Source organism: Rhinopithecus roxellana, chromosome 9 (genome assembly GCF_007565055.1).
Source record: "Rhinopithecus roxellana isolate Shanxi Qingling chromosome 9, ASM756505v1, whole genome shotgun sequence".
NCBI classification, from domain to species: domain Eukaryota; kingdom Metazoa; phylum Chordata; class Mammalia; order Primates; family Cercopithecidae; genus Rhinopithecus; species Rhinopithecus roxellana.
Window position 1 is genome coordinate 116,666,327 of NC_044557.1, and position 71,821 is coordinate 116,738,147.

The 71,821-nt window shown below is 42.8% G+C and overlaps 2 protein-coding genes and 1 pseudogene across 2 annotated transcripts; 1 reads left to right on the forward strand and 2 right to left on the reverse strand.

The window, feature by feature from the left end:
• The window catches only part of LOC104662489, a 785-nt pseudogene extending 284 nt beyond the window's left edge, over positions 1-501 (reverse strand).
• Positions 502-12,954: 12,453 nt separating this feature from the next.
• Positions 12,955-16,049, reverse strand: RPL7 (ribosomal protein L7). Its single transcript, XM_010363507.2, has 7 exons — positions 15,928-16,049; positions 15,030-15,138; positions 14,593-14,759; positions 14,104-14,241; positions 13,883-13,992; positions 13,372-13,581; positions 12,955-13,020 (listed from the first exon to the last, which is right to left on the reverse strand). The coding sequence occupies exons 1-6, from the start codon at positions 15,939-15,941 to the stop codon at positions 13,373-13,375; spliced, it is 747 nt and encodes a 248-aa protein (XP_010361809.1). The 5' UTR covers positions 15,942-16,049; the 3' UTR covers positions 12,955-13,020; position 13,372.
• Positions 16,050-16,121: 72 nt separating this feature from the next.
• On the forward strand, positions 16,122-46,881 carry RDH10 (retinol dehydrogenase 10). Its single transcript, XM_010363506.2, has 6 exons — positions 16,122-17,914; positions 19,526-19,761; positions 40,694-40,792; positions 42,523-42,668; positions 44,271-44,402; positions 44,504-46,881. Exons 1-6 carry the CDS (start codon positions 17,626-17,628, stop codon positions 44,625-44,627), a joined length of 1,026 nt encoding a protein of 341 aa, XP_010361808.1. The 5' UTR covers positions 16,122-17,625; the 3' UTR covers positions 44,628-46,881.
• The last annotated feature ends 24,940 nt before the right edge of the window (positions 46,882-71,821 follow it).

Sequence of the window (71,821 nt, forward strand, 5' to 3'; positions counted from 1 at the left end):
GGCTCAGAATAAGTACCACAATCCCAGATGGATAAATCCCATAAACATCATCTTCCGCCTTTGTGGACCATAGAACTTTTTCTTTTCATCCAGGAAGATTTCTCCTTTGAAATAAGGCTGGAAATCCTTCACTTCAGTCCTGATGTGCTCCTTTACCACTGCAAAGAGGGGGACACCCAGCTCATCCAATATGGGTTTCAGGGAGGACAGATCCGCAGCTTCCTCTCAACAGAGGAAACAGCCTGGGCTCCGCACAACCATAATCACAGCTCTATTCTCCGCCCCCCACCCCCCATAGCTCCTTTGCTTTCAAAGTCCTTGGTTCCTTCTCCAGAGTTTTCAGGTCTATATCCTCCAGGTACTCCAGTGCCGCTTTCTGGGACTTAGACAGAACATATCTGTGTTGGCCAGCAGCAATGCCAAGGCAGAGGCCCCCGGGGTTCCTGCACCAACGGACCACAAGCCCACGGTGAAGAAACTTGGGTCCTGGAGGAAAGACATTTCTGCCTCAGACTCCAGCTCTCAGCTCTGCTCCTTGGGGTGTGTCTGCCTGGTTCTGGCCCAGCCCTACTCTCAAATGCCAGATTCAGAAACCTCTGAATACACGCTTACAAAAAGTGCCATAAATAAGATGTATAATTCTTTCTCATTTCTAGAACAATGATTACCCTCAAAACGTTATTTGTACACAAAACGGAGAGTTTTCTGATGAATGAGTATGGTAAAGAGTCAGGGTTTGCAGTCAGAATCCCCATTCTCATTCTCCAAGGCTGGGCCCAAGCAGGAGCATTCAAGACTATTCAAGCTGACTCCTTCACAATGCTTTTCAAAATAAATCCCCATTATTTTCTTTTTAAAAACCACAAGTGCCTCCTTTCTGCTGGCCTTCTCCTACCCTGACACCCGGGCACTGAGAGGCCAAACCACCTGGCCCCAAGGGTCCCAGGGGCAGGCCCCCGGAAGTAAAATTTTTTAAGAAACTGTGTGCCTGAAATTTTTCTACATTTCATCCCCATACTTACTGATAACTTGGGGTGAGAACAGAATCTCAGATTATAAATTATTTTTCCAAAAATGTTGAAGGGACTATTCCATAGTCTACATGTTTTGATTCTTATTGTTGAGAAGCCCAACACTGTTCTGCTTCCAACTTCCAAATTTTGTTGATACTATCTCTATTATTCTCTAAGACCTTATAAATCCATGCTATTAAAAATTTTTTTAAAACCATTTCCTATCATTTCAATAGAATTTTAAAAGGAAGTGAGTTAATGAGTATGTTCAGTGACTATCTTTAACTATAGTCATTTTAGTGATACATAACTCCCACTACTTTCTATACTGAGAGTCTCAACCCAAACATCTTAGGTAGGACAATTCTTTTATTCATTCTTTTTTTCCTCCTTTTTTATTCTCATTTTAGCTACCCTGTTAACTAAAAGGACAATTCTTTGTTGTCCCAAACTGTCCTAAGTATTACAGGACATTTTCCCAGTCCTTCTGCTCTTCTTCATCTGGTCCTGTTCTTGTCTTATGGTTTCCATTCCTTCACCTTCTTGAATATGAAAAATTTAAATTTTTTTCTATGCCATTCTATTTAGTTTTAGGGTACAAATCTCCTGTTTGCAGCATCTGCCAAGTCTGCTTCCTTGAAGTTAATTTCCTTACATATTCTGTAATCTTTGCAAACTCATCTATGGAGAAATCAATATCTACAGAAGTCAAGGATTCCTTGAATTATGGGAACTTTGCTATACAGAGAGGTTTTCCATTGATCTTTGCCTGGCCCTGGGTTTTGGAGGTACCAGACCAGCTAAAATATCAGTTTCTTGGACTGCGGTCCTGACCATGTAGTAATATGAATTCAGACCCCAGACTTGAGCTAGTATGGACCATTAATCTCTAATCTCTAGCAGCTGACCCTTTTCTTACCATAGTTCAAGTAGATGGCAAGCTTCCTTCTAGCCTCCTCAGGTCAATGAGGGGATGTTTTTCTAGTTATCATCTTAGGGTCAAAGGGTTCTTGTGGTAGATTTTATTTTTCAAAGGTAGGTGTACTAATGCATATCCAGTCCCACATGCTCTTCCTTCACTGTGATGTTCCTCCTCTCCTCCATCAAGAGGTGAGATTTGTGTTTCTTTTCCTGAAACCAACTCCCTCAGCCAATCAAAAAAAAAAAAAAAAAAAAAAAAAAAAAAAGCAGAAACCACACTATGTGATTTCCAAAGCTAGGTCATAAAAGTGATATGACTTCCACTTGGCTCTCAGGACACTCACCTTTGAAATCCAGCTACCATTTTGTGAGGAAGCCAGGTGACATGGAGAGGCCACATATAAAGATTACAGCTGACATCTACAGCTAAGGTCTCAGCCAAGAGCCAGTATCAACCACCAGACATGTGAGTGAATAAACCTTCAGGAGATTCCAGTCCTGAGCCTTCAAATCTTCCAGCTGAGGCTCCAGACATCCTGAAGCAGAGCCAAGCTGTCCCTGCTGTGCACTGTCCGAATTCCTGACCCACAGAATCCATGAGCACAATAAATGGTTGTTTTATACCACTAAGTTTTGGAGAAATTTGTTATGAAGTCATAGTAACTGGAACAGTACTTCTTTGTGACTCCCAGTTTTCAGCAGATGGCTCAACGGTGGCTTTCTCTGTGAACATTCCTTCATTTCAGGCACCTGGGGATTTCCTTTTCTTTGTTCCTAGCTTAGCCACATTTCCATAAATTATATTTACTCAGCATTTGAAATATACTGAAGCAGAATGGGGACCCTTCCATGCCGGCTCAGTCTGCCACATTGCCCAGAATTTCCCAGAATAGCTTTATAAATAATGACATAAAGAACTGAATAATTTATTTTTTGTTTTTTTTTTAAAGAGTCTCACTCTGTTGCCTAGGCTGGAGTGCAGTGGCGTGATCTCGGCTCACTGCAACATCCACCTCCCAGGTTCAAGTAGTTCTCCTGCCTCAGCCTCCTGAGTAGCTGGGATTACAGACACATGGCCCCAGGCCCAGCTAAATTTTTTTTGCATTTTTAGTAGAGATAGGGTTTCACCATGTTGGCCAGGCTGGTCTCGAACGCCTGACCTCAGGTAATCCACCCACCTCGGCCTCCCAAAGTGCTGGGGTTACATGCCTGGCCAGTAATTTATTTTATATATATACATCTTAAAAAAGGAAAGAAAAATAATCCTATCGAGAGTGCATTTATTAAAGACCAGGTAACTTGTTGCAGAGAAAATACACTCAATAAAAAATTCTCTCTAGTACTCAAATAAAAGGCAGATAATGTAATGAACTACTACTTTCACCAATCAAAATGGCAGGGATTTTTTTCTTTACTATTAATAGAGTAAGATGAAGTGCAAGGAAATAGGCACTCTCATAAGGTTTCAGTGGGAGTATATACTGGTGTAATATTCCCAGCAAATAATCTAGTAATATATATGTTCTTATAATTGTATATATTTTTGACCCAGCAATTCTACTTCTGGGAATTTATCCTAAAGAAATAATCACTGGCCAGGTATGGTGGCTCACGCCTGTCATCCTAGCACTTTAGAAGGCAGAGGCAGAAGGATCTCTTGAGCCCAGGAGTTTGAGACCAGCCTGGGCAACATAGTGAGACCCTGTTTCCACAAAAAGAAAAAAAAAAAAGAAGGCCGGGCGTGGTGGCTCAAGCCTGTAATCCCAGCACTTTGGGAGGCCGAGGCGGGTGGATCACAAGGTCAGGAGGTCAAGACCATCCTGGCTAACATGGTGAAAACCCGTCTCCACTTAAAAAATACAAAAAATTAGCCGGGCGAGATGGCGGGCGCCTGTAGTCCCAGCTACTCGGGAGGCTGAGGCAGGAGAATGGTGTGAACCCGGGAGGCGGAGCTTGCAGTGAGCTGAGATCCGGCCACTGCACTCCAGCCTGGGCGACAGAGCGAGACTCCGTCTCAAAAAAAAAAAAAAAAAAAAAAAAAAGAAATAATCATTGATACATGAATATCAATTCCTGTATTTCTTATAAAAGAGAATGAAAATCACTCAAATGTCCAACAGCAGGTGACAAAATCATCCTTAATTTTAGGGTTGTTTGTACCAAAATAATTACCAAGTGAACATAAAGAAAGATGAATTATAGATTCATTGAGAAAAATATTTATTAATAATGTCATGCATTGTGCTAGGAGTCGTAATACAACGAGGATTAAAGATAAAGCATACAGTCTATGGGAAGGGGTGGGGAGGAGTGATTAGTTCATTATGGTAAAGCTATGTTCAAATTCTATGGCACAACAGAACTTTTGCTGACCTTAACCAGACTGGAGAAGTAGGAGGGGTTTTTTTGTTTTTTTTTTTTTTGCTTTTTGACAAGTGATGTTCAAGCTAAGTGCCAGAGGTTTTCACAAGTAGAAATTAACTATGGGAGAGAAGCTTGGATGTCCACTAAAATCCTGGCTCTTCCTTCAGAGAACAGTGTTTGTTCTAGGAAGTGGCTGCCTCCCTGTGATTGGAATGTGAGTGAATGTAATGTGTAACACTGCAAGAAGCTTCTAGGAAGCTAAGCAAGTATGCTTTCTCCATACTTTCTCCTTGCCTTTCTGCTGACTGGATTTAGACAAGAGTGAAATGCTGACGAATGGCAGAGTCTGGGTCCTTCTACCAAGTGAAAGCAAGCCGCTTGCTGACCAGGGACGCCTACCTTGAAATTGTTACGCAAGCAAGAAATAACTTTTCCACGTTAAATCAAGAAAATGTTGGGATCTGTTTGTCACTACAGCTAGCAATAGGCTAATACATGTGACTTTTTAATCTAAAATAATGTAGTAACTCACTTAAATATATTCACTAAGCATGTACGATATACACATCAATGTGTCAAGTGCACAAAAAACACAAAAATAACTAAAGAGATTCTGCCTGCACAGAATTTCCAGTCCAGAAGAAAAAACAGTGGCCACTTCTACAACTCTAATACAAAGCAGTGTGTATAAATTAAATCCTTAGGAGATATATATAGTAGTAGAGGAGTTAAAAGGAGGGAGATACTACTTTCAGGGGGAGTTTCAAAAAATACTTTAAAGAAATTAGAAAATGGCATTTAAACAGGATTTAGATGGCAGAAATGTAAGTAGAGGCATTCCAGAAAAAGATATAGATGGGAAAGATGTCACAGAGAATGTAACGTAAGTACTATGGATTGCCTGGAGGGAGGGGTTCAGATAAAGGCAGTGTGAGAAATAATGAAATGATAAATTGGATGAGATTACAGACAAATCTGAATGCTGGACAAAGTGGTCTATATTTCCTTGAGTAATGCAGTACCACAGAACAGACGTATGGTATATATTCTGAACAGAGGTATGGTTTCTATTCACAGTTATGCTTTAGAACAATTAATATGGCAGAGACTGGAACCCAAAAGAGAAATTACAAGGCAATCATAATAGTCCAGAGTACTTAAGAGTGGTCATAGTGAAAATGCAAGATTGATTATTGAATTTGGGAGATTCGGCAGCGAAAAAGGAGTCAAAGCTGACTGAGGCTGGGAATTGAGGTAACTGAGAGGATTATGGAACCATGAATTAAATTCAAAGAGGACATGCTACTCTGGAGGTAGAGGGCAACAAGGAGCTCTGTTTTAGAAAAAAGTGAGTACAGGACATCCAATGGAGATATATAATCTGGACCTATGCAGTAGGAATTGAGGTGCACAGGTCTGAAGATGAAAATGTTAACAGTTATCTATTTACACGTGAGAAATAAGGCCAGAGACTGTAATAAAGTTGGCAAAGGAGATTTGAGAGAAAGAAGAAAAGCCAGAGATTTCCTTAAAATATATGCAAAGCAGGAAGAACAAACGGCAGAGAAGGAATGGAGAGGCAGACAGTTCAGGGGAACTAGCATCATAGGAAGCATTGGACCATGTCCAATTCTACAAGTTATTGGAGAAGGTAATTATTAATAACATTACTGTAACAGCAAATACACAATCCAATTTAATCCTCAAGTCACCCAATGAAACACAGATTCCAGTCAATGACTGAGCAGGGATTCAGACCCTGCAAAGAACCCAGGCACTGAAATAAAATGAACTTGGATTCTAATCTTAAATGTGCCCCTCAAAAGCTGCAGAAGCACAGGGTCAAGAAGAAAATAATCCTGCCTCTGACTCTCGTAAGGTGAGGATTAAATTTTAAAATGCATGTGAAGTGTTCAGCACAGTACCTGACATTATAAACACTACGTGGAAGCTATTCTCCTCTTTTAAAGAATAAATACAGATTTTTCTCAATACAGTCTGTTGAAAAAAAGATAAATCATTCAAGATTCTTAAAGGCAAGATTCTATCAAAATTTTTAAATGTGCATACATCTGACTTAGCACTTCTGCTTCAAGGAATTTATTCTGTAGAACTGTTCCCCTGTGTAAGAATGTCTACTGTGGCTGGGCGTGGTGGCTCATACCTGTAATCCCAGCACTTTGGGAGCCCGAGGCAGGCGGATCACCTGACGTCAGGAGTTAGACCACCCTGGCCAACAGGGTGAAACCCCATCTCTATTAAAAATACAAAAAAATTAATTACCCGGGCGTGGTGGCACACGCCTATAATCCCAGCTACTCGGGAGGCTGAGGCAGGAGAACTGCTTGAACCCAGGAGGCGGAGGTTGCAGTAAGTCGGGACTGCACCACTGCACTCCAGCCTGGGCAACAAGAATGAAACTCTGTCTTAAAAAAAATAAAAGAAAAAAAAAAGATTGTCTATTGTTTCATTGTTTGTAACAGGGAAAAACTGAAACCAATCTCAATGAGGAATGGTCACATAAACTGATACATCTGTACTATGAAATACTCAGTGCGGACCTAAGTAAACTGATATGAATGGTACTCTCCATCATATCTTTTTTTTTTTTTTTTTTTGAGACTGAGTCTCACTGTCACTCAGGCTGGAGTGCAGTGGTACGATCTTGGCTCACTGCAATCTCCGCCTCCCAGTTTCAAGCGATTCTTCTGCCTCAGCCTCTGAGTAGCTTGGATTACAGGTGCACGCCACCACGCCCAGCTAATTTTTGTATTTTTAGTGGAGATGGGGTTTCGCCATGTTGGTCAGGCTGGTCTCAAAACTCCTGACCTCGTGATCCGCCCACCTCGGCCTCTCAAAGTGCTGGGATTACAGGTGTGTGCCACCACGCCTGGCCCTCTCCATAAGTGAAAAAAGACATTTCTCGAAATAATTCATATATGATTCCCTTATGACCAAAAAACAAAGGAAAAAAATGGAAGAATGAACACCAAATTAATTCTAGCAAGGATTAAAAAGTAAAGAAAGGCATAGACCTCTCCTTTCCAACTCCATATACTTCTGTACTGTTTCAATAAGTACTAATACATTATAATGTAATTTGAAAAATTTACAGAAGAACGTACAAAAGGAAATGTCAGAGCATTTCTGAAGAAACACCATTGTAACAAGAGATTTTAACTCATTAACAATGTACATAACAAGTTAATAAAGAGGAGCAAGAATTCTTCTGCTTCAGGGATTATAATACCCTAAAAGTACTCACAAAATTGTTTGCATTTGTCTGGAGAGAAGTTCCAGTTTTTATGATGTCTATGACCCCAAAAAGGTTGTATGGGAAAATGACCAGTACAATAGAAAAGACTACCTATGTTACACAAATAATTTCTAGTATTTTTAACTCCTGGTGAGAAAAGTAACACACACACAAACTATACGTAAATCAGAAATGGTTCAAAGTAAAGTTGGCAACAGAAACAGGGTTGTAACAATCTAACTGGGTTAGTTTCCCATGTCCCACTGCATGGCTGGGTGCAAGTGTGGGAGAAGGGAGACACAGGGGTAGGCAAGGGAAGAAAAGTAAACACATTCCCCCTCACTCCAGTTTAAACCTAGGAGGGTCAATCTGTAAGGGTGTGTCCACTTAAGGGATAGATATAAGTACTTACCAGAAGTAAGGGGCTGGGGTGCAGAAAGAATACACAGATCCGGCAGGCAGACCCGCTTCCCTCAATCTCATCCCCCGACCCCGCCTGGTAGCCTTCCTCAAGTCCTTAATGCCCAGGCCTTTCTGTCGGGTCCCATCATAAAGTGCATCTAGAGCATCCTCAGAGTGACCCACGTGCCTCTCTGAGCCTCAGTGTCCCCTTCGTGGGAGGGAGTGGGACTAGATGACCTGCGGACCCGACCTCCCATCCAGCCCTGACCTGGCAAGTCCCCTGGCCCTCCCGCTCCTTGGCCAGGGCTCGTCCTGAGACGGGCCAGCCGTCCGCACTCACTGTGCCCGCAGCTGCACCGAGGGGAGGGACTTCTTTGCGATCCTGGCCCTTGGGGCCCAGGTCGGAGGCTCCGGCAGCAGGGGTGGCTGGGGAAGCGGGCACAGCGGGCAGTGTGGGAGCCAGCGGCAGGCCGGCGCCCACCCAAGCCCCCGGCCCAGTCCGGCTTTGTCGCGGGGCTGGACAGGCGGTGCAGGTGGCCGCGAGCTCCCACGTTCACCGCTCCTAGGGTGAGCATGCCCCGCAGCCAGCAGCCCGGCGACGCTGGGCCCGGCCCGGCCAGCGTCTCCCGAGGCTGCAGCCCTGCCTGCCCGACGCGCACCAGTTGCTAGGCGCCCGGGGACTCGGGCCTCAGTTCCATAGGGCAAGGGACCTATGTTAGGGTTCAGGGCCATGATGGCTGCTTGGACAACTTGGGCAGTGGAAGCCACCGGGACTCCTCGACCAGCACTAGTGCCTCTGCCTTCAGGTCACTGCTGCCGGAGATGGGGGTGAGCGAGCTGAATCAAGACTGGGTGAACACTGGTCAGTGGTGACACAAGGTGAGGTGCCCAATGGCAAACAGCACCAGGCAGCATGTATAGGGCACGGAGGGGGTAGTTGGGCAAGTTTGGTGTAATTCAATTTTCTGGGTTGTTTGCACATCAGCTTGCGTCAAAGACTTATTTTTCAGGTTGAAAATAACCAGGCTTTCCAGAGTACTGATGAGCTGTACCTTTCAAATGTTAGCCAGTTAATACCTGACTAGCTCATATTACAGGTAAATGACAAGGACGAGTTCCCTCAGCAGTCGGCCAAATTCCACGTTCTGACTCCTTTGTTTTGTTTCCTTTGTAAAAGGTTAGGTGTGTGTGCCCTCTCTGGCTGGGACATCTAGCACCTTTTGTACAGTGGGTCTTAGCATCTGTACTCTTGCCAGGCAGTTATCATATAAAGCCTCTACCTTCATGACTTGACTCCCCACTAGAGCTGCAAGCTTATCCCTGGTAATGTGGTTTCAGATCCCACAAAAACTCCTGAAACTGCTCTCAACACACTTTTCTCCATTCTTATTAAGCGCTACACTAACCTTTCCTAGGTCATTTGGTTACTTTTTTAACACTCAAATTAGGCCTGGAATTGTAACACTGGCCCCACTATTAGTTATGTGATCCTGGGTGAGGGAAAGTTAACCCACCTAACAAGAACTAGGCTGCATATTAAAAATCACATGGAGTACTTAATTAGAGAAAAGTCTAGGGCTCATCCCAAAACCAATTACGAATTCAGTTCTGGGGTTGCAATCAAAATGGAGAAACACTAACCTAGGATTATGTGGATCAAGTGATACATTGGCACTCAGCAAGTGATCAAATGTTTATTAAACGGTCTCCTCTTTAGTTTTGCTATCACACCCCTACCTGACACTTCAGGTGACCAAATTCTACCTCTTCTGTGAAACTTTCCAACCTTTACAGCATGAAATATCTCCTGTACTCTCCTAACATGGTTTTCTAATATTACAAATCGTTATTCATACAATATGCAATTTCTGAGTCCTCCAAAGTAAATTATATATACAGATATATATCCATAAATCCACACTCTACCCCATTCCTCCTTTTGCCATCCCCCATCACCAAATACTTGAGGACTACAATATGCCGGTAACTCAAGTCTCAAGATTTTAAATGGCTATTTCCCTGATGAGGTTAGATTCCCTTAAAAAAGTGAAGTACCTACAATGCACCAGGTATTGTTCTAAGTGCCAGAAAAAAGAAAGCTAAGACTCAAACCTTACATTGGAGAACAGCTGGGAAAAGCAAGTCAACAGTTTCAGATAGTAATTAATGCTATGAAAAAAGGTGATATAGGAAGACGTGTCAGAAAAGACCTTTTTCCAGAATGAGAAAGCCAAGTACCCAGACCTGGAGGCTGAAGTCACTCTTGAACATAGAATATAACTGGGGAGCCAGAAATAAAATATCAAATGGGCCTCCCCGTTTCCATGCCCTAATTACAGGGACCTGTAAATATGTTACCTTATGTAGCAACAAAAGGGACTTTGTAGATGTGCTTAAGTATTTTGAGAAGGGGAGATTATCCTCAATTATTCAAGTAGCCCAATGTAATCACAACAGTTTTTATCTTGAGGGACCCAGGAGGAAGATCAGACGATGTAAGCAGAGATGCCACGAGCCAAGAAATGCAAGGGGCTCCTAGAACTGGAAAAGGCAAAGAAAAGTTTCTCTAGCCTTCAGAAGGAACACAGGCCTGCCGACCCCTTGATTTGGCTGTGAAACCTGTTTTAGATTTCTGACCTCCAGAAAAGTTAAAACAAATTAAGTCATTTAAGTTTATGGTGATTTGTTACAGCAGCAAAAGAAAACTAATACATTCATTTAACAGTGAGTGCCTACTACATGTCAGCAAATGGGCAATTAAAAGGCCTGGCCTTAAAGTTTACTACCTAACAGAAGGGAGGCACACGTATGAGAGGAATGTGTTAGCTCGTTGACACCAAATCTGTAAGGAAAAACAGTGGGGGCGGAAAGCTGTCATCTTCCCATGGAGGTGGGCCCAAAGACACCAGACACCCGCAAGAGGCTCTATCACATCCTATACATCCCCAAGGCATTCATTTCACTGTATCTGTTGCCTGTCTTCCCACTAGACCCACACCTGAAAGCAGAGGCTATTTTCCATAATTCACTGTTGTATGCCCACATTAAGTGCTGAAGCTATACTGCACAGCAGCATTGAGCACTTTCGAGCTAGGGACTGCTCTAAGCATTTTACATGACCTGTAACATTTAATCTTCATTAAAATCCTATGAAATTAGGCACAATTATCTCCATTTTGCTGATATGGAAACCGAGACAGAGATAATTTATTGGCCCAAGCTAACAAATATGTGGAGACCGAATATGAACCCAAGCAGTCTGGCTCCAAAGCCAACACTCCTAATCCAGCCAACCACAAATGAACCTTCAAAGAAGTTACTAGGTTAACACTGGTTAAAGGCCACTGAGTCCAAGAAAACTTTACAAAAAATGAGATAGCTAGGGGACGATCCACTAGAGAAAGCCAGACCTTAGAAGGATAAACAACAAACATATATGAGGTGAAATCTTGTAGAACCTACTGGGTGCCCAAACCCCTAAGGTTGGTTAGGCCTTCCAGAGGATCCCTTCAAAGCAATGACATTTATAAGAGGTGAGTTTCCCAATCAGGTGAATCTGCTTTTGAACAGGTTCCACCAGCTCATGAACATTTTCATACCTATTACTGTTCCTCACAATCCTCTTATAAAAGCAGATTGGTTATCCCACTTTACTCTCAAGAGTTCTGCGTGGGAATCCCGGTTCTCTGCAACCCCTCCCACATTTCCCATCCTCTCTGGCCCCAGGCCACACAGGTTATACAGTCAATACTTTGCCCACTTCATTTTAGGTATTCCTACACAATCTTAGCCCTCCCTGACCAGCTGAAACAGTTTTACTACTTTGGGTGATAATGTATCAACGGAGGTTAATTGACTGTAACAAATGTACCACTGTGGTGGTGAGGAGTCAACAGGGGGAGGTTGGGCACACGACAACTGGACATGCGGGTTGGGCGACACTGGGCATATGGGAACCTTCTCTACTTTCCAGTTTTACTGTGAAATGAAAACTGCTTTTAAAAGTAAAGACCATTAATTTAAAATAAAATAAAAAAAGCTTTGCTAAGTATCACTCTGTACATGAAGTGCTTATTCCTATTCCAATGAAAACTTGCCACATTTCATGCACCCACCCATCTGCACCTAGATTAAGTAAGCAATATGCCATCTGTACAACTTCATCCCATCATTAGTCTTAATTCTGACCCTGCAGAGGCCACTGATGAAGAACTCAAAGAAACTCTATTTGTCTAGCAACTTTTGAATATTAAAAAGCAATAAATAACTGTGGTGCAGTAGTACCAAAATAATTACTAAGGGAGTTGTTTCACAGTGCATCAGACCTTTGACACAACTAAACGAGGACCACAAAAATTTTTACTTTCATTCTATATACTTCATGTTACACTCTACATTGTTCACTAATCTAGATGAGACAATACATGAAATATAAAGGAGTTATTTATAAAATACCAAAACCTTTCAAGTTTTTGACCATTAATTTCACCAGATGCTTTGAAACAATCTGTATCCCTGGGCACAAATTTCATTTTTTCCTTCATAATAGCCACAGTGTGTAACAACTATTAGTAATTCACATAAGTATGGCAAAAGATGCAAAACATGAACACAAAAATGGAAGGCAAAAGAAAAACACATTTATATGGTAGTTTATAAACAAGCAAAGGCCCAAGAAATAAATTTTAGAAACTGAATTCAATTTTTTCCATAAACCAAAGTTGGATTACCGTACCTACAAATGATGTGCAAATGCTTGTGAAACAGGCTTAGAATAAACCCATTTTGAATCACTCAGCACAGTTAAAAACAAAATCTTTTGTAGAGAAAAGCCTTTTAAAAACCTAAGAGAGATGTTTTTCACAGACTCGACCCTGATTTTGCACAAAACAGGCAGTTGATTTGGCTTAATTTTATCACACACCAGACTTACCACAATAGTTATGGGAAGACAGAGGCAGACTAACAACAAAAAAAAATCACAAATACAACAACGTATTTCATTTTGAGAGCAGGTACTGTTTATTAAGCTGAGGAGACTCGAAAAATAATCATGGTAGACACCTGAAAGGAAAAAAGTAAAACCATTAGAAAACACTTTAGCCGGCTAACAATTAACATAGACAGTTAAAAAGTTAACTATTGAGTTTACATTTTTAAGATCACCCAATTTCCATCTTTAAAAACTCCCCCAAACAGGCTTTTCCTTTCCTCCAGAAAGGTCCTCAAAAGCTAACCAACTGTAATCATTAAGTAACAAACCAAATGTAATCGTTAAGATAGTTGATCCCGCTCCCCACAAAAGCACTGATTAAAATTCAGACCTCCCTCAATATTTAATGGGAAAAGTATTCAAGATTACCAGTACTTGCACTCTAGCGTTAACTCGACATTTCTCAGGATGAGGTCTCTCACCTTAGTTCATTCTTCTAATAAGCCTGTTGATCTGGTCCTCCCTGTTGCCAGCATCTCCACCTTCTACAAAATGGGTGGTCTTTTTCTTCATTCCACCTCGTGGAGAAGATAATTTGAAGGGCCACAGGAAGTTATTTGCCTCTTTGAAACGTTTTCCAACAGTATAGATCTCATGAATCAGATCCTCCATGCAGATGATGCCATATTTACCTAAATATTTTAAGGTTAAAATTATTAAAGTTGCAAAAAGTTTTGAATTAATTGTTAGACTTTAGGACACCCAACAAGAGCAACTGTAGGCTGTGAAATAAAAACACACCAGGAATAAACAAGGTAAATGCATGGCTTTACGAAGATAAGGTTCAAGCCAATGAAACCATGCCTTACATTTTCTTTAAGCTTAATCAAGAATCACAGGGAATATATGAAAATGTACAATAGTGAGAAATGTACAGCCACAAGAGGATAGGAAGTTATAGCATGGTCAAACTTTCCCCCAAACAGAACCTACCAAGAGATCGCGCAATCAAAGCGTTATCTGTCAAAGCAATTCGCTTCTTATTGATTTTGCCATAACCACGCTTGTAGATTAGCTCATTTACTGACTTCAGATTGGGGTACCTGAAGTGAAAAAGCAAACATAAATAAGGTGACCACTGTTAAAACATTTAAAATTCATGTTGACACATAGCCAATTTACCAAACAGAAATCAAAGGAGAAAAGAGACTTACCCCCATGCAATATATGGTTCTACAATCCTCAGCATGTTAATCGAAGCCTTGTTGAGCTTCACAAAGGTTCCATTGAAGATTTGACGAAGGCGAAGAAGCTGCAATACCTTTCGGACCTTTGGGCTCACACCATTGATACTATGGTGAAAAGGGACCAGAAATGCATTTGCCTTTCATCGAAATTTTTATTAATACTAACCATTATAGTTTGGAATATCAAGTCCTACCTAAACAGATAGGAATCCTCTCACGTTACACACTGAACTTCTGTATTCGATTAAGAGAAGGGATAGGAGCTTGGGGAACATGGCTTGCAACTAAACCATGAGTGATCACCACCCTCCTTGTTTTAGCTTCCCCTAAAATATTGTTACTCCAGTGTTTCAGAATCAGGGCTCCCAGAATTAATGAGTAGTGTTTTTTTTTTTTTTTTTTTTAACCAGTGCTAACTCTCCCTTTGAAACCTGAATGCAGTAAGACTGAATTTACCCTCTGATCCTGATGACAAACGCCAATTTGGGTTCAGCAGGTACATAGAAGTTGCCAGCTTTTCTTGCCATCCTCGCCATTCGAATTTCAGTTCTGTACATCTGCCTATACTCCTTGTGATAGTGCTTCGCTTTTTCATAGATAAGCTTCCTCCTTGCCTTTCGAAGCTGAAAACCAATCATCAGTTATTCATGATTTTTAGCTCTGAATTACAATTAGCGATGCTAGTTACTAAAAAGAAAACGAAAACACGTTTCCTTTAAATCTTTTCTTGCCACAGTATGCAATTACATCCCCCACCACCTTCAGATTGTAACATTAGGAAGCTAAGCGATTACTCGGCAGTTAGGAAGTAAATCTTGCCAAGAACATTCACCTCATTCTCAATCCCAACAAGGCATCTCCTTATGTGCTAGTGCCTCAAAAAGTTTACTTACCATCTTTTGGGCAAACTTCTTTCTCAGGCGCTTGACCTTCAGCTCTGCGAAATTCCTTCGCTTTTTCTTAAGGGTTTCTGGCACAGCAGGAACCTTCTTCTTCTTCTCTCTAACGTTAACAAACAAAAACGTTATCAACAGCTCAAAAGGCTCACAGTGCTGTATTACTCCCGTACTGAACAATGTTGTTTAACAGAAATGCTGTCACTGACTTTAGTCACTCGTAGAACTTTACTTGCTCCGGCATGCTACAGTGTAGGATGCACATTTTAGCTCCATGTCAATAACCTTTAACACCAACCACGTTGCCTAAAACCCAATCACAAATATGACACAATAGCAATACGCTTTTACCTATTCAACCAAGAGGCCCGGCCTCCGACGACCAATTAAAACAAAAAACACACGAACAGCCGAATAACAAAATGTACTAGCTTAAAGACTGCTGCAAGGCACTGATCCCCGGACTTCAAACGCAAAAATAAAAATAAACATAAAAGGCAAGCCGCCACCACCCTGGTTCAATCAAGATCCACATGTTGAAAGCAAAGGCCTGGCGGCAGGGAGGCCTGAGCCAAGCACCAGCTGATTCAGAACCCAATTCAGAGGTTCTGCGCCTACCCCGAAAGACCCTCTACCGAGGACTGGGCCGTCAGCCAACAAACGGGTTCCACACACATTCCAACTCGACATCTCGTTCCCGGGATCTCCAAAACCTCTGTCCTAAAGCCGCCTGCATCCCCATCCTAGCCTCGGGTCCCCACTGGTGTCACAAAGCGTCACAAACAAGCAGGAAGGTGGGCAAAGGTGCAAGCTACGGCCAGAGAGAGAAAAAGTGACTCAAAAAGTATCTGGCTCTGGAGATGGAAAAGGATTCTCGAGAGGACGTGAAACTTACTCTGCACCCTCCATGGTTCCAACCGGAAAAAAGAGGAAGTTGGCTCATGCGCACTGTCCACTTAAAGACTTCGAAAGAGAAGCCCCACGACTCATAGGTGTCTTAGAATAAGCCGGAAAAGAATCCAGAACTAAAAAGCCGCCTTGCAGACGCAAAATTAAGAACTCCCTGATTTAGCCTCTTTCAACCAACTTTCGGGTAAAACTTGTTTGAAGAAAATATATGCATTTGATTACACTTTTTAATCAATTCAAGAGCAAAGGATGCTGACACCTCGGCAACTCCGGGTCCTAATCTCCAGGCTGCGCTGACAAGATTAGGCTCGGGTTCCTCCCCTTAATGTTCCCAGGACGAGCCTCATGGGGACGAACTACAAATCCCAGCATGCACCGCTCCTCGCCCGCCCGGCGGGAGGGCAACGCCTGACCCGGACCGCAGGCAAGCACCGCGGCGGCAGTTCCAGCCACGAAAATGAGAGCCTTTTGGGCCACGTTCCAAACGGCTAGCTGCAATTCGAAGTCAGTTTTGGCCGCCCTCCCAACTCCCTGCCGCGGTAGTAGCAGACTACACCCCTTTCGCCGCGCCGCGAGGTCCTTGTCGTCTCTCCAGCCCACAGGGCTGTCTTCCGCAGCGCCTGATCGCAGGCGGGGCGGTCCGGAGTGCCCTGGTTAACGAAAAGTGGCGAGCCAGGGAGCAGCGGGGACTGGACGGCCGGAGGAAGATGGCCGGGGCTCTGCTGACTGCCGACATCGGCAGGCGGAGGCCGGGACACCCCACGGGAGGAGACGTGAGCTGCGAAGGGAGGTGCGAGGATAGCTGAGGTTGTGGCCACGGCCGTGTGAGAGGGGATACCCCGCTCGGCTCTGCGGACGGCTGGCGGGCGGGGGGCTGGGCCGGGGGCGGGGTGCGCCCGGGGGCGGGGAGGCCGGGCGGAGGGAGGGCCGATGCCGAGGCTGGCGCGGGCTCTTCCCGGTCGCGGGGTTATATAGCGCGGAGCGTGGAGCCCGCTCAGAGCCGGCCCGGAGCGCTCCGACTTGCAAGCGGGCTGCGCTGCGGAGCCCGGTGCCCGAGTGACAGCCGTGGGGAGTGCAGGGCCGGAGGACGCGAGCCCTCAGGGGCAGCTGCAAGGCGTTGGGCAGCGCTCGCCTGCGCCGAGCGAGTCTCCTCTTTCTGGTGCTCCGCCGCCCCGCACCCCACTCTCCCACCCTCTCGCAACTTGGGTCGAGTTGACAACTCCCGCGGCGACCCGCTGGCCCGTGCCGCCTCCGCTGCGCACCCCTCTCCCGGGGTGAGAGAGAGCAGGCTCGCCGGCTCCGAGGACGCTCGGGCGGCAGCGGCTTGGCCATGAGGGCAGTGCGAGTCGTCTAACTCGCGGCTGTCACCGCCACTGCAGCGGAGCCGGCCGGACGGGCGCTGCGGGACGGGCGGGCGGCTGCCGGCAGGAGGCGCCGAGCCGGGTGACTGCCGCGGCGGGCACAGTCCGGGGCCACAGCGCCGAACCCGGGCGGGAGTGGCCCCGCGCAGGCAGGGAGCGGCGCCGCGCACTCCAACCCGGCGGGCACCTCGGGGGCGGGCGTGGGGCGCAGCCTTCTCGTCCCGGCCTCTGTGACAAGTGCGCCGGGGCCGGGAGCCCGACTGCCGGGCTCCGGGTGGGCGCGGACGCAGGCACTGGGCTCCCGCGGGGCCCCGGGCGTCGCGATGAACATCGTGGTGGAGTTCTTCGTGGTCACTTTCAAAGTGCTCTGGGCGTTCGTGCTGGCTGCGGCGCGCTGGCTGGTGCGGCCCAAGGAGAAGAGCGTGGCGGGCCAGGTGTGCCTGATCACCGGCGCCGGCAGCGGCCTGGGCCGCCTCTTCGCGCTGGAGTTCGCTCGGCGCCGGGCGCTGCTGGTGCTGTGGGACATCAACACGCAGAGCAACGAGGAGACGGCTGGCATGGTGCGCCACATCTACCGCGACCTGGAGGCGGCCGACGCCGCCGCGCTGCAAGGTAACCCGGACCCGCGCGGGAGCATTGTTGGGTCAAGCCTCTTTCCACCCCGCGCCCTACCACGGCAGGCCCCAAAACCCCGCTGTCGGGTCAGCCCCGCTGCGGAGGAAAGGAGCACCCCACCGGTCTTTTGGGAGACGAGTGGAATTTGCTCCCTGATACAGGAACGCGATCACCTCTGTATTACCAGGGAGAAGGTGCCGAGTCCTCGCGGAGGTTCGGTCTCTTTGGGGACCACGGAGGCAGGGGCGGGTTCCTAAGCCCTTTGGGGTAGGGAAGGCGGAGGGAACTTGTTACCACAGGTTTGGATCCCAAAGAAATGTCTCGCTCCGACTTAGAAGCGGCGCGATGGGAAACTGAAGCGTCTTTGGGAAGTTCTGACAAGACCGAAGAAGTGTCTGTGTTACTGTGGTCTGAACCCCTTAAACGAGGGCAGTATTGACGATTTCACTATAAGTTTAGCCTGAGGAACATAATTACATTGTTTCGCCAGCGATAAGTGCTTTAGTTACATTCCCTGAGCGTGACTGAAAGACGCCTTGCTTCCTAAGAGAAAGCTCTTGGAGAATTTAGGCTTCGTTGTAAATTTCTTGCATGTTTTTGGTCACCCCAGGAAATCTGCATTTCTGAATACTTATTAACTAACCTGAATCTGAGTTTTTTTTTTTTTTTAAGCCAAAGCAAAGTCCATAACCAACCGTAAATATTGGTCCAGGAAATTTGATAATGGCTCTTGCTTTTTAACAAAATTTTTCATTTTTAGGGAAAACATTTACCTGTACGGAGAAAATTGACTTGGGCACTTCTCTCTGTATTGATAATTTATCACCAAACTTATTGATACCTGCGTTTTTAATTTAAGGGTGAAAAGGTACCATTTTCATTGGTGGTATGGAGGGTAGCAAATACAGATTTTTGTGCTCCCTGCCAAAACCTAAAAGATAAGGGTATTCATTTTCCAGGATACCGATTTTGGTTTTTAAATTGTCAAGTTCTTATGTGGTACAATTGCATATTTACCTGTAACTTGATTTGTGAGAGTACTTCTTAGAGGAGTCAGCTAGCCCAGTTAGAACAAGTCAGTGACCCCTACTTCTTCATTAAAAATTGTGGATTCATTTCTTGGCTTTGGATGAATTTAGATTATTAATTGCAGTTTTGGTTTGTGAGTCTTGAAGTGAGTTTCCATTTTGAGGGTTCTCATACTAAGACTAAGAGCTGTTTCTCCTGGGCCACTGTTTCCCCAAAAAAGAGGAGTGTGTAGTGTGTGTGTGTTGTTCTCTGAGCTCTGGGCTGAGATCAGTTCTTTGCAGGTGTCTTTAGCTCCAGCAAGCTGATCCCATGTGGTCTACTTGTATTGGGCTTGTCACAATTACATGACTTTCCCCTAAGCAAAGTTATCCAGTAAATTGCTGTAATTCCCAAAGACTTCATGGGAGGAAGGCAGCTGTAAAGCTCAGTCGTTGGCAAGCCTTGCAGCGTTAGAAATTTGAAGCTCACTGTAGTATTTTTGTTTTGTGTGATCTTTGTCCTACTGATCGCCATGTGACTCACTTTCTGCACTCCCTTCTCTTTTGCATGTTTTCTCCTCATCTGGACTTCTGAGGACAGCTGGGAATGGTGAGGAAGAAATTCTGCCCCACTGTAACTTGCAGGTTTTTACCTACACCTGTGATGTGGGGAAGAGGGAGAATGTCTACCTGACGGCTGAAAGAGTCCGCAAGGAGGTTGGCGAAGTCTCAGTCCTGGTCAATAATGCTGGTGTGGTCTCTGGGCATCACCTTCTGGAATGTCCTGATGAGCTCATTGAGAGAACCATGATGGTCAATTGCCATGCACACTTCTGGGTAAATATAAACATCCTTGTTTTCTTTGCTGGGCCCTCCTCAATGAGAAGGTTGGGAAGGAGAAAGACTTCAGTGCCAGCCTGAAAGCAACCTGTACTCTTTCACCACGAGATCTCCTTAGCTCTTACCTATGGTAAACTGCAGTGTATGCTGGTTACTATTAGTCATTTTGTCTCCCCCCCCACCGCCACCCCCCAACTCAGTGTTTTTGAGAGGGCAGAGGATTGAACATTTTGAACTAGTTTGAAAGATTGCCATAAAAATAACAAGAGGGAGTGTAAAACCCTGGGTTTGTTTATTTTACTTTCTGTTGAGTTTATAAAACATTGGTTGTTCTTATGAATTCCTAAAGTCAGGATTTAGGCTTCCAAATTACTGCTCAGCCACATTTTGGAAAGTGCCAAAGATTCTGAAATCAACATTTGTGCTCTGTTGGGAGTGGCCAGGCCACCCTGGCAGTCACTTCGCATCCCCTGACCATCCACAGGGTCCAGGGCATCTTCCTGTTGGAGGACGCCTCAGGACTCTCTTGGGTTAGACAGTGCCTCGCGAATATCACCCTGATAGGACCCTAGAGAGGGAAGTGAGGTGGTGAAACCTGGTAAGCTGGGGATTTAAACAATGTCCACTTCTCATCATTAAACAATGTCAGGATCTACGGAGGGGAGCAGGGCCCTCTGCTGCTCTAGGGGCAAAGGTAACCCCAGTTTTTCAGTTCAACTTGTCTTCAGTAAAGGTAGGTGTGACTCTCTCCCCTGTAACTGCACACTGCTGACCCATTTTATGCTCTTTTTCCTCACGGTATTTTCTCTTTACTTTTGTAGACAAATAAGATTCAATAAAGAAGGAGTAAAGAAATAGGATTCTACTTTTTTTTCCATAGGCGGATTAGCCTTCTAATAGAACACAACAAAAAATTGTTTCTCCTAAATAGGTCACATTAAACCTCATTAATTTTTTAGCAACTGCTTAAAAACTTAGTCTGGCTTTAGAAGTACTTATTCAAATGTTGCACCTCAAACATCAAACCTTTTCTCTGCTCTTGGAGAAGCTTATTTTGATGTTTTATTTTTAAACATGAACTTTATTTATGTATTTATTTATTTATTTATTGAGATGGAGTCTCACTCTGTTGCCCAGGTTGGAGTGCAGTGGCGCGATCTTGGCTCACTGCAACCTCTGCCTCCCAAGTTCAAGCAATTCTCCTACCTCAGCCTTTCAAGTAGCTGGGACTACAGGCACATGCCGCCACACCTGGCTAATTTTTTGTATTTTAGTAGAGATGGGGTTTCATGGTGTTGCCCAGGCTGGTCGCGAACTCCTGAGCTCAGGCAATCCACCCACCTCAGCCTCCCAAAGTGCTGGGATTACAGGCGTGAGCCGCTGCACCCGGCCTATTTATTTATTTTGAGATGGAATTTTGCTCTTGTTGCCCAGGCTGGAGTGCAATGGTGTGATCTCAACTCACTGTAACCTCCACCTCCCGGGTTCAAGCAGTTCTCCTGTCTCAGTCTCCCGAGGAGCTGGGATTGCAGGCATGTGCCACCACGCCAGGCTAATTTTGTATTTTTAGTAGAAGTGGGGTTTCACCACATTGATCAGGCTGGTGGCGAACTCCTGAACTCAGGTGATCCACCCACCTCAGCCTTCCAAAGTGCTGGGATTACAGGTGTAAGTCACTGCACTCGGCCAACATGATCTTTATTTAATTCATTTACAAACTTCTAGAAATGAATATATAAATGACCTGAGCTTATATATGTTTTGAACAAGTAGGGAGATCACCAAATACAGTTGGGGGAACTTCAGCTTGCCTGTAGGTGTGTGTTGTGTTCAGTGGGGGTGGGGAACTGAATTAAAGTCCTGGCTGTGGCTGGGTCCCCAGGAACAGGCAGCAGGTGTCAAAGGGACGGGTTAGATGAATAAAAGGCAGACCAACCAAATAAACTTGACATAGAATTTATCAAGAATCTTGTGTGTTTATGACTACTCCTGAGTAAAACAACTACCATTTGAAATAAAAGACATACATAAGTGGGAGGTGGAGTGTCATTTTCATATTTGAAGAATGATAAAGATGAAGCTGCCGTAAAAACTGCAGTTGATTTAAGTCAGCCCTAAACATTTACAGCACTATCAGTAGGTTCATTATGAACCTAAGACACTGACTGGGATTGTTTTCTTCAATCATCTTTGACTAAGATGATGCAAGATTACATAACTGTAAACTTTTACCTACACAAGGTATTCTAAAGTTTAGTCATCCTGGCTACTTTCTCTGCATGATTATTTTGCTTAATTGTAAAATTTCAAATGTAATCAGGTTTTTAAGAAACCTCATGCAATCTGCAGTTAAATATTTAAAACAAGGAACCAGCTCCAGGAAGGCATCCAATAAAATGAATACTGATTTAGTGTGTGTAAAGCACAGAAAATTTCATAGCTTTAGCTTTGAAAATGCACATAAATTGATATACCGTCTTTCTAATATTAGGCTACTTTTTAACATAAGGAGGAAGTCAAATCAAATCTCTAAATAGGAAAATTATTTTGGACCTGAATCTGTATACCAAGAAGGAGCATAGCACCTTCCTAGAGTCATCACTGTGCTTTGAGATGTTGCTTAACCACACAATTTAGGGAGTTCTTGGAAGCCTTGATGGTAATGACATCATTTTGTATTAAAGTATGGGAGGCTCCTGAATTCTCCAGCTGTTTTTCCCCTAAGCATCTAAACTTAAGAATTTATTTTCAATATTGAGTCAGAAAATTCATTTTAGAGTTGGAATTTCTGACTTGCTAAAATTTACAAATCTTTTGAGAAGTTCTGATTCAGCAATGAAAATTTAAAGGAAAACTCAGTATAATTTTTACAGTGAATTTTTTAACAGGGGTTAAAGAGCGTCACAAGAGCCACCTGAATTCAGCTTCCCTTCCAGTAGTCCTCTTAGGCGAAGCATTGGTGGCAACTTTTCAAACGTGTTGACATTGGCATGTGCTGTTTTCCTTCCAGAAAAAATAATGAGTGTGTCTTTTTACTGTATCTGGGTGCGGAAGTTACCCCATACATTTTTAAAAGTCCATCAGCTGAGAAAAGAACTGTTCAGTCATTTGAACAGACTATCCTGAGCCAGACGTTTAAGTAACAGTTAATATCTGTTTTCATAAATAACAAATAGTATTTTGATCCTGACTCAGAGCAAAAGTGAGTGAAATAGAAAACCATGTGGACTTTCACTGAAGAGCTGTGGGCACTCCCAAACCAGTCTGCATACTATTCCCCCTACCTGAAACACCCTCTTCCTCCATTCCACGTGTCTTAAGGTGTAGCTCAAGTCTCAATATAACCTTTCCTCCCCACTGCAGCACTTCTGGCCTTTTCAGATATTAGAGTTGCAAGAATCCAGAGACCTTCTTGTTCAACCCTTTGTTTTCCAGTGAAGCAGGGGTTAAATGACTCATCTGAGGTTTTTCTTTTCTTTCCATTAATCTCTCACAGCATTTGTTATTCTCCCAAAGTAGATGGCAAGCTGTCTGAAGGCAGTTTGTTATATACATCTTTCATCTTCCTCTGCCTGGAACACAACTCTATTCTTAAGTCACTCAATAAATATTTGATAATAATAGGCTTAAATATTTAGAAGATAACCTATTCAGAGAATACTCACATGGATCTATGTTCTGAAGTTTTAAAAGGTAAGCATTATGGGATGGGCACAGTGGCTCACACCTATAATCCCAGCACTTTAGGAGGCCAAGACAGGTGGATCACTTGATGTCAGGAGTTCGAGACCAGCCTGGTCAACATGGAGAAACCCTGTCTCTACTAAAAACACAAAAAAATTAGATGGGCATGGTGGTGCTAGCCTGTTATCCCAGCTACTCAGGAGGCTGAGGCAGGAGAATTGTTTGAACCCGGGAGGCCAAGGTTGCAGTGAGCAGACATGGTGCCACTGCATTCCAGCCTGGGTGACAGAACAATATTCCATCTCAAAAAAAGAAAGAAAAAGGTGAGCACTGTGTTGGACTAAAGCTGTGTGAGACCATTATTGCAAAACAGGGCTATCTTACCCTTGTTATCACTTACATTTTCTTTTGCTTTCCTACATAACTTTCCATTCTCCCTGTCCCACATGTGTTCTGATTTTTACTATTTTGTGTTAGAACTCTGCTCATTGGTGTGAGGCTAGTGACTTGAGAAGGCTGGTGTTAGTATGCCTATTTGAATCAAGCTCACATTGAATGTGTAACAGCCATTCATATTTACCAATGATCAGTCCTCAAAAAGAGGACCTCCGTAGCAATTCTTTCCTTCCCTCTTAACCATGTACCATTTCTGTACCCTTTGGAAGCCTTTCCTCAGCCTGACATAATTCTGTACAGCCTTCCAGTCTCCTGTGACACTTCATCTTCCAATGTTGTTCTATCACCAGTAGCTCTCCTAGGAACCTTCTCCTGGTCACCAGTCAAGACTTAGTGATAGATTTGGGGTAGGTTCAAGTCAGCATAATCTACTGTGAAACACCCGGTACAAGACCATGGAAAATGAATGCACTATCATGCACTTTAACACTAGCAAAGAAATTACTCATGTGGGCTGTCTGTATCTGGGTGAGATGTAAAAACTTGAAAGATACCTCTCTTGGTCAGGGTGCAGTGATTCGAGCCTGTAATCCCAACACTTTGGGAGGCCGAGGAGGGTGGATTGCTTGAACCCAGGAGTTCAAGACCAGGGTTGGCAACATGGTGAAACCCCGTCTTTACCAAAATACAAAAATTAGCTGGGCGTGGTGGCATGTGCCTGTAGTCCCAGCTCCTCAGGAGGCTGAGGTAGGAGGATGGCTTGAGCCCAGGGGTTGTAGACTGCAGTGAGCTGAGATCGCAACACTGCACTCCATCTTGGGTGACGAGAACCAGACTCTGTCTCAAGAAAAGGAAAAGAAAAATACCTCTCTGTATTCTACTTTGAAATATGGAAAGTTGGTCTCCATGCAAACCCATGTTGCCCTCAAAATATTAACATTGCTTTACTTGTATATTTTTTAAGAGGAACAGAATCTTACCTTGCTATTTCTAAAAGCCAAAGTTTATCTGTAGATCTTTTTTGACCAAAGAGCTGCATTTGGCCTTTATACGTGAGCAGCAAATTGATCCCTGATTAACCAAAAGGGGGAAGCAAAAGCATTTAACTCCAGGCTTTTTATATTCTGAAGAATTTTTGCATGGTAAAGGACTAAATCTGTCAAATAGCTAGTAGGTAATTTACTTCTATTGATATGGTAGTCAGACAAGATAATTGGTAGTTAATTAATAGACCACTTAACTTAAAAGGTTTCACAGTTTTAAAATACTAATTACTGAATTAAGCATTTATCTATATCCAAATGTCTAAAGTCTATTTAGTTAAAATCTATCCAGGAAAAGTAAAAGCCCACCAGCTAGATCTGAGTAATGTAGCACTTAAAGACATTAGTGCTGCGGTTGTACCTAATATCTCATGAATGGTCCCTAATCATTAATGTTTAGGTTCTTATGTGATTTACTGGTTTTTAATCTCACATACTGCATTCCTCTGTTCTCTGGTTACAGAAACCTAGTTTTGTTCAAGGCTTCTTACATTCATTTTTAAAGTATTCATAAAAATATTTGGCCAGTATTTCTTCTTCCTTACCATAATAGGTGTAAGACTAAGTAGTTTATAGAAAGTATTGATTTCCTATCTTAAGATAGCTACTAAACACTTGGAATTCATGGCCTATTTTTAAAAGTCTTCACTAGAACTGGTTTCTGTTATTAAATATATGTCATATGTATAAAAATGTTTGAACTTTAGAAGTACTTTCAATGTCTTAAACAGAGTTGTAAATTGACCTGGGGTCAATTTTATCTTATTCTTGTAGTCACAGTTGAAAACTGAGTAAAACATCTCTTTTGATAGGAACTGCTTGGTACCTGGGACTGTATACCTGTATACACAAAATAGGATCACATGCTCATTGAACTTTGAGTTTCTGTATTTGATACATTACATGCTGGGCCCAAATCTGTTGCTACTAGAAATAAAAATCTATGACATGATAAAATATCACTTTATGTAGCTGGTATGAATAGGGAACCAGACGTTACATCAGATAAAAAGTTCTCCAACATCTTCAATACGTTCTAATCTGTGTGTGTTTTTCTGTTGTTTAAAAAATACTCCTAAATAACCAATGTCATCATTTCTAACCTAAATGAAAAAAACAGCAGCACTCCCCTCATTGCCAAATCCAGTGTGCAGCTTCGTCTTTCTACAGAATGTGACCCTCTTGACCGTCTCCTTGAAACTCAAGTGCTTTAGCTTCCATGATAAGCCCACTTTGTTGTGCTTCTCTGTGTGCCTTCCGAATCCTTTTAGCCTCCCCACCTCCAACTTGTAATGACTGTTTAGTCTTGTATGCTCAGACCTCTTCTCAGAACCTCCATCTAGCTGGGTAATCTATTGCAGTGGCTTCAACTGTGATCTCTAGGATAGTTCCCAAGTTCACACAACTACCTTGACTGCGCCACACATTCTCTTAAAGCAGCATGTCACAAAACTGAACAAACTCCTCTTTGCTCCTTCTTGCATTCTCTGGTCACCAGACTTAGAAACATCAACATTATCTTCACCTCTCCAGCCTGCACACATTCATGGGTCCCTAAATCCTGACCATTCTCTTGGGCCCCTGTGCTTTGATTGATCCCCCCTTTCCTTTCCTACTTCCTCCTGTGTGCCTCCATCACCTCTTGCGTGGACTCTTGAAAGTGCCTCTGATCTTCTTTTCCTGCGTTCGCTTTTGGGTTTCCAAGCTAGGGTCATCTAAGCAGCCTTGAGTTGGTTATTTGCCTGCTTAAAACCCTTGTATGACCATATTGCTCACAGCGTGAAGTCCAGGCTCATTAGCATGGCATCCTGGGCCTTTCAAAGCTGATTTCCACCTGCTTTTCCAGGTCAACACCTATTTTATCCCCTCATCTACTATAAACTTCAGATGGGCTGGACTCCTCACTGTGCCTGGAGAGAGCCTTGCACACACTTATGCTTCACACAAGAGCCTCTGCTTGGCTGTTCTGCCATTTGAGTCCTGTTTTACTTGAAGACGACAGAAGTTAAACAGTTCAGAATAAACCTGTCACTGTTCCTGAGAAAAACAAATTCAAAATATTTTCATGTTCACTTAATAATATTTTTATATATTAAGGTGGCAGTCCCTGTAAAATAGTCATGAAATTCTCGGCTCAGGGAATGGCCCTTTCTTGTTTGATCATGGAGTGAGTTGTGCTATTTATCTCAATTCCTGGAAGGAAGCAAAGCTGGTATTTGTTGTTTTCTGCTTCATTATTTCTACATCCCAGGCTTTATCCATTATCTGCCCAAATAAAAATTAATCTATAGGATATGTCAAAGTGGAAGCATTGCGTAACCTGTGCTAATGCTAACACTAACACTGACTGAATAGCTTTCTCAAAAAGACTGAATGCAGAGTGCCCCGGCAGAGTCCTTAGCTATTCATTGCAGGATTGGGTCACTACGAACCCTATAGTTTAATACTTAACTGCTCTTACTCTGCTTATTCTCTTCTCTTACATTTGTTTTTACTCTGATCATGCTTCAGATTTTCGAGATCTTTGGCAAATTCTAGTGAATCGATTTTAGTAACTTGAATATATCTAAGCCATGACAATTTGAGAAAATTTAATAGCCTCACTTGAGAGTTAGAAGAATTTTAAGTAGGAAACCCCTTTACATTTAAGTTTTGTCTTGAGTTGAGAAATATTAATAGCAAATTCATCTAAACTTTGTGCTTTAGTTCTTTCAGAAACTAAAATTAAGCCTGTTTCAATGATAATAAGTAGTCTATTTGCATGTGTCTAATTCAGATATCTGCCTATATGGATGAATGTGCAGATGACATGCTATGTTTGCTTGCTTGCTTGTTTTCGTATGCTCAGTAATAAGTAGAAGACATTATTATGGTGGAGTTACAGCCACTGGACCTGGGAAAGTCCTAAATACCTGGGATGTTTTTGGACCCCTAAACTGTACTATGCTGAAGTTCCACTAGGGGGTGTACTGGCAGGGTGGATTTGTATCTTATTTCCTGCACATGGAACCAGTATTTTCCTGAGAGAAAGGGTCTTTTGTAACTAATCTTTGGAGTATGACAAAATCTAATAGTCCTTAAATAGAGAACTATTTCCTGCCTCAGCTGAATGGGTTAAGTTCAATGTTTTGAGCCTGTAACTCCAGAGATCAGATTAAAATGTGTTAATCTTTCTTATCAGAAGTCAGTATAGTAGTTAGGTATTCAAAGAACTAACACTTCTAGATTCTATCAACTGACCTAGAAGCTCCTTTAGGCTGAGACCCCATATAGACATAATTGGAAAATAACTCAGAAGATGGGGGTTTCTGATTCTTTCTAAAGCATACAGCTTCCCTAAGGTCACTGCCAGCTGGTTCCCATAATAGGTAGCCTTCAGAAGCTTCCCTGTATTGTGAATTATCGTTCTGTTAAGATACCATTGTTCAGAGCCTAGGCTGGCAGAGCATGGCCTTGGGATTCAGTCACATTTGCCTTGACATACCTGGCTGGCTAGTTTCAGTCACCTGCATCCCTGGGTTTATACAGGCCTATGCCATCCCCGTACTGGAGGGGATGCGAGGGGACGCACACTTTTTCATGTGGTCTGAAGGAATGCTAACATTTTTCACTTGAAGAGCTTCCCCAGTGTATTTCATTCTTGAATTTTTTTTTTTTTTTGTCTTTTTTACTTTATTTGTCAATTCTCTTAAAACTGAAGTTCACACCTGTCAGGGACCATTTTCCTAAATGCTCTGAAACTAAAATGAAGTGAGCCACAGGGGGAAAAAAATGAATATCCTCTTATAATCATCGTAAAACTTTCAACACTGCAGCAAATGCTGCTAGAATATTTAACAAGTAAGGGCAATTACTGCCACAACCTTGAGTGCTGTCAAATTAGCCCCTTACAATGACAAGCCAATTACAATGAATTCACATTTGGAAACAAAACATTACTTGGTCTGTGAAACTTTCAAAGATCACACAAAAATGTGTGAAAAGTGGCAGTGGTGTTAACATTGTATTTTTTGGTTTGGAAAAAACCACAAGTATTTCTTATATGCTGCTTGCATAAAATGTGAATTTCTTGCCTTTCCTTCAAATAGGTTAGTACTGGAATTTTTGAATATTAACGTGGTGCAGCTTCTTAGTGTTATCCTAAACAATAGGGCTCAAAATAATATAAGTGTTACTTATGTAAACACAGGGGTATTTTGAAAACAAATGAAACTTAAAATTCAAAGCCTGAATTTTCCCACCTGTAAGTTGTAATTAACATACTGCCCCCTACTGATTTCTTAAGGGTTTTTTACATGGGCTAGTCCTACAGTCTCTTTGGAAAGAGAAGCATAAGGTGTAATGAATTATTTTTAAATGATTTTGTATTGTATTTTTATTATGTTTGCTGGACTGTTAAAGTGTTGCAATTTTTATTTATAACAGTCATTTTTTGCCTATAGTAAAATGGGACTGAATAAGAAGAATTAGAAAGGAGATGGTGTTGGAAAGTTTTGTTGTTTTCCATCCTCATCTAGGACTCGGGATGAAAGGGACTAGGCAGCTGAAGCAACTGCTTAGCAATGATTTTGAGACTTCTTTTCTTAGGTCAGATACTGTGTTTTAACCGAAAGTATGGTCTGGCACTGTGTGGAGGGCAGGGAGGACTGGGAGCCATACATAGTAAGAACCAGGACTTACAGGAACTTGAGGAAACCTAACCAAAAATAGATAGCACTTATAACAAAAATAGTCTGTAAATATATGCTTAATGAGCCTTGTGTACATTTACTGAACTTTTTTATAGCACTTAAATTTACAAAGCCTTTTCATAAACACTTCTCTCATTTGAGCCTCCCAGCAACTCTGAATTAAGTAGAGCCACTATCCTCATGTTTATGGATGAGGAAACAAACCCAGAGAGGTGAAGGGACTTCCCTAAGGTCACTGCCAGGGAAGGAAGAAGCTAGGACCCAAACCCTCAGCCTAGGCTTCCAGGTTAAAGCCTGTACAAATACTTAGCTGTGGGCTACAAGTTCAAAGCTCCTGGTACAGTAGGTAGATTTTCCTGTGAGTCACTTATGGGTTTTGCCCTGTGGTATAAGAATTAGTCTTCAAATGTTGATTTTTTGTTAGCATGGTTAGTTTAGCAATAACTGATTAACCCTAGCTTAATATCCCCAGAAAGCTTGCTCTGTAGATTAGACAAGCATGTAAAATTCAAGCCTGAAGAACCAATACTGTACTAGAATTTTATTACCAAAGCCCAACTTGTGTGTTTCTGGGCCTTTTCTGTACTTTTCCATAGCTTGTATTGGAGAGAGTTATTTCCTTGAGAATAGTGTAGTGCATCCTTGGTCACCCAGCTTCCTTTTTTCTCTTCCTAGTTTGCATATCAGTATTGACAAACTGGACACAAAAATAGTCACGAATGGAAAGAGCTCTTCTACAAGGACTGGCTGAACAAAGTTCTATTAACAATTGGTACCAAAATATCAGTTAAGTGTGGTTTTAGTTTAGTTCATTTTGTTAGCTTATCTCCTAACAAAATGTAAAACCTTTATTCTGTTATATAATATTCTTATGGGATCAGAATTCCAGATAGCTTCATAAGCTTTGCCTTTGAAATGTTAATCATGAATTTTCAAAATTGTGCACTTTGGGCCACTGGTAGTGTCCAAACTTATGGTCCAAGCATGTGATCTATAAAGGGGTAATTTTTCCCTAAATGAGGCTTACCAGAGTATAAAAGCCTCTATGGTTCACTTGTCCAAGGTACGGTTGGAAAGCTAGTGAGGGAAGTGCTGAGGATAATGGAGTCTACAGTCCCTGTCTTGAAAGATAAGCCTTCAAAGCCTCTGTAGATGTGGTGGGGAGGATTTGAAGTCTTTTAGGTTTCTTCTTTATAAACTTTGTTCTAATGGGATTGGGTGGCTTGCTCATGCTAAAAATGGATCCAAGGCAAATAGACATAGAGTCAGTCCACAAAGTCTCATGGTCATTCATACTAGGGGCTCTTGGAGTTGATTTGAACCAGACTTTACCTGATAAATGCTCCGGCTCACTCTAGAATCTTGTGCTTGGCTTGTGGTCTGAAGCAGCCACAGCAGCACAACCTAACTACTGAATCTGAGTCTGCATTTGATTCAGAGCCCAGGTGATTCCTACGCGCATATGTGTCAAAGTTTGAAGAGGAACTACTCTTCCCACTTTTTCAATATTCCATCTCCCCCCTACCCACACACACACACTATTTTTTTTTTTTCCTGAGCTAACCAGCCCTTTAGGAATCTTGTACCTAGGAAGATGTCAGACTGCGCACTCTGGGGCCCACTCTGATCTAGGTTTATTTTTTAAATTTTGATTCAGGTCCAGTGTCTGAAAGGAAGAGTCCAGGTGCCCTTTAGCTCATGCTTCCTCTTGGTTGCTCTGCCCAGGGTGGAGTTTTCACAGCTGCCCTAAGCACCGCAGCAGAAAGTCAGGGCTAGCCAGTGAAGAACTGTGTGGTGTTGCTGGATAATGGAAGGAATGGTGTCTCATGTATATTTGTTGTCCTTAAAAGGAAGTTTTCTTTTTTCAGTTCTCATAATTTAGTAATAATATTTTAGGTGGTTTAACCAGAGTTGTGATTGGTAAGTGATTGGTGTGATCTTCTATTACATTTCAATATTGTTCCTCTGTGAGGTAGCTAGAATATATCAGACTTGTTGGATCAGTATTATTGTCCTTAATTTCGTGGTGGAGTGGTGGTTTGAAGTACAGAAACTGCAAGTGATGAAGTTTTGAATCCAGATTTAAGTTGTTGGCTTTTTTTTTTTTTCGATTTTCAGCCCCAAATATATTCCAAACCTAGGAAAATGTCATTACAATATGAGAATGAAAGCTTAAGGGAAAATCATCACTGGAGTATATGGGACTTCCTTTCCTAATGTACATGTTCTTTCTAGTAAGCAGTTCTCATGTGGGTGATTTTGCCCCCAGGGGACATTGGTAACATCTGGAGACATTTTTCTTGTCAGACTGGTGGAGCTGCTCCTGGCATCTAGTGGAGCGAGGTCAGGGATGCTGCTTAAGCATCCTTCCATGCATAGGGCAATCCTATGGCTTAAAATTACCTAGCCCCAAATGTAATGGTGCTGAGATTGAGAAATGCTGTTCTAGAGCACTGGTTCTCAAACTCAGCTACAAATGGGAACTACCTGAGGGACGTTGCCTCCTGATGCCTGATTCTCCCATTGGAGATTCTGGTATAACTGGTCTGAGATGTGTCCTGAACACCAGGAAGAAAAGCTCCCTAGGTGATTCTAATGTAGCAAACCACTGATTTATAGGAAAGTTGCCATCTGCAATCTTTAAAATCCTTTAAGAGGTTCACAAATATTTATTTTTGTTTTTTAACAATGCCTATCCCAATGTAGGTACCTCATAGACCCTAATACATGTTGAATGAATTATAAGTTCTAGCAGTGCATGTTTAAAAACAGAATAAGTTTTCAACTGTAATCTCTTGAATATATTTACCCTTCATTTAGGTAAAGATTTAAATTTTTTTAAAGATTTCACAGTAAGCAAACTAGAAAGCAGGGAAGAATTTATTTACAATTAGGAATTACAGGGGTTGATGATCATGGGCACATTGAGAGCCATGCTGTTGGAACAGGGGCTAGGAAGTCTGCCACTGCAGATGGCCTGAGCAGTGGCTAAGCTCACATGCATGTGTTTATGCGTCATGGAAGTAGTTAACTGGTCGCTAGAGCAGAACCGAAGCCTTTGCCCTTTGGAAGATCTGTCTTTATTACAATTTCTAAGATGCAATTTGAGTTTGGGGCAAAGCAAAGAGATTAATGACAGCCTGTTGTTTGGCAAGCTATTTGGCTGCAATTTTGTGGGTTATTTTCATTATTCCATCAAGAGTTATTAAATAGGGGGAGGGGCCTGAGGCTTAAGGAGATCATTGAACACTCATTTGATCATCTAGGGCCCGGCAGGGGAAAGATCGGGGAAAACAGCATTTCAGAAACAGTGCTGAGCATTCATTGTTTAACACATTGAGCCTCCATGGACTCAAGTAAAACACAGAAAAAGGATGATTGTTTCGAACAAATAATTTGTAATTTTTTTAATAGATAAGAGGCATACGTTCAAGTTATGTTGAAAGGCACAGCCGTGACATCATAGAAATACTCAATGAGATTTTTGCTGATCACTCAATGCTGGCCACTGCACTAATGGAGTTGATCCCTTATTGAGTCATTTACAAGAGTCTTAGGCAAATAATACCTCAGCGTGACCTCAGTATTTGGGGTGTGTGGTAGGAGTTGGAAAAATAATTGTTGAATATAAATCGTAACATATTTGAGATGAAAAAACTTTGGAGATCTCCTCTTTTGTCTCACAAATGAGTTCAGTCAAGATCCAGAGAGGTCAAGTAACAAAAGGAAGGTTAAGTAATGGCAGTCAGGACCAAGTGGGTTTCTGGATTCCAAAGGCCAGTGTATTTTACAGACAAATTGAGTTTTAAGTCACCTTATTTCTGGTATTTCTGCATAGTGAGCTCTAAAATGTAAGGGAATGTTGATATCTGAGTTGCTGCCTTGAGGTAAATTCATCCTATCCTTTAACAGTGTGAAGACAAGTTAATGAAGCATTTATTTTTGCTGAATAATTAATGGTGTCATCATCGAGGTGTTCATTTGAAAAGCCTGGCTCTTTTATTAGCTTCTTGGTTGCAGGGCAACTGTAGGAGTATTCTTGTGCATGTGCGTTGAGTACTAACTGCTGATTCTGTTCAAATGTTACGCTAATCCCTGTGGCCTCACAATAATACATGTTTTTAAAAGGATAGATTTAACATTGGCGCAAATTTGACTATTATGACATGTTCTTTAGTCTCTCCTGTATTATCTAAAGAGTGAATGTTTTGTCTCAATGTGATAGAAATTAAGATGAACATTTTGTTAAGTCTGAGAGAGTAGTTCCAGGCTTAATATCTTGGGGCTGTGTTGCACAATTGGTCAGGAGACCTTTCTGTCTCTACAAACATACCCAAGTAGGAAAAAGAGGCTATTATGCAACAACATATGCATGTTAGAATTTCTGTTGTCAGCTGCAGCTAGAATATTTAAAGTTGGTACTGCTAGCAAATACAGATGTAGGTTTTACTTCCTAATTAAAGATATAATTTTGTAATGAAGATTGTTTTTTTCAAATAATACTTTCTACGGTCAAAGTAAAATGTCTAAAGTTTGGTCAGTATACTTAATAAATAGATACCTTTAGAGGTACTTTAACCATATTTTCCTTACGCAGGTGAGCTGGTAGTATGTCACCATTTTACATTTTTGAACACACGAATGATGTATCCTGTTAACTTTAACACAGTTCACTGTATTTTAAGCACCTTCAGGCATGATAGGATGTATGGTCCCCTTCGGAAGTGAATGCCTACTCTTTCTTGGATGTTCAAATAAAAGATAAACACTTCAAAACGATTCTTTTAAAAGATGGCTTTTTTGAATTGATCACAGGACAATGAATAAAACATTGTGAGGCTACAGGGACTAGTGGAACATTTCAGCAACATCAGCAGTTAGTACTTACCACATGCACAAGAATACTCCTACAGTTGCCCCACAAAAGTTTGTGTTTTTGAATCATTTTCCAGGAACAGTGACCGAGTTCTCAGAGAAGAGCGCCACCAGATGTCATTTTAGCCTTGTAAATAAGTGGGAGAGTGTTCCTTTGTGATTCTGATAAAGATAAGTTAACTCCGGCAGCTGCACAGGCAGAAAGGGTGGAACAGGAGAGGAAAGTTGCCCAGCCATGGGATGGGTGCCGTAAGCATTTCCGGTCAGATGTTCTTTGTTCAGTGGAGTCTTGATGGTATTCTTTTTTATTCGAAGTTTATATCATGCTAATATTTGGAAATTCTGAAAAACCTGAAGCATACGTGAGAAAACTGTACCGTGCTGGTGGTGGCGGCCTTTCTCCCAGCGTTGCGTGATTTATGGTCCTCTTTGGAAGTGAATGTCTACTCTCTTTCTTGGATTTCAAATAAGAGATAAACATTTCAAAACCATTCTTTTAAAAGATACCTTCTCTTGAATTGATCACAGGACAGTCGTGTATGTGCACAAAAATAATGAGGCCTTCTCCTATGGTGAGAAATTAACTTTGCTTTTCTCTTAGTGCTCAGGAACCTAGAATTGCTTACAAATATGGAAAACACATTCTGTTGTACTTACACCTTTAAAATGTCATCAATCTCAGAATTTCAAAAGTCAGACTTTGCCGGATACCACATTTCTTCACATTGACTTTTGTTCCACTTTAGGCTAATTTGTCCTGACACTGCAGCTGCAGGCTCTGGGCTGCACAGTCTGTCATTAAGAGTACCAGTAATGGTCTGGAGAGTCGGAGCTGTTGGAAGTTAATTTGGCGTAAACTTTACTTTAAAAGATTTCTCAAGCTATGACATGTCATGTCTATGTGCAGTTACTTACATGTCTGTTTAAGAAGTTCTTGCTTATATCACAAATGTGACCTTTACAGTTATCTTTCAACGTGCCCAGTGCTTTGAAGAGGAGCCCTGAGGAGCTAAGGAGATATTAGACTTGTTAAGCATATTTCATAGGAATGTCAGTGTCCGTTTGAATGTCCTTCCTTTTTTTTTTTTTTTTTTTTAATCACACAGCAACCCCGTCAGCTGGTAGCAGATTATGATACTGGAATCTTGTGATCAAATTAATCATGGTAATCAAAGTTCTAGCTCCACACTTAATAGACAAAGTCAGTTATTAAAAGTTTTCTCTTTTGCAGATAAGAAAATCCCTAGGCCCCTTCCAACTCTAAATTCTGTAGACTTCTTGGTTCACATATTGGTTACTGACTTTGAGACCCCCCCCCAGATCAAGAGTCAACCATATTTTCCTGCGGAAGAACTTGATGTCTTCTTCTGTTTTTTAGACAGGCAAGAGGACACTGCAATAGAGTGCAATTCTCTGATTTACAGTTAGCATCTAGCAAACCTTGCCAACCAGCATGGGTACCAGCTCACTCTGGAGACTGATCACATGTACTGCATTTGGAGACCCCTTTAGATGATAACTCCTGATCTATCCATCCTTATAGTTGGTATAACTCAGCAGTTCTATTGGTCAGCAGATTATCTGTGCTGCCCTCTCAGATCCGCCCATGCCTCACAGGCATTAATTTATACTGAAGCCGTTTGGCTGTGTGTTTCAGATTTGCCCTTTATGTTCTTCTGACGACTCTTTGAGACAAAGTTAAAGATTATGAACCTTAGCTTGAACTGACTGGTGTCATGGCAACTAGCACTTCACCTTTTGCTGGTCTCTACCTCATACATGCTACAATATTTGTGCACATTAATAATTCATCGCAAAGTGCCAGATTTCTTTGTGCTGTCAAGCAGTGTCAAGGACAGAATATGCTGTGCTATCTCAAATGTCATCTACCAGACTGTTGAGGGCAAGAGTAATTAGAAAAGAAAACTAGTCAGGTTACTTGGGAAAATTCCTGAAAATGTGATGCTTTCTAGTCACCCAACTATAGCATTTTTCTTGCAAAGTATGGAATAGAATTCATGTTGATCAAAGTTTGTTTAATAATGCGCCCCAGACATAAGGCAGGAGTTTGGAGTAATTGCTCGCCTCTATTCAGGCAGCAAAGGAAATGATTAACAGCCTTCGTGCTCAGTCACGTGTACTGGGCTCCAGCGGGAACCTGAGCACAGGCTTAAACCCGAGTGGTCCTCATGTGGGTGCTCCTACCCCAAGCCTGCCTTTGCCCGACACAGAGCAGAGCTGAGTAAATGTTTGACACCAGCCTTAGAAACAAGCTGTCTGGGATCTCAGGCTGATTAGCGGCCCTAGATAGCTTTCTTCACCTCTCAGTTCCCTCCGCGCAGCTCTTTGGTGGTTGTTGACGGTGTGAGTGGTTATTATAGTAATTGCAGTGTTGCCTATAATTAATGAGCCTTTCAAATAAAGAATATGGATCTTTGTCTTAAAATGTAGAAAATACAAAAATACATTGGATTTAATTTATACAGAAGGCCAAATTTGTCCTTGATTAGGCAAAGAAATCACGTTTTAAACTGAACATTGACCCACCTGTGCTTTACAAAGCAAAACAATCTCCCTCTCAAAAGAAAGCTTCATATTACAACAAGCCAATCTGTGTCATACTTTACTCTTTAAAATTGGAATGTATTTCCCCAAATGTTTATAGCCCACAATTGGGAAAGATTTTTTTCACATAGCCATATCTGGATTGTTTGGTTTCTCTTTCTCTCCCTTCTTCTCTCTTCCCGCCTCCTCTCTCTCTCTCTCCTTCTCTCTCTCTCTCTCTCTCTCTCTCTCTCTCTCTCTCTCTCTCTCTCTCTCTCTCTCTCTCCCCCTCGCCCTTTTTTGTTTCCTTTTCCTTTAAACCAGTAGCTTAACTCTTCTTCAAACAATTTGGGGGTGGGGGGAGGGTCCCACAGGGGGAAATGTGTCCCCAAATCACATTTTTTAGAATATGCAGCCATAGTACCCTCCTTATGGAGAAACTGGAACTATTTTATATAACTTAATACCACCAGATTCATTTCAGGGCAAGAAGGGGAGGGGACATTAATCAGTTTCAGAACCTTGCAACAAATTACACTTAAAGAACAGTTAGGAACTTGTTAATCTTCTGTCACCTACCTTGATGTGGTGCTGGGGATCTGGATTAGTCATTTAACACCTGCAGGCAAGACCAGAGCACGTGAATACAGGGAAGTCATTAGAGCCAACCTGCTATGATGTCTGAGTTTCTAGTCAGACCCAGCCGCTGGCTCGAGTTAGAATGGACATGTGAGTGAGTGATTCAGATTTGTCAGGTAACCAAGTACATGCCCGACTAACTTTTTGTATTTTTTGTAGAGTCAGGATTTCACAGTGTTTCCTAGGGTGGTCTTGAACTCCTGGGCTCAAGTGAACCTCCTGCCTTAGCCTCCTGCAAAGCTTGGGGATTACAAGTGTGAGCCACTGTGCCCAGCTGTTTTCTAGTTTAGATTGGAATACATAAACTCCATTGTGATGTTACTTTTTTCCAATTCTGTGATATAATACCCATGTATAAATTATAGAGCCTAAAGTTGAACCCATAATAACCTGAAGTACCAGTTTTTGACTTTTTTTGCTAACAGATCAAAATAATAATTACGGTCATAATTACTCTTTCTGTTTTTACTACTACAAAGAAATACAATCAAGCTGAAACATGTGTCTCTCTTCCTCAGCACTGTGCTTGGGCAATGCAGTAATAAGGAGTGGGTTCACTTGCTGTATTAGTCTGTTCTCATACTGCCATACAGAAATACGTGAGACTGGGTAATTTACAAAGAAAAGAAGTCTAATTGGCTCATGGTTCTGCAGTCTGTACAGGAAGCATAGAGGCTTCTGCTCCATTTCTGGGGAAGCCTCAGGGAGCTTTCAATCATCGTAGAAGGCAAAGGGGGTACAGCAGTAAACACTGCGGAAGCAGGAGGAAGTGAGGGGGTGTGTGGGGGTGGGGGCTGCACACATTTTTAACAACCCGATCTCGCAAGAACTCACTCATTATCACTAGAGCAGCACCAGGAAATGGTCCTGAACCATACATGAAAGATCACTCCCATGGTCCACTTACCTCCCACCAGGCCATACCTCTGACATTGGGGATTATAGTTGACATGAGATTTGGGTAGGGGCACAGATCCAAACCGTATCACTAGCTCTCCTCCACAGTGCCTGTCTCTGTGTAGTAAAGTAATTTTCCCTTAATATTTGGAAGATTGATCTGGGTCTTCCAGCTTAGTCTGGAACAGTCAGACAAATAAGTATAAGACAATCAAAATCAAAACACTATAAAACATATAATCGTATTAAGGTGAATGGTACTGACTATACGTCTTACAGAAATATAGACAAAGTCAGGCTGACCTAGAATAATACTAGATAAAGGTTTAACACCCTAACTACCTTCAGTAAAGAATTATTAGGAGACTCCAGTGACATAAAGCACTTTGAAAAGTATGAGAGACTATATAAATATGTGATGAATATTACACTTTGATTTACATAGGAAGGGTCTGGGATAGATTATCAGAAGAGTTCCTGGGTCAAATGACACAGGTGAGAATAAGCATTTCATGGGTACTGATGAGGAAACTCAGACGGTGTGAGTTGGGACTGGGGTGCTGCATGATGACTGGGGAAGACCTTGGGATACTTCACAAAAATTCATGTGGCATCTGTATGAATAATTGATGGGAGCATAGAAAAACATCAGAATTAATGGAATTGCTGTTTTCAATGTTTACACACAAAAATTATAACAAATTAGATAGGGTCAAGGGCAGTGGCTCATGCCTGTAATCCCAGCACTTTAGGAGGCCGAGATGGGAGGATCACTTGAGCCCAGGAGTTCAAGACTGGCCTGGGCAACATAGTGAGATCCCTTCTCTACAAAAAATTAAAAATTAGCTGGGCATGGTGACGTGCATCTGTAGTCCCAGCTACTCGGGAGGCTGAGGCAGAAGGATCACTTGAGCCCAGGAGTTCGAGGCTATGATTATGCCATTGCACTCCAACCTGGGCAACACTGCAAAACCCTGTCCCCCACCCCACGCCCACCCCCCCCCAAAAACAACCCACAAACCCAAATTAGGTTTCATGCAAAAACTCAGTGATACCTTAGCCAGTAAATCCTCTGAGAAGGGAATGCGGCTCTTCCTTAAGTCTGCTCTGTAGTGTTTGGTTGTGTGGGTTTTTTTAACTTCATAAATCATGGGAAGCTGTGCTGGCAATAGGAGATAACTCAGCAGTAGACAGATTGCTCTTCACTGCTTTCTTTTAAGAAGCAGGTTATAAAACTGTTGGGAGCCTGGTAGAGTAGTTAATAGATCATTGTAAGCAATTTGAAGTAATTTTTTTTTTTTTTTTTTTTTTGTCTGATACAGCCTTGCATTTTGAAGACAAGCGAGCTAGAGAGAAAAGAGTTTAGTGAGTAAGAAATCAGCGCCGCCTCTGATTTTGTGCCACCTCTGGCACAAGTTCCAGGGCCTCTGGGTCCCCCACCCTGGAATGTGTGCCACACTCTGCCTCACTGTGTGGCCAGTCACCTGCATCTGTGGCAGAGTCCTTGCAATGAAACCCACATTGGAATGTGACTGTTCAGAATGATACATGTTCTTGTCAGTGTACAGTTGGCATTATAATATGTTTTTCACAAAAATAGTTCTATAATTTACCCTGTTTTTTACATCCTAAAATACTTTGTCTCCTGCTAGTTCACTTTGGTGGTAAGCCTTGGTATTCCAGAGCACACTGCTGGAGTATCTCTTCATTGATGGGTCTATTACTATGTAGACATCACCATAAGGCACACATTAATACAAGGCAATGTTTGTAGTAGGCTGTGGTCCCTCCCAAACCATGAGATAGCTGCATTGAAGTGTCATGAGCAGAAACAAATCTCTGGCTTGGGCAGATAACTGTCACTTGAAAGGTGATTAAGAACCTTCTGCCAATGGCTCTCTTTTCATCTCTAGACACTGTCCACAAAAGCTCTTACATTACAGTCTTGTTGGTCATGACTTATAATAGGCCTGCCATGCCGATGATACAGTGCTAAGCTAACCAGACAATTAAAAGATCTTTTTGATAAACGTAAAATATTTTTAAAGGAATTGGGAAATGTAACATCATGTGAATAAAAATTTGTTTTGTGATCTTGGATTGGGTTTTAGATGAAATTCATGATGTCAGTTCTAAAACTTGAATCTAACTTTGTTTCAGACCACTAAGGCTTTTCTTCCTACGATGCTGGAGATTAATCATGGTCATATTGTGACAGTTGCAAGTTCCTTGGGATTGTTCAGTACTGCCGGAGTTGAGGTTTGTCAGATATATAGCATTTCTTTCATTCAATCTGTTTATCCTGTGATAAGTACATCAGAACCTCCAGGAGAGCACCTGCTGCCCCTCCATTCATGAAAGCTGCACAAAGGCACTCTGCATGTATGCTGCGTGTAGGATGTTCCACAGGAACCCAGGGCCAGCCACCGGAAGGGAATTCTAAGTCAGGTGTGGTGGCGCACACCTGTAGTCCTAGCTACTTGGGATGCTGAGGTGGGAGAATCGCTTGAGCCCAGGTGTTCAAGACTGCAGTGAGCTATGATGGCACCACTGCACTTCAGCCTGGGAGACAGAGCAAGACCCTGTCTCTAAAACAAAATGAAAAAAGGGAATGGACTTCTGCCTCTTCTGCCATAAAATCTCTTACACTAGTTTAACAAAGCAGCAGCAACAAGAAAAGTATATGGGCCAGCCCTCAGTGTGCCCATTTTTATTAGCAGCTTCGCTTGACGATGGCAGGAGGCACAGGGCCAAGAATAGAACCATGGAAGGCTGCGGGGAACAGAAGAATGAGGCCAGAGGTTCACATTCGGTTGTGGTCACCTTGCCAAAACTGAGCTATCTTGTATTAATTAGCCCATCAGATGAGGTGGTCAGGTATCCTGCATTGTAAGTTTGTAGAATTGTAGAACTGGATTTCATCAAACCCTGTTCTTCACGATATTCAGATGATAAAGCATGAATATGTATATTGTTCTATCCTGTTTGTCCTCTGCATGCTTGTAAAACTGAAAACATCACTCCATGCAAATATGCAAAAGGACACATTATTTAAATAGCACCCATATCAAGGGATTCCATTTCTGAAGTTGGGCCATGGACAATAACTTTTTTCCTATATTGTGTGCCCTTAGGTTAAGTTCTAGTTTAAGATTACAAGGCATGGTTATCATTTTCATTTTAACTTCACCATACAAAGAAAGTCAAATCGTAACAATTTATAGGCTAAGCTAGATTTGCCTTTATTCTTCTTGCATTAATTTAAACAAACTGGTTTTTCTTCCTCCTTTACTGAACAAGAGACCATTTGTAAATTTTCCAGACACTTCAAAGTGAACCTCTCTCCATTTAACTTTAGCTTTGTTAGCTTGTTAGCTTTCATAGAATCCTTTATGGTAACTTCCCCAAAGTAATATGATACTTAGTTGATGTGACAAAAAGCATTCATCTGTTTCTGCTGTTGCTTTGAAAATATTATTTCTGCACTGAACCACATCAGGTATCTGTCTTTGTTTTGTTTTGTTTTTTCTTTTTTTTTTTTTTTTTGAGATGGAGTCTCACTCTTATCGCGCAGGCTGGAGTACAGTGGCATGATCTCGGCTAATTACAACCTCCACCTCCCAGGTTCAAGCAATTCTCCTGCCTCAGCCTCCTGAGTAGCTGGGACTACAGGCACATGGCCACCATGCCCAGCTAATTTTTGTATTTTTAGTAGAGGCGGGGTTTCACCATTTTGGCCAGGCTGGTCTCGAACTCCTGACCTCAAATGATCCAGCCACCTTGGCCTCCCAAAGTGCTGGGATTACAGGCGTGAGCCACCGCACCCAGTCAGGTATCTGTTTTTTAAAATGATTTCCTTTTCTTTGTGTAGTCACCTGTAACCCTATGTATTAGACATCCAACCATAGTAATAGGACCAGGGAGGCTTCAGTTTGGTTGGGGATGGGGCATATGCTTAGTATTTCTGCTTTCTCCCCTCTTTAACTCAGGATTACTGTGCCAGTAAATTTGGAGTTGTGGGTTTTCATGAATCCCTGAGCCATGAACTAAAGGCTGCTGAAAAGGATGGAATTAAAACAACTTTGGTTTGCCCTTATCTTGTAGACACTGGCATGTTCCGAGGCTGCCGAATCAGGTCAGTGAGAACCCATATTATTACTGATAAAAAGAATAATATTGGGAGAATATGTGGAATTGGACTTTCAAACATAGCCTTGTATTTTAACTATCATTTGACAATCTGTGGCTTTCATTGGTCAAGTTTCAGTTTGTAAAATTGGTGTATAAGATTGGCAAGGGAGAGACTGGTGCCACACTGATACTAATTTGCAGAAATTAATCCAGAATCATCAGATAGGAAATGGCTTCTCTGTAAAGAGAAAACATAGATATCCAGTCTTTTCCTTAGAAGCTCATCTTTTGGAGTTACTTTGTTTCTTTAATACTGGTATTGGTAAATAGGGATTCCAGAAGAAAATTCCTTCATGTGACTTGGGTCTGGATGTGAAACAATGTCACTGTCACAGAGATTAACGTGCCTTTCTTCTGAAAAGACCATTGAATATTACACTCCAGATTTGGAAACGTCCTTTTTGCAGCAAGCGTATGTAACTAGATTCACTCTGGCAGAATGAGAAGAACCATTTAGATGTACTGAAAAATGAAATAAAATACCCACACACATAGAAAGGAGGCATGTGGGAATATAAATGTCAAGTTACATCTGACTTGAGCTCAGCAGAATAAACAAAACCGTGAATCATTAAGAGGATGCTTGTGAAGACATGCTTACTTTGAAATCTTTGCTTGGGTGAATTTGAAAGGCAAAGGAAGATAACCAAACCAGTTCCCTGTTGGTTGGGGGCCATTCTTAACGTGTACTGAACTGAACAAGCAGCAAAATAGGTGGAAGGTGATTTGAATCACTCCAAAGTCAGGGTGACTCCAAGTCTGAACTGGAAAATGGACTCCAGCTCTGCCTCTTATCCCACACACGTGTGTGTTTGTGTGAACATGTGTGTGTGTGTTGGTGGTTTGTTATGTTTTGTTTTGTTTTCCTCTTATGTACTTGGGAAGCAGTTGCTGAGGGTCTTGCAGAGCTCTGTTTCCTCCAGTGTAGCATAGCAGCAGGTGCAGGGGTCCAAAACTATGGTGGCAAAACGAAGAATGAAAGGAATAAATTGCACACCATCATTCCAACATGTAACCTAGTGAATTAAACTGAAGGGAGGATGTCTATATGCCCTTCATTTCAGGGGCCCCTAGAGAATATACCTTAGCTTTCCCTCTTCCAGCATCCTGGAAAGTAGATACCTGGCCTTCCTTTCACTTTGAAAGCTTATGCCCTCATTTTGACTACCCCTAATACTAAAAGCTTGGCATCTTGCTTGGGATTAGTGTTTGCTATGCCAAACACCCTCTCCTCTTTCTATTGAAAGCAAAACATAGGAAAATAATTTGAAATACATTTTAAGGCATCTTAAAAGCATGACTTTTTCATCTTATGGAAAAGCAGACCAATTTTACTTTTTTTCCCCCAACTTGTTTTCTAGACTGTGCCAATAAAATGTGTTCATAGTAGGAAAATTTGGAAAATACAGAAAAGCACTATGAAGAAAACAAAATGTACCCAAAATCCCATCACTCAGATAACGTCACTGTTAATGTTTTGATACGTATTTCCAGTCTTTTCTATTGTGTTAATTCTTCATTTTGTTTTTGAATAAATAACTTTCAGGAAAGAAATTGAGCCTTTTCTGCCACCTCTGAAGCCTGATTACTGTGTGAAGCAGGCCATGAAGGCCATCCTCACTGACCAGCCCATGATCTGCACCCCTCGCCTCATGTACATCGTGACATTCATGAAGAGGTAACTGGGAGGGTTCCCTCACTGACCGGGTCTCTCCATGCCTGCCCAATGTCTTAGTTGAAACTTCAAGTTTGCTAACAGCTGTGACTTTCCTTTTTCAGTATCCTCCCATTTGAAGCAGTTGTGTGCATGTATCGGTTCCTAGGAGCGGACAAGTGTATGTACCCCTTTATTGCTCAAAGAAAACAAGCCACAAACAATAATGAAGCAAAAAATGGAATCTAAGAATCTTTTTGTATGGAATATTACTTCTATCAGAAGATGATCCAGATGTTTCAGTCCAATGCACATCAGCATCGCTGACATTTTATGGATTCTAAACTTGTGTTGTTTCTTTTTTTAATCAACTTTTTAAAAAAATAAAGTGTAAATTAACCGACTAGAGTACTTGGAAAATGTGATCAGTAAAAGTGAACTTAGGTTGTTGCCAACAGCGTCCTTTTAGGCAGAACCCAAAAACCAGTCAAATCTTTAGAGAAGCACTGTGTGACATCTTCAGGTTACCATTATTTTTTTAATGAGCAGGAAGTCTAGAAATGATAACTAGACTGTATATTTCATGTGTGTGATTTTTCAGAATTCCTATAGAGTTTACTCATTCTTGTTATTAAACTCCAGCCAGTTGACATCTTTGCAATTTCAAGGACTGATAGTGCTATATTTTCTCATGTTTTCTAAGTTTCCGTTTTGCAAGGCCTAGGTGGCTTTTTCATGGTGTTTGTACGTTTAGCTCTTTTGAAAAGGAATTTTGAAATCTGCATCAACTGAAGTAAATGATGTCTGAGTATTACAGTAAAGGTGACCAAGTCTCTTTCGTAAAGTCACAATGACTAAAGTATTAGCTGAAATTTTTTTTTTTTTTTTTGAGACAGAGTCTCACTCTGTACGAGGCTGGAGTGCAGTAGCACAATCTTGGCTCACTGCAGTCTCTGCCTCGCGGGTTCAAGTGATTCTCCTGCCTCAGCCTCCCGAGTAGCTGGGACTACAGGCACGCGCCACCACGCCCAGCTAATTTTTATATTTTTAGTAGAGATGGGGTTTCACCATGTTGGTCACAATTGTCTCCATCTCTTGACATCGTGATCCGCCCGCCTCATCCTCCCAAAGTGCTGGGATTACAGGCATGAGCCACTGCACCCAGCCTTGAATTTTTAATTTTATCTCTGAAATACTTCATTAAGTGTCTGGAGACCTAATTATCCTAAAAGATCATCCATTTTCTACCTATGAATTTTGCTGCATACAGAAAGTGCCCTTTCCTCAGGAAGTTGCTGTGTTTCGTTTCTTTGGATGGACTCTTACCTAGAATACATAGCAGCTCTGCAAAGAAACAGTTTTTAAAAATGGGAACTTCTACATTGAAAAGTCCCCATTTTTGTGCCAACTATGATGAGTGAGAGGGAGAAATCTTATTCTATGGCATATGTATGGAAAGATGTAAAGATTCTTTTGAAAGTTTTATTCACGTTGTAGAACAGCAAATGACATTTTTACAGTATTTTTTTGTAAAGCAAACTATTTTGTGCCTTGAATTTGGTATATGTGTATTAGTGAAACATTGTAAAAGTGAACTTCTACCTCTGTATCTAAATGTGTACCATCCACTTGTAAATTACTATAAACTATTATGTGATTGCTTTTTTTTTTTTTTTTAGAATGTCTTCTTTAAATAGTGGCCAATGTTTAAGGCTATTAAAATAAGCCAACTTTTACTAATTGGGGAGTTTTATAAATGACTGATTAAATTTAAAGAATTAACTTACATGCAACTGTGTGATTATTAGTTATCAGCAGTGTTGTAAGGAAAATTATTGTGTTCTTTTTTAATGATCATTATCCCACTTTAGGTAAAGAAAAATGTTGGAATGGAATAGTGTTGGGAAACAGACATTAACAACCTAGGGTGCCTGCACTCAAATAGCCAATGTTACTGTCCCTAGATTAGATACTTGATTAAGGGCTTGTTCGTACCAAAAGTGGGGAAACAATCCATGACCTGTGTTTTAGTTTGGCTGCACCACAGATCAAATCTGCACTGTGTCTACATAGGAAAGGTCCTGCTGTGTGCTAATGTTCCCAGTGCAGGACTTGAGGAAGAGCTCTGTTATATGTTTCCATTTCTCTTTATAAAAGATAACCAAATCTTGTGGCCTTTATAACAATGGAGGCACTGGCTGCCTCTTAATTTTCAATCATGGACCTAAATAAGTACTCTAGTAGTCTCAGCAGTGCCAGGTGGGGACAGATATACTCAGAGGTTATCCAGGTCTGCCTCCCAGCGAGCCTGGAGTACAACAGACCCTCCTAGAGAAATCTGTTGTAATTTAACAACCCACTTATCCACCTTAAAACTGAGGAAAGTCTTCTTTACATCTAATTTTATTCTTGTGTGTTTTAACTTAAACCTTTGTCTATTTTTGTTTATTATTGCCCTTATAAAGGTGTCTATCTCCAAGTTCAATAAACCTAATTCATTTAACTTTTTTGTAGAAGTCTTACATTCCCATGTCCCAGCCCAGTTCAGTCACTTCTGTGGCACTTCCTTGAATGTTGTCCAAATTCTCCCTCCCATCTTTAGCTGTGGAGTTTGGAAAGGGATACAGTTAATGCAGGTTTAGAACTATGGAATTCCTGCAAGTTGCATTTCTTCATCCCAATATCATGTTCTTACTAATGCTATGTTGCTGATTGTGTGTGTGATTATTTCTAAACATGAAATCTCTTCTAGACAAGTCTGCCTGTTTGTGTTGATCACTTATGTAATTGCCAAGGTTGCTTTTCTGGCTGGTTATTTATCTACACCTACCCCCACCCCTTAACATGAATGCTGACTCTGAATATATTCTCTTTTTTGTCATCTGGCCCATTCATGTGGGGGTTCAGGGCCACTGGACTCAAGGCTGATCCCCTAAGGAGCACCACCCCCAGCTCATACTGGCACTCTCCCTTTCTCTAACCTTTCAACCAATTTAATGATAATTACATTGAGTGGGACCCAGGACTCCAAAGTTTTGAAGCCAGCAAAGATAAATTCCAACTATTGTTTCCCCCTTGATCTACCAGGTCTGCTGCTCTGTCACAAAAGATTAGCCTGACAGGATTGAGCTACGTAAAGCCAGGCTGGGTTTGTATGTGTGTGTGTGGGTGGGTGGGTGGGTGTGGTGCATGTATGTGTTTGGTATCCTGTTTCCTTAGAAGGCTATAGCTTTCAAATTTTCTCAAAATGTTTTCCAACTGGCAGAAACAATTCTAAATTGACGTTGACCTGACTCTTGGAAATCTGCTTTTGCCTCCAACAAAGTATAAAATCAGTAGGGGTTGGGGGAACAGGGTCATTCTTTCTATGCCAAATGTATTGCCTGTGCCTGAATCAGAAGAGTAGGGAAAGCAAGGATGTAATGGTTCCGAAGTGGTGAGATGTGGGCCCTGGGTTTGCATAGTCAGCATTTGCACACCAGGCATCTGCTAGGCCGAAGCGCCCATCCCAGGGACTCAAGAAGCCTGCAGGTAACTCACAAGTATACATGTATGTATCTGTGTGCACATGCCACAGATGAAGCCCCAGAGTATGATGACATCTCATCTCAGTACAGAGGGAAAGGTGGCCTGGAAGGTTGGTGATGCAGTAGATGAATTTGGTAATGGGAGTTTGAGGATTCCAGGGAACAGATTCTCCGGAAAGGCCTAAAGATAAAAAAAGTTAGATTATACTCATGACTGAAGCATAGAACATGGGAAGAGAATGACATGCATTCCCTAAGGAGATCCTATCTTGAGAATGGCCTTCCTTCCAGGCTGAGGAATGGACCCTTCATTTGATACGGAAGAGAGAAGCCCTAGAAAGTTTTTTTTAGCAGGAAAGTAACAGTAGCAGAGCTGTGAGTTAATAGGATCAATGAAGCCGCTGTGAAGAATTTCAAGGCACAAGAAGCAGGGAGCAGTGAGGAGGGCAGCTATTGCAGTAGTCCACGGGGAGGTGGTAGGAATGGGCCCACAAGACAGGGGGACAGGGAATGGAGGGAGAAACCCAGGCTGAGCAACTCTTCCCACAGGAGGTTGAACTTGCAAGCCCAGGTGACTGAAGATAGCTTATCACTCGAGATGAGCCAAGTGGTTTTAAATGGGAAGAACAGAATTCACCAACAGTGAATCTGATTCAGAAATGTTGCATTTGAGATGTTGGTTGACAATAGCTGGTGGACAGGCAGATATTAACTCTGGTCCTCAGGAAACAGGTTGGTACTGGGATCCAGAAGTCATCTACATAGAAGCTGTGAAGTGAACAAACCTGGGAGGGGGAAAGCACAGAATGAGTGGAGATACAAGGACCCAGCTTGGGGAGTGTCGGGGAGCAGCAGCAGAAGGTGTAAAAGGTGACGGAGTAAAGTTAAGAAGGGAACTTCCTCCTCCCAAGGAGAAACCAAACTAGAAACAATTATCTTCTCTGCTTGGACCTAATCCCCAGGCTGAGTCACACTTGAGAAACCTCAGTCTGGCCCAAGAAAAAGAGTCTGTGTGGCCAGCCCTGGGGCAGAGGTCCAAAAGGTGAAGGGCAGTGTTAACAGATAGCACATGGAGGCTTCGACCGTGCACTCAGGTTTCTAGTAACTGCATCCATTGTTAAAAGAACCAAAGGAAAATTTCTTCCTAAGTGAACCCTGGAAACTGTTGTTCTTTGGCGATTTTCTTTGCTTGGCCTCAGAAGCATGACTCGCTTAAATGCGCAGGCAATGTTTCATCAGAACCCTGGGGAAAAACAAAATGCACTTCCAGTATCACCAGATGGATACATGTTAGTGCAAATGAACTATTTTTATATGCCAAAAAGATGAGACAGGACTAGCTTCTATCAGGGTGCTGAAAAAGACGGGTTCCTATCTGGTCCTTGAAGCACTAAACTCACGGCGGGCCAAGAACCTTTCAGGCAGGTCCTGGATCAAGGTGAACATGCAGTGACTCCCAGCTTTCCCAGGAAATGTCACGGCAGAGCAGTGTGGAACCACAGTCTTGCTACTGTTTATTATGACGCTTTCTGGGGATTGCAGTTCCTACATTACAATAGCTATACCAAAGAATTTACACATTTCACAACTCATCTATTATTTGGGGGAAAGCATTGACAACACACAGCCACACAGGCGAGAGAATCCTGCTCATTGAGTAATTATTTCTCATTTAACTTGCTCCGTTGCTGTAGAGAACTTACACAATGTCTTTCAGGAGCTCCTCACAGGCTTTTGAGCTGTGACTGTTGAAACCTTTCTTACCACTAGCAAAATGCGAGAGAATAGATTAGCAAGAAAAACAAAGCATCTTCAGCCCAGATTCTAAGTTTGAGGTTTTCCTGTCAAGGTGATTGAAACCATGCTGCAGGGAGAAATGTGTGTGCATAGCAGCTATGAAGACTGCCCCTCTCCTTGTCCATATCTCATGGGTGGTCCACCTGAATGCCACTCAGCAGGCATCCCCTCCCCCTAGGGAGGAACCCGAGCCTGGCTTCTCCACCCCAGCCCTCTGCTAGCAGGTGGCCATCTCCTGGCCAGCCCAGCTCATCGAGGGCCTGAGTGGTCCAGGAGGCTAATGAGCAGATGGGAGTCCTGCCTGGACACAGGCATACTTAAGTATGTTGACAGCATAGTATCCGGCAACCACAGAGTTCCTGCTTAAGAGCTCAGTGTTGTGGATTGGATCATGTCCCTTCAAAAGATATGTTGAAATCCTAACCCCTAGTCCCTGCAAATGTGTCCTTATTTGGAAACAGGGTATTTGCAGATGTAATCAAGATGAGATCATTTTGACTAGGCTCAGTGGCTCATGCCTGTAATCCCAGCACTTTGGGAGGCTGAGGTGGGAGGATCACTTGAGTCCAAGAGTTCGAGACCAGCCTGGATGACATAGTGAGACCCCATGTCTACAACAAATGCGAAAATCAGCTGGGTGTGGTGGTGCACACCTGTAGTCCGAAGAATCGCTTAAGCCCAGGAGTTTGAGGTTGCAGTGAGCCGTGATCATGCCACTGCACTCCAGCATGGGAGACAGAGGGAGTCCCTGTCTCAACAATGAAAAAAATGAGGTCATTTTTGATTAGAATAAGACATAAATCCCATCACTGGTGTGTTCTTATACAAAGAGACACAGACACACACACACAGAGAACGTGCCATGTAACAATAGGCAGAGATCGGACTGATGTAGCTGCAAGCCATGGAATGCCAAGGAGTTGTATCAAGGACCAGCAGCTAGAAAAGAGGCATGCAGCAGACCCTTCCTCAGTGCCTCCACAAAGGAACCAACCCTGCTGACACCTTGATTTCAGACACATAGCCTATAGAACTGTGAGAGCATAGATTTCTGTTATTTTAGGTATCACCCAGTTTGTGACGGTTTGGTACAGCAGCCCTAGCAAATGAATACACTCAAGGTCTGTTGTCAAACAGACTGAGTGCAAGTCCAGCTCTGCATCTCCCTAGCCATGGATCCCAGGTCTTTGTCTTAACCCTCATAAGTCTCAGTCTCCTCATGGGTACACTGGGAATAACAGCAGTACCTATATCAAGAGCATCGTGAGGAATGTGGGAGGACACAGGTAAAGCACTTAGGACTGTGCCTACTACACCTTGGAGGTGTGCAATAGGTTGCATTAGGTTGAATCATATGAAGTTGCTGTGACTGAACTCTTTTGACCTACAAAAAAGGCACTTTTATCTCGTTCAACTAACAGTGATAATGGGGGATAGATAGTGACAGTACTTAGATCAGAGTCTCTATTTATAGTACTGTTTTGTGTTTCCAACAATTCTCACTTCCTGACACCCACTGGATGTCCTACAGTTCAGTCCAATTCTGACACTCCCCAGAGTTAGTGCAGGTCCCACAGGTTAAGGTCTTGATCCCACAAGACTGCCTCCACTTCAGACACCAGCCAGAGAATCGCAAATGGGGTCCCCAGGCTACCCATGCTTCTGCCCAGCTGACTACAAATTCAGGGGTTCCCAAGACCTCTGCTCAGGTTTGATAATTCACTAGAATGATCCAGAACTCAGGAAAACACTATGCAGTCCTTAATTACAGTTTATTAGAAAGGGTGGCACAGGCACAGCCAGATGGAAGTGATGCACAGAGCAAGCCATGTGGGAAGGGTGCAGGCTTCCCATGCCTTCCCCAGGAGCCACCCTCCGGGCACCTCCATGTGTTCACCAACCCCAAAGTTCTCCAAACCTCCTCGGTAAAGAGTTTTTACTGAAGTTTTATTATGTAGACATGATTGATCAAACCATTGGCCACTGGTGAATCAATTCAGTCTCTACCCCTCTTTTCTCCCCAGAAGTGACGGGATTTGAAACTTCAACTCCTCCCTTGAAACTCTTAGGGGCCCACCCTGCACACCTCATTAGCTTAGACTCAGGTAGGATGGAAAGAGGCTGGTTATGAATAACAAAAGACACTCGTGTCACTATGGAAATTCCAAGGGTTTTAGGAGCTCTGTGCCAGAAACTAGGGACAAAGACCAAATACAGTCTTCACTCTACTGCAAGTACCTAGCGTGTTGCAATTAGTTATTGGTACATCTGAAGACAAGTGTCCTGTTCTATCGATCTTGGTAGTCTTAGTTCCAACACCTCACATAGACCCAAGCACACAGTAGATGCTCAATAAATGTTGATCTTCATGGCTCTTTGTGCTCTTCAAATACTTGGTGGTCTGTGAAATAGGAATACCCAAGAAAACGGCTTTCCCAAGTCTGTGCACTAAAGAATTTTTTTTCCTGCCCTGTTACTTCTAAACAAGCTATGAGGACATAGGAATTCACTACTTACATGCTCTTTGAGACTTTGCTTTGAGCAACCTCACCTGTATGCCAGAGGTTACCGAAAGCCAGAAAAGTCTGTAAGGCAACCGCACAGATGCTCCTTCTACCAAAATTAAACAAGCCCTCAGAATATCTGGCCAGTCTTGGAAAGTTCAGAGAGTAAAACAAGTTAGCCAGGTTCTGAATAGGACAAACATTGAGGCAGATGCAAACAGAGAGAACTTCCATCTGACCCCTATAAACACCATTTTCTTCTGGCTTGCAGTGACATTGGAAAGCTTATCCTTTCGGGGGGAAGAAAAAAAAGAATAAATAGTGGTCTGTATTCTCCAGAAGCCACCTTTATTTTCTGCCCTTTTCTCTGACTTTGGCGATGGCTTGGCATTGTCAGATTTCCTCAGACTCACTGCAGTACGCTGAGGGGGTCTTTGAAACACCCCCAGAAGTGGACCTGAGATGCTTTTCTCACCACCACTCTGGGAGCCCAATCCACTGCCCTGCACGCTCCTGAAGCGGAGGCCCTTGAGGACTGAGAGCCGGGAAATGCAGAATCTGGCCAGGGAGTGAAGAAATGAATAGGCTGTCAGGGAAGGAAGTAGATGGAGCAAAAGCTGCAGCCCCGGGGGAGATTCCCTAACCACAGTTCCTCCAGCTGCTCCAACTTCCTGCTTCACCGCCGCCTGGAGTCTGTCCCTGAAGACCTCCCCACAGCCAGCTGAAAGCCCAGGAACCATTTCTCCTTACCTGCTACAGAGGCCATAGGGAACTGAGCACATTCTGGAGAAGAGGGATCTGCCAGATTTCCCTCTCTGGGACTGGGCTTTTGGGAATGAGTTTCACTTGTACCTCAGGGTTTTAGCTCAGTGAGCCACGCATAAGAAATTTGTGCAATGTGGGTGCTTCTGGCTTATTCTTCATGAGGAAGTGTCAGTTTGAAATGATTTATCTTAGAAGGGAAGAAGTATTTTATGTATGAGAAAAAGAATTTAAGTAACTTCAGAGATCAGTTAAATGTCAGCTTAAAAGGAAAAGGAGAGGTTCTGGTGGACTAGAGAGAAAAATGCACAAAATTGCAGGGTTCACCGGGTCAGTTTGCTTTGCTTTCCCTGGCAGTGGAGGCTTGCAGACTGAAGTTGATTTCTTTATCAGCCTTGGGGTTTCTAGTGTTTTTTCATTGTATCAGGCCCCTAAAATTAGATCCATTTGCAAGCAAAATTATTGACATACTGGAAATTTTGGGAAGCAGAAAGTTGTAAGAGACGCAGAAAAGAAAACGGTCTATATTTCCAACTTTAAGTGAAACCTATTTAGAGAACACACTCTGCTCTTACAAGAGCTATTTAAAAAACTAGAACCCCTGGGTACTTTTGGAGGGAATGTAAGATGGTGCCGCCGCTGTAAAAAATAGTATGGCAGTTCCTCAAAAAATTAAACCTTGGAAGTGCCATATGATTTAGCAATTCCACTTCTGTGTATATATCCAAGGGATTGCAAGCAGAGAGTCTTGAAGAGATCATTCATACACCCATCTTTATAGCAACATTATTCACAGTAACTAAAAGGTGGAACCACCACATAGATCCACTGGTACATGAACGGCTTAAACAAGATATGACATACACTTACTGTGAAATATTATTCACCCTTAAAAAAGAAGGACATTCTTACACATACCACAACAAGGATGAACCTTGAGGAGATTATACTAAGTGAAATAAACCAGTCATAAAAGGATATCATGAGATTCCACTTATATGAAGTACTTAGAGTAGTCAAAATCACAGACACAGAAAGTAGAATGGTTGCTGCCAAGAATGGGTGGGAAAGGGGGAATGGGGAGCTACTGTTTAATAGGTACAAAGTTTCAGCTTTGCAAGATGAAAAAATTCTGGAGATTGGTTGCACAACAGTGTAAATATACTTAACTCTGCAGAACTATACACTTTAAAATGATCCAGATGGTATATTTTATGTTATGGGTATTTTACCACAGTTTTTCTTTTTTTAAGAAAAGACTAGAATGACCTGGCCTTTGGAGCCACTATTGAGAAGACAGCTTTCCATCTATAAGTAGCTGCAGCAGATGGTCTCTTAACTCTATGTCATGCTTGTCTATGACAAGAGAGGATAGATCACAGAACAAACACTATTAGCTGATGCCACTTGCTGGGGACTGAAAACCCAAAGGGGGCCAGGACACAGAAGTCCCCTGTTCTCAGGGCACCAAAGGCCAAAATATTTAGATGAAATAATTTCCCTATGAACAGTACAAAGGCTTTTGCTATTTGTACATCCTAAGTCATATAGCAATGTCTTCCCTGGCTTCCATGGTTTCTCCAGCTCCCCTGACCACTCCTATGCTGCACCTGTTACAGGTAGTTAGACAGGCATGAGCAGACCAGGAGAAGGCCCTCCCCCGCCCCTAGGAATGCCAAGTGACAGTTTCGGAATTATTGCTTTGCCTCTGTAAAAGTGATAAACTGGCAGCTGGGGCTAGGGAGAGGGCATTTCCTGATGGTCCACACCTATTGCACTAAAGTGTTAACTGAATGCAGCTGCCAGGGAGAAGCAACTTCCTGGGCATGTGCGTTAAGGGACAAAATGGCAGCATATGACCTTCTAGGGCATTCCACTGGAAAAGGGAAAAAAGCCTCAAATGGGCATGTGTACAACTTCCTAAACACGCTGCACATGCTCACTTTCCAAGGGTAAGGAGGGCACTGCGCACGTGGGCAGCCCACTCTAAGGGAAGAAGTATGGGAAAGGGGCCAGCCTATCAAGTCCTAGGATCAAGGTTAAATATCGCACTTGACCTCTGTGTCCTGCTTGGGTCTCTTCTGAGTGTATTTTCCTTTCTCTCTTGCTCTAAAGCCATTTTAAATAAACTTCCGGCCGGGCGCGGTGGCTCAAGCCTGTAATCCCAGCACTTTGGGAGGCCGAGACGGGCGGATCACGAGGTCAGGAGATCGAGACCATCCTGGCTAACACGGTGAAACCCCGTCTCTACTAAAAAAATACAAAACAACTAGCTGGGCGAGGTGGCGGCGCCTGTAGTCCCAGCTACTCGGGAGGCTGAGGCAGGAGAATGGCGTGAACCCGGGAGGCGGAGCTTGCAGTGAGCTGAGATCTGGCCACTGCACTCCAGCCTGGACGACAGGGCGAGACTCTGTCTCAAAAAATAAATAAATAAATAAATAAATAAATAAATAAATAAATAAATAAAATAAAAAATAAAAAAAAAATAAACTTCCACTCCTGCTCTGAAACTTGCCTCAGTCTCCTTTTCAGCCTTATCCCCTCAGTCGAATTATTTCTTCTGAGGAGGTAAGAACTGAGGTTACTGCAGACCTGTGTGGATTCACTGCTGGTAACTCAGATACCTTAAAACTGGTAACACACCCAGACATAAGGTCAAGCATGTACAAGAGGCCATAAGGCACCATTTCCCGTGTGTGTCACTTGGAGCATTGGTCTCATGAGATACTACTAGAAAAGCACTCCATGGGCCAGGTGCCATGGCTCATGCCTGTGATCCCAGCACTTTGGGAGGCCCAGGCGGGTGGATCACCTGAGGTCAGGAGTTCGAGACCAACCTGGTCAACATGGTGAAACCCCATCTCTACTAAAAATACAAAAATTAGCCAGGCGTGGTGGTGCACACCTGTAATCCCAGCTACTCGGGAGGCTGAGGTAGGAGAATCACTTGAACCCGGGAGGCAGAGGTTGCAAAGAGCCGAAATCACACCATTGCATTCCAGCCTGGACGACAGAGTGAGACTCTCTCAAAAAAAGAGAAGACAAGCACTCCATGGCCAAAGACTGTTCCCAGTCGCACCATGAACACCCCTCAGTGCTGAGGGGCACTCGTGTAGAGGCTAAAGTAACTGCATCTTGGATGCTGATCCGCCATGTTGACTTCTAATTAACCCCTGTTCCAGGAATACCTCTAAGGTTTCTATTGTGTCTAGAGTTCCTTGTGTAAGAGCATGTACTTACTGTAAATCCTGCCCTTAGGTCAAAACAACGTTAACCATAAATCCTGCCCTTGGGCAGATTCACATGGCATTCTTGCTTTTCCCTGAGGTGTCAGCTTCAGCTTCTTTTTCTATGGTATATATAGGTTTTGAGTTTGAGAGGTAATGCCAAGCAGATCCACCATCTTGTCACAGACATGGTTTCTGTTTCTAAGTCCTTATTAAATGTTTCCTTCTGAGAAATGGATATGTCAGCCTCTCACTTGGGCCTCTCAGTTTCCTCAGACTTTGAGGTAGGTTTGCTTAGACCTGCCCACTGGAACAACTCCGTGCTGAGCAACCCTGGGAATGCAGCTTTTATACTTCCTGGTGTGTTTGATCCTGGCTGGACTGGGTAGCCTTTTGGAGTCAGGGTGAAATCTTGCTTTCCTTCCTCCCCTTGGAGTGCTTGGTACCCAGTAGGTATTCAGGGCACATGAGCTATTGTCCTCCACGCCTGTCTTCCTGCCAAGATAAGGAAGGAGTTTACCCAGTTGGAAATTAACTCTCTGACTGGCCTGGGGTGGAAAGTAATGAAGCCAGGCTGGCTTTTTCCACAAGTTTTCTGGTCCTTCACCTCTGTGGGTGAAGATGTGTAGATGACTTGAGGTTTGACAAAGAGCCGTGAGGCTGAAGCACTGCTGGGGAACCGACAGTGCAAAGGCAGCTAGCAGAGCTAGCTGTGGCTCCAGAGAAGCTGAGCAGAGACCCCGGAGACAGAGAGTGATGCCACACCAACCATTCTAGGCCTTGCAAACCAGCCCAGCTATTAATGCAGATACTCCCTAGTAAGAAACAGGACACCTCTGAGCTCCAAGATCACTGGGCCACCTTTTCTTGGGCATACTCATATACTTGAGTATAGCAGCCCAATCACAGTTCAGTACAACCCACTTGTTGCTACATCTACAGGCAAATCTTGGCACCTTGTTACTCACGATCCAGGCACTTATGGTCATCAGGCAAAACTTCCCGTTCATTTTTTTTCTTTTTGGTAGTTTTACCTTGTATTTTATTTACTTTTTTTTACAAACAGGGTCTTGCTTTGTTGCCCAGGCTGGAGGGCAGTGGTCATTCATAGGCACCACCACAGTACACACTGCAGCCTCAAACTCCTGTTCTCAAGCAATCCGCTCACCTCAGCCTCCTGAGTAACTGGAGCTACAGGCTACAGCCTCACCCGTCTCCCTGTCAATTTATTTATTTATTTATTTTTATTATTTTTTTTTAGACAGAGTCTCGCTCTGTCACCCAGGATGGAGTGCAGTGACACGACCTCAGCTCACTGCAGCCTCCACCTCCAAGATTCAAGTGATCATTCTGCCTCAGCCTCCGGAGTAACTGGGATTACAGGAGTGCATCACCATACCCCGCTAATTTTTGTATTTTTTTTTTTAGTAGAGACAGGGTTTCACCATGTTGGCTAGGTTGGTCTCGAACTCCTGACCTCAGGTGATCCACCCACCTTGCCCTCCCAAAGTGCTGGGATTACAGGCATGAGCCATGGCGTCCGGCCTCCCTGTCAATTTTTAACTGTGCATCATCTCATTTATGCATTTTCCTGTATCCATGTGCCTTCCTCCACCTCCACACTTGACATCCTCTTGGATTCACTGTCCCCGTGGGGATCCCTGGGCTCTGACCAGGCATTCCTACTGCTTTCCCAGCTCCAACACTGGCTCCCAAGTTCACTCAGCTCCCATTTCCCTGGGCCTGGCTCAGGCCCTACTCCTTCCGCAGAGTCCCAGAATTGGCCAGGTGGAAGTGCCATCTCCTTCCCTCCACTGACCTCTCAGCGTGCAGGGTCCCTTACTAGAGTCACTCACTGTGCACATGACAGCTGAAGGCAGCTGCGAGACAGGGGCTGTACCTTACTCATCTTTGCATTCCTCCTCCCAAGTGCCACAGCCCCATGCCCGGCACACAATTTGTGCTCAGAAAATGTTAACTGAAGGATGCATGCCACCCAACAACAAAAATTCAAATGGCCCAATTAGAAGGTTGGCAGAAGACTTGAATATATATTCTCCAAAGAAGATATATAAATGGCTACAAAGCATGTGAAAAGATGCTCAACATCATTAGTCATTAGAAAAATACAAATCAAAACCACAATGAGATACCACTTCATACCCACTAAGGTAGTTATAATAACATTTTTTGAAAAACAGAAAATAAGTGTTGGCAAGGATGTGGAGAAATTGAAACACTAGTTCATTGGTGATGGGAATGTAAAATGGTGCATCTGCTGTGGAAATCTGTTTGGTAGTGCCTCAAAAAGTTAAACACAGAACTATCAAATGATCCAGCAATTCCACTCCTAGCTATATACCCAAAATAATTAAAACTACATATTCGAACAAAAGCCTGTACACAAATGTTTGTAGCAGCATTATTCACAATAGTTAAAAGTTGGAAACAATCCAGATGTCTGTCAGTGGATTAATAGATAAAGAAAATGTGGTACATCCATACAGTGGGATATTATTTAGCCATAAAAAGGAATGAAGTACTATACTTGCTACAGCATGGATGAGCCTTGAAAACATTATGCTTAATGAAAGAAGTCAGACACAAAAGACCTTATATTATGTACAATTCCATTTATATGAAATGTTCAGAATAGGCGAAACCTATAGAGACAGAAAGATCAGTGGTTATGCAGGACTGGACGTGGGAAGATGGGAGTGTGATAGCTGAAGGGTATGGGGTTCCTCTTTGGGGTGATAAAATTGTTGTGAAATTGACTGTGGTGATGGTTGCACATATCTGTGACTATACTAAAAATAATTGACTCACACTCCTTAAATGGGTAAATTGTATGGTATGTAAATTATATTCTGATAGAGCATTTTCTTAAAGACAAAATGAATGAATATGTTTAATAAACATTCAAGTTTTAGCATTCATGTCTAAGAATATGCATGTAATACCCCAGAGTTCTATGATATGCCATCATTTAAAATTGCTGAGGTCCAATTTGAATTCCATAAGCCAAGAGGCTGCCATACTCTAGGGAGTCCCTGGGCCAAGTGGGAAGACTGGATGCCAGCTATATTCCTTCACCCATGCAACATCAGTGCGCTTTATAAATTAAGATGAAAGAGCAGAGATAGAAACTCTAATACTACTTTTTTTCCGTTTTTTGTTTTGTTTTGTTTTGTTTTGTTTTTTTGAGATGGAGTCTCACTATGTCGCCCAAGCTGGAGTGCAGTGGTGCCATCTTGGCTCACTGCAACCTCTGCCTCCCAGGTTTAAGCGATCCTCCTGCCTCAGCCTTCCAAGTAGCTAGGGTTACAAGAATGCACCACCATGCCTGGCTGATTTTTGTATTTTTAGTAGAGATGGGGTTTCACCATGTTGGCCAGGATGGTCTCAAACTCCTGACCTCAGGTGATCCACCCGTCTCAGCCTCCCAAAGTGCTGGGATTACAGGCATGAGCCACCGGGCCCGACCTCTAATATCACTTTCTTTTCGGGGAAAAAATGGCCCTGATTGGGGTGAGAGGAAGACAGCCATAAAGTCAGTAAGTATAAACAGATGATGTTGTTCGCTATTTTAGAGTTTCATGAAAGTCTTTGAGTTTTCATGTGAAATATTGAGATTCTAATATTTAGAACCCTGGCTTTTAGAGAAGGGAGGAAGACATCATGAATCTAGAGGCAGAATGTTAAGATTTGCAGTGCTCATTCCAGGAGAGTAACTCCAAGTTAGTATTAGAACACCAACAAAGCACACTGGCTGGAGATAAAGACTTTTCCAGGCAGGTAGCAAGCTTTTGGGGCCAAGGATAGCCAGTCCTAGGCAACTGAACCTCACCTTTGGCACTGGAGTTGCTTAGGGAGAAATAGGGGAATGAGACTTTGCTGGTGAAGGCAGTGCAAAATTGATCAAGCAAGATTGGTAGACAAGGATATATGACAGCAATGGCACATGGATTCTCTTGCACTTATAGCCAACCACCGCACGTTTACAGAATAACAAAACAAATTATTCTTTCTTGGTTAGAATGGTTGCTGAAACTATTAGTTCTTTCCCAAACCTGTTTCACATCCCCCACCTCTTTAAAACAGTTGGGCGAGAGGCCACAGACTAGAAAACTGCAGTAAAAGATCAATAAACAAATGTTCACCCTCATTAGAAACTGAAGCAATCAGGGGGATGCAATTTAAAACCACAAAAGAGGCTGGGTGCAGGGGCTCATGCCTGTAATCCCAAAAGTTTGGGAGGCCGAGGCAAGAGGATCACTTGAGGCTGAAGTTCAAGACCAGCCTAGGCAATATAGTCAGACTTTGTCTCTACAAAGAAAAAAACATTGTTTTAAGAAAAAAAAATTAAAAAATTAAAAACAAACACAAAGAGATACCATTTCATGGCTATCAGATTGCAAAAGTGAACCCCAGCAATACAAATACTCGTCTGGGGTATAGAGCAACAAGAACTCTCATAATTGCTGGAAAGAGCATATAACCTCTGACACCCAACAAAACTGAAGACAGCACATGCTGAATTATCCAACAGCCCACCCCTATACGGAAAGCCTAGAGAAATCCTCACATGTGGGCACAGGGGATGTCAACAAGAATGCCATTGTAGCATGTTTACAATGGTTTACATAAATAAACTGGAAACAACCTAAATGTCTATTAACAGGAGAATTAATACATTGTGATATGTTCATTCAATTAATTGTTACAAAACAATGAAAAAAGAATTGAACTATTGGTATATGCACCAACATGGATACACCTCAAAAGGTACTGTTGTTGTTTTACAAAACCTATTATTGGATACAAAAAGTAAACCGCAGAAGGACACATTATACAATATCATGTATTTACAGTTTAAAAGATGCAAAACTGGCCAAGTACAGTGGCTCACGCCTGTAATCCCAGCACTTTGGGAGGCCGAGGCAGGCGGATCACCTGAGGTTGCGAATTCGAGACCAGCCTTACCAACATGGAGAAACCCTGTCTCTACTAAAAACACAAAATTAGTTGGGCATGGTGGTGGCACATGCCTGTAATCCCAGCTACTCGGGAGGCTGAGGCAGGAGACTCGCTTGAACTCGGGAGGCAGAGGTTGCGATGAGCCGAGATCATATCATTGCACTCCAGCCTGGGCAACAAGAGCGAAACTCCATCTCAAAAAAATAAAATAAAAATAAATAAATAAAAATTAGTAGGGCGTGGTGGCATGTGCCTGTAATTCCAGCTACTTGGGAGGCTGAGGCACAAGAATTGCTTGAACCCAGGAAGCAGAGGTTGCAGTGAGCCAAGACTGCACCACTGCACTCCAGCCTGGGCGACAGAGCAAGATTGCCTCAAAAAAAAAAAAAAAAAAAAAGATGCAAAACTATTTTATGTTGATTTATGGATGCACATATTAAATAAGAGTAGAAAAGCATACTCAAAATTCTAAGCACCAAATGTCAGGTAGTGCTTATCTCCTTAGAGGAAAAAGAATAAGATCAGATGAGAGACGAGTATACAGGGGCTTCCACTGTATAATGCTTTGTGTTTCCTTTTTAAAGTATGTGTAGCTGAAGCAAATATGGCAAAATGCTAAGCTTGAACAGACTGGGTGATGAATAGCTGGGTTTTCTTTATATTAACTTTTATTCTTTCTTGCATGCTTGAAATACTTCATAGTTTTCTAAAAGTAAAAATTTAAAAAGAAGGGAAAAGGAAGGGAGAGGAAGAAGAGAGAGAGAGGAAGAAAGAGAATAGGAAGGAAAGAAGGAAGGAAGGAAGGGAGAAAGAAAGAAGGAAGGAAAAAGAGAAAGAAGGAAGGAAGGAAAGCAAGCAAGAGAGAAAGGAAGAAAAAGAAAGAAAAAGAAAGAAAGAAAGAAAGAAAGAAAGAAAGAAAGAAAGAAAGAAAGAAAGAAAAAGAAAGAAAGAGAAAGAAAGAAAGAAAGAAAGAAAGAAAGAAAGAAAGAGAAAAGAAAGAAGGAAGGAAGAAAGGAAGGAAAGAAGGAAGGAAGAAAGGAAGGAAAGAAGGAAGGAAGGAAAGAGAGAGAAAGAAAGACAGAAAGAAAGAAAGAAAAGAGAGAGGAAGGAAGGAAGGAGAGGAAGAAAGAGAAGGAAAATAAAGAAAGAAATGAAGAAAGGAAGGAAAGAAAGAGAGAAATGAATCTCTTCCTAGTGTTTGCTTTCTAAACCCTGAGTACTTGACTCCTTAGAGAAAGGGGACACATAGACAAAGTTCTTGGGTTCAGAGGGTTTAAGGAAGATAAAGTGATCCCACTCATCCCTGACACTATGAAAATACGCAAATATACACAGGGCTAGCAGATGAAGAGAAGAAAGTTAGAGAGGAGTTGTCAAAAAAAATATGGATTTTTGTGGTTTCCAAATAAAGAGCCCCTGTCCCTGCTATCGCCCCGTCCAGAGCCCTGGGGAAGTGGCAACAGCCAAGGCAATTTTTTGGAATTTGAGCATAGAAGAGACCCATACCCCTCTCCCAGGGACATTGTTTGGGCTACCTGCTGCCTTAGAGGCGGTAAACAACTCCTGGGCCCCCAGTCAGTTCTCCAGCAAGATTTGTGTTCTGAGCGTGGAGCTGAACAAAGTCATTAGAGAAGTGCAGAATCCAACTGGGTGTCATTAAATAGCTGAGAGTTGTTGTCCCACTAGACAGGAAGGATATACGGGGATGGGATACACTTGCAGGGAATTCTGAACAGAATCAGGCAATAAATAAAGCGAAGCAACCTAGGTATAAGGAGTTAGAAACTCAAACCTGATGGGAGACTTAGGCAATAGAATCACGTAAACGCTAGAGATTCCAGCCCCCCTCTGCAGGCAAGGAGTTCCTGTTACGATCGTTCAACTTCCCTGTCAGTGTCATGAGGAAAACTGGATCTTGGTCCACAGCAAAATCTGCTGTATCACCTCAGTCCACTGAGATGGAAACTGCAACTTGCTTACTGTTCAAGTTGTTGAATGTTTCCTCCATGAGTGTCTGTTGACCTTGGGAAGGGTTCAGATTGTATCAATGCTTTTCTATTAGGTTTAGCAAAGTTCTGTTTATATTGGGCATTTTGAGGGTTTGTAATGTTTAAAAGGAGTCGGCATAAAATACTCTAATATATTAGCCTCATGATTCCAATTTCAAAAGTGTTATTGAGTAATTGTTTAGATTTGTGATTTTACTAGGTTTGTAAACAATATTGGAATGTTCATGAGAACTTGAGACTCACTGTATTTTAAAGTTCAATTTATTATACTTATTAGAATTGTTTAAGTGTTTGGGAATGTTCTGATTGTTAAGGATTTCAAGTGTTTATAAATGAATTCAAATATACTAAATTTATAAGTTCAGTTTAAAATATATAAGGGGATTTCATTAACTAAGAGGTAAAAAGCTCCCTTAAAAGTGATTGTTAAAATTTATTAGATTTATAAATAAAATAATGAGAGTTGTCAGTTGACACTAAAAGCTTATAGAAAACGAGGGTTCTTTTCAATGTATTAAATAAATTGAATATAATTTTTGAAAAATAGCTACAAATAGAATCTCTCCTTTCACACACAAAGCTCCCCTCAAGGAGATTTAAACAATCAACTCACGGTGCCCACAGCACCTTACAGAAGTAGCACAGGGGCTGCCAAGGGGGCATGTGCATGAGAAAGAGGGACACCTGGAGACAAGTTGACATCAAGGCCAGGTGTTCCTGTCCTTAATCCCTGCTGTGCACAGGCACAGAAACTCCCTGGATTTTTTTTCCCCACCTTCTTATGAATATTTCCAAATATGCAAAATCTTGAAAAAACAGTACAATGAACATCCATTTATCCACCACCTAGATTCAACAGTGGTAAACTTTTTGTCACAGTGGCTTTATTTACTTGTAACTAGCTCTATCGGTCTATCTATCTATCTATCTATCTATCTATCTACATATAGAACTATTTCAATCACTGGCAGATATCATGACTTTTTTTTTAGATGGAATCTCACTCTGTCATCCAGGCTGGAGTGCAGTGGTGTGATCTCGGCTCACTGCAACCTCCACCTCTTAGGTTCAAGCGTTTCTCCTGCCTCAGCCTCCCGAGTAGCTAGGACTGCAGGCGTACACCACCATGCCCAGATAATTTTTGTGTTTTTAGTAGAGACAGGATTTCACCATGTTGACCAGGCTGGTCTCGAACTCCTTACCTCAGGTTATCTCATGACATTTTATCTCAAAGTGCTTCAGTATAAATCTCCTGGATGTTTTATTTTGTAATCATAATGTTACATCACACCTGACAATGGTAACAATTTCCTAATGTCATCTAAATCCCAGTTCCCATTCAGATGTGTCCAAATGATGGGTTTCTTCTTCTTTTGAGTCTGGTTTATTTAATTCATGTTATGTTTTTGAGATATATTTATGTCATATAGTACATCCTGTTTCATAGCTGTCTAATATTTCATTGTATAATATACGTGTTTATAGATCCATTCAACTGATTATCTATATTATTGTTGTTTCTAGTTTTTGCCTACTCAAATGATTTTTTCTAACAACATTCCAAGCAAATCATTATGCATCACATGTATCTTTATATCATTTTAATCTAAAACAATCCTTCACCTTTATAATTATTTTTCTGAAACTAATCTGTGTGCAGTGGCTAGGCCAGTTGTCATGAAAAATGTCCTAAATTCTGAATTTGTCAGCTTTTCCTTCATAGCATTGTTTTAACATGTTTCTCTGTTTCTGGTTTTCTTGTAAACTAACAAAAGGCTTATCTAGGTTCAGGTTAAATATTTTTGGCAAGAATACTTCCTAAGTGACGGTGTGTACTGAATATTGAGTCACATTAGGAGACACCTAATAACAGGCTCTCTCACTACAACTCAGTTAAGCTGGCGATGCACTTGGTAAGTGCCCGGAACACAGCAAACACAAAATAAATATGATCTATTATTAACCTCACTCCACAAATGAGAAAACCGAGACTCCCACACTTTCAGCTAACTTTCTTCAGGTAATCTGGTTTTCAAGTGACAAAGCTGGAACTCAAACCCGGGCCCTCTGATTCAAGATCCAATATTCCAGCTTCTTAAAGCTAATGGATACCTTACAAGTCATTCATTCCCTTATTAGTTCATCTAGCAAATATTTAATGAAAATCCACTATGAGACAGATGGTTAGGGACCATCTCAGGCACTGGGGGTACAGTGGTGACAAACCAAGTCCCCAGGGAACTATGCTGTACTAGAGAGACAAGGGCAGAAAACACAAGAAATAAGACAATTATAGAAGATGTTACATGACTTGGAGGGAAATACAGTAGGGTCAGGGGATGGAATGGGTGTCATTGAAAAGGTAACTTCAAAGCAAAGGCTTGCAGGAGGTGAGAGTGTGAGCCATGGAGAAGTCTGGGGGAGAGTGTTCTAAGCAAAGGAAACTGCCAGTGCAAAGGCCCCAAGGCAGGAGCATAGCAGCCATATTTGAAGAATTTTGAGGAGTAGACCCTCCAGCCCCCAGCCCTGAGCTTATCCAACAGAAGGGTCATCTCACAGCTGACTACAGATATGGAGACAGAGGGACATATTCCTTCGCTTCTTTAGAGTCCATGGATGGGTCCCCACTCACACATGCACAGGCACATTTGTGTCTCCCTCTCGTCAGCCTCGTCCCAAGGATCCTCCCAAGGCCCAATCACATGGTGTGGGATTCTTTGTACCTCTACAAAGAGAAGATGAGGGAAGAGCGGTGCACAGATTTGGAGGCTGCAAGCATTTGTGTCAGAGTTTAAGGCCAATGCCATGTATGGAGCCGGAGCACCACCTCTTCCCTTCCCTTCTCTGAGGCCTTCAGGCTTCCCCAAAGCCCCCAGGTGATGGCATCAATTTGCCCCAACTCAGTCTGTGACCTCTTATTGGTAATTCTTTTCTTTTTTTTTTTTTTTTTTTTTTTTTTTGAGTTGGAGTCTCATTCTGTCACCCAGGCTGGAGTGCAGTGGCATGATCTCAGCTCACTGCAGCCTCCACCTCCTGGGTTCAAGTGATTCTCATGCCTCAGCCTCCTGAATAGCTGAGGTTACAGGTGCCTGCCACCACACTGGCTAATTTTTGTAGTTTTAGTAGAGATGGGGTTTCACCATGATGGTCAGGCTGGTCTCGAACTCCTGGCCTCAAGTGATCCACCACCTTGGCCTCCCAAAATGTTGGGATTACAGGCGTGAGCCACCGTAATTCTTGAAAGATAACATGAGGAGTGCAGTGACTAGCAGGCTGAATGATCCACTAGTTTAAATCGATAAGTAGGTAGAGGCGAATGCTCATAGAGGAACTTGGATTTGAAGCTGCGGGAAACTTGAGCTTCCAGTCACTGCAGACCTGCACCCTTAGCGTGCCACAATGGAGCCTGGTAGATTCCATGGCACATGCTGGGTGGCAGCTCTGGAACTCCTCAGAGGAGACTAGGGAGCCTATGTGTGTCTTGAGCCTGCCCTGGAAGTGCCCAGGAATCTTCCTGTGTTGGGTCTGGGTTTTCAGGATGGATTTCTACACGTATCTGTGGAACTGAGAGCGTGGACTAGACTGTCTTGGGTCAGTCATTGAAGAGTCAGATTAAAGGCCAATGCGTTCATTAGACCCCACTATTACAAACAAGGACAAAGTTACAAGTAGGTAGCTGGGATTTGGACCAGAGCCCTTGCTTTCACGGCCTGCCTAGCTCCAGGAGCTAGCTGAAAGGGATCCCTAGGTGGTGAACCTACTCTGCTGTGAGCATGAAGGGCACCCAGACAATTTTTTAGACCAGACCTGGTGACATAGCCCTGGGCAACTCCCCCTGCCCTCCGTCTCCCACTCCATTCAGTACCTTGCTTCCTCTGCCCAGCAAGAATGTGCTCCACCATCTCAAACAGCTGTTGCTCATTGTAGTCAGGAAAAAAAGGCTGCAAAAAGGATAAAGTAGAAGTTCAAAGTGATTTTCTTCTCTTCCTACAAAGTAAGTTTTCCTGCCTAAGATTTCTTTTCTTTTTTTTCCCAGCTTTTAAGTTCGGGAGTACATGTGCAGGATGTGCAGGTTTGTTACACAGGTAAATGTGTGCCTTGGCGATTAGCTGTACAGATCATCCCACCACCCAGGTATTAAGCCCAGTGTCCACTATTCTTCCTGATCCTCTCCCTCCTCCCACCCCTAACACATGCTTAAGAATTTTGAGGCCCAAAATGAGGGTGTGAGTAATCAAAAGAGCTGAAGGAATCACGGATGTGGCAGAGGAAGCCATCCTTAGGAGAGGCTCATGGCAGATTTCTCTAGAAGCATTTCCTGGGATGTTTGGATTAGGTTGGCTAAGCTGCATGCTGAAGGGACTGGGGCAGGATTCAGAGATAAAGCAGGGAGGCCTGTGCTGGAGGAAGAAGCAGATTTTCCCCTCTGTCCTGCAATGCCCAGGCAGCTGTGGTCTGGGGGGTTACACTGGCCTTTCAATTTGACTTCTCCCATTCTGTGTTCCAGGCCTATGTCTGATGATCAGAGGTGAACAGTTTTTAAAGGGTTTTATCAAAGTCTTGCTTGGACACAAGATGAGCTATTAAATGAGACCATGCTCTTTTTGCTTTGAAGACTGGTACAGACAAATAGCAGATAAGAGAGTTCTTATGTAGTTCAAATGGAAGACGGTCCATAAAGAACACTGAGGAGGCTTTTGGGCAGAACAAACATGAACTTGATAGCCCGTGTCCACCCGAAGCTGAAATACGAAATGCTGGGGATAATGATAACCGACCCTGACTGAGTGTTGGCTTTTAGATATTAACTCATCCAATCTTCACGACAACCCTGAGAGGCGGTTACTATTATTAAACTCAGTTACAGACATGAAACTGAGGCAGAGACATTGACTCATGTAGCCCAAGGTCATAGTTAGACAAGGTAGAGCCAGGACTGGGATGCCAGTCATCTGGTTTCAGTCTGTACCCTTAGTTACTCCCATATCTCATGTGCTATCCCTCTGAGCCAGGTACCACTGTCCTTGTGTAATAGACGGGGGCGGTCTCCAATTCCTGGGCCCACGTGGAGGTAAAATAGGACCCAGGAAGCCAATCCCACGCCCTGGTATGAAGGGAAAACCAAGGGGGAAACATGGAATTCTCCAAATGCATTTCCTGCCCCTGGTTCAACAACACACAGTGTATGAAAAGATGCTTAACATCATTAGTCATGAGAGAAATAAAAATCAAAACCACAGTGAGCTACATCTTCACACCCACGTGGATGGTTAGAATTGAAAAACCAGAAAATAACAAGTGTTGGTCAGGATGTGGAGAAATTGGAACCCTCATATGTTGCTGATGGGAATGTAAAATGGTGCAGCCACACTGAAAAACAGTCTGCCAGTGCCTCAAAAAGTTAAATATAGAGTTACCATATGACTCAGCAATTCCACTCCGAGAGATATACCCAAAAGAACTGAAAACAGGTATTCCAGCAAAACTTTGTATGCAAATGTTCACAGCAGCATTTCTGTGACAGTCCCAAAGTGGAAACAACCCACATGTTCCATCAAAGGATAAATGAATAAAAAAGATATGGTGTCTACCTACCATGGAAAATGACTTAGCCCTAAAAAGAAAAAGGACTGACGCATGCTACAATGCAGACAAACCCTGAAAACGTGATGCTAAGTGAAAAATGCCAGACACAAATGGTCACTATTTGTACAATCCTATTTATATGAAATAGCCAGAATAGGTAACTCTATAGAGACAGAAAATAGATGAGTGGATTTCCAGGGGCTGGGGGAAGGGAGACTGGGGAATGGGTACCTAACAGGTAGTTACTAGGTGTGGGGATTCCTTTTGGAGTGAGGAAAGGTTTTGGAACTAGATAGAAGTGGGGTTGTACCATATTGTGAATGTACTCAATGCCACTGAACTGTACACTTGAAAGAGGTTCATTTTATGTTATGTAAATTTTGCTCTGATTTTTAAAACTTACTTATTTGTTTATTTGAGTCAGAGTCTTGTTTTGTGACTCAAGCTGGGGGTGCAGCGGCACAATCACAGATCACGGCAAGCTTGACCTCCCTGGCTCAAGTGATCCTCCTGCCTCCGCCCCCAAGTAGCTATAATAGAACCTCAGGCACGTACCACTACACTTGGCTAATTTAAAAAATTTTTTTTGTAGAGATGGGTCTCACTATGTTGCTTAGGCTCATCTCAAACCTCTGGGTTCAAGCAGTCCTCCTGCCTCAGCCTCCCAAAGTGCTGGGATAATAGCTGTGAGCCACCATGCCCAGCCTGGTTTTTAAATTTTATTAAAAAATTTTTTTGTGATAAAATTTAAAAAATAGAGACAGGGTCTCACTATGTTGACCAGGCTGGTCTTGAACTCTTGGCCTCAAAGAGTCTCCCACTTCGGCCTCCCAAAGTGCTAGGATTACAGGCATGAGCCACTGTACCTGGCCTCTTTTAAAAAAAAAAAAAAAAAACAGAAGTGGCAGAAGAGAGTAGAAATGATAATTTGTTATCTGCACTTTTGAAAACTTGAGCACTTTTACTGAGTGTGCCTTGGTATAGTCCACAAGTGCCATCAGCCGACTCTGACACGTGCAGGGTTTCCTCTGCCTGGGCCCTGATGCATGGACTTCATGAAGATTCACCACTGACTCTTGCAACACCACAAAGGCCAGGCCTGGAGGCTGTGCCATGGACTGTGCAGGTAGAAAAGGGCAGAACTGGGACTCGAACCTAGGCACTGTGCTCTGGAGCTCATGCTCCAACCCAAACGACTCTGCTTTGCCATGGTGATATGATAATGTTAAGAGTCTCAACCGCCACCGTTTAGTGGGTACCAACTGTGTGTCAGGTGTGTGCTAAGTAGTTTGTTTATTCACACACTCATTTCATAAATATTATTGAGACCTCACATGTGCCGATTGCTTTTTCAGGCACTGGGTCACACCAGTGAAGGAGACAGACCAGGTGCCTGTGCTCAGGAAGCTTACATTCCAGAAGGGAGAAACGATACACGAATAGTAGTGAATACCATGTCATGTGCGTGGAAGGGCTCATCCAGAACGAAAGGTAAGCGGGTAGGGAGGGGCTAGGAGGGTAGGAGGAAGCTAGTTTAGAAGGGAGATCCCAGAGGCCACTCTGAGGAGGTGACATTGAACAGAGACCTGAATGATGTGAGGGAGAAAGATTTGCAAAGACCTGGGCAAGAACAGCTCCAAGGCGCGAGCTCTGAGATGACAATAAGCTTGCAGGAACAGCAGAGTCCTGGGGGGCTGAGAGGAGGACAGAGGTAGCCAGGGGCAGGCGGGCGGCCATCTAAGGTCAGAGTATATGGAGACTCACCAGGCTACCATGACAAATTTGAAGTTATTCTAAGAAGAAGCCATCTACCATCTTAATTAACACTCACCAACAACCCGATGAGGCATGTGCTATTATTATCCCTGTTTTGTTATCCTCTGAATCTGAAGCTCAGAGTGGTTAGGTAACAAATTCATGATTCCACAGCTAGTAATTCTGGAGCTGGGACTTGTCCCTGGTCCTGCGAACTCAGAGCTGACAGCCTTAAACAACGAAACTGCTCAGATCCCTTACCAAAGCCATCTTAGCCTCGGGCTGCACCAGTTCAAGCTCCCCGCAGTAGTACCCCCACGCTGCCTACACCCGGCATGGGAAGCAGAGCCTTGGGAAACCAGGAGATGCCCAGAGGAAAAGCCGGATAGTGATGCTGGCTCTGGGCACACATGAGCTCAGCTTAATCCTCATGACAACCTGTGAGCTGGTATGATTAATAGACCTGTTTTACCAATGAGGAAAACCCAGATGCAGTCTTAAAGTTCCCAGAAGTCCTAAGGGAGTCAGGTGGCAGAACTGGAATTGAACCCAGACAGCCTGGAACAAGACCCAAGGTGTTTATCCCCAGAACCCCATGACCTTTATTATGGATCCCTGACCCTCCCACCACCCTGCTTCTCTCCCTGCATCCCTCTTCTCAGGGCAGGCTGAACCCTCAGAGCTTTCTTTTCACCCTGCCACTGGCATTGCCTGTTGCCCGATCCTGCCAGGCTGCCTGGAACCCGTCCATTCCCTCTTCACACCCAGTGCCCCATTCACTCCTTCATTCTTTCACTCACAAACTAGGAACGCAAAGATGATCAGATGTGGCTCCACCCTCAAAGAGTTTACTGTCCAGTGGGCAGAAAGATGAGTAGACAATTAATAGGCAGTGAATAACTCCACGGGAAAGGAAAGCACAGGGTTACACCTGAAAGTGGTGGTGGCAGAGGATAGTCATCTAGAAAACCTGAGTAAGTCAGGGAAGGCTTCCTGGAGGAGGTGATACCTGAACTGAGACCTGCAGAACAGAAGGGACAATAGACACTAGTCAGAGACAATAGGTGCTTCCACCTCATTCACATCCCTCTGCAGTCTTGATCTCCAAATAATCCTGTACCATGCACACTCTCTGCCCTTCAACTTTCATTCAAGCAGTAATTGGATAAGCACGAAACACATGCTTTTATTTTGCCAGACCTGGGTTTGAACCTCCATTGTGGCACTAGTTAGCAGTCTTGGGCTAGTTGTTCAGCCTCTCTAAGCCTTCCTTTCCTCAGCTATAGAAGAATGAGA

Excerpts from the sequence above, each read along its gene's own strand:
- RPL7 (XM_010363507.2), bottom strand. Across the intron at positions 14,242-14,592 it reads TTTGTCATCAGGATCAGAGG|TATCAATGGTGTGAGCCCAA; the intron begins GTAAATTCAGTC and ends TTTTCACCATAG. Across the intron at positions 13,582-13,882 it reads TTTGATTGCGCGATCTCTTG|GTAAATATGGCATCATCTGC; the intron begins GTAGGTTCTGTT and ends TAAAATATTTAG.
- RDH10 (XM_010363506.2), top strand. The coding sequence starts at position 17,626 with ATGAACATCGTGGTGGAGTTCTTCGTGGTCACTTTCAAAGTGCTCTGG. Across the intron at positions 42,669-44,270 it reads TTCCGAGGCTGCCGAATCAG|GAAAGAAATTGAGCCTTTTC; the intron begins GTCAGTGAGAAC and ends AATAACTTTCAG. Across the intron at positions 44,403-44,503 it reads ATCGTGACATTCATGAAGAG|TATCCTCCCATTTGAAGCAG; the intron begins GTAACTGGGAGG and ends TTCCTTTTTCAG.